This window comes from Pelodiscus sinensis, chromosome 1 (assembly GCF_049634645.1).
Source record: "Pelodiscus sinensis isolate JC-2024 chromosome 1, ASM4963464v1, whole genome shotgun sequence".
NCBI lineage: Eukaryota > Metazoa > Chordata > Testudines > Trionychidae > Pelodiscus > Pelodiscus sinensis.
Window position 1 is genome coordinate 331113164 of NC_134711.1, and position 69759 is coordinate 331182922.

Below are 69759 nucleotides of genomic sequence, written 5' to 3' on the forward strand. Positions count from 1 at the left end.
GGGGGGGGGGTGTTTGCCCCAAAAGTGGTACAAAGGGGGCCATGTGAGGGGTCAAACGAAAGCTACTTTCTTCTGATTCCGTATCTGCTCTTCATAGAGCTGTACAAAGTCTGTGTGTGGAGTTAGGAATCTGTAACCTGTATGGAGGCTGGAAGTCTCCCTGCATGTGGTTGAGCATTGGGCAGGGCCCGGCCTATGGACATGCTAATTAGCGAGGCCCTGTGGGACAATGGCAGTCGATGGGCCAAGGACACACCTAAGAATGAGGGCTGACACCTGAGGGCTGCCAGCAGGGAACACAGGGATAGGCCACTGGCCAGGTGACCTGCTGCAGCCAAGAAGAGGCCAGGAAGGGGGTATAAAGAGGCCATGCGGTCGATGCCATTTTGTTCTCAGCTCAGCACTTCATCCCAGAGGCAGCATTGCAGGGATCAAAGAGCCAGAAGACCTGTGGACCCATCCTGATCCTAGGATGCGCAACAAGAACTTTTACACCAGCAGCTGTAACATCTCTGCTAGAGCCTGCATCGAGAACTGGGAGATTCGATGCATGTAACGTACTGTACTTTAATAACCTTACTCTCATGCTTTTCTTTCTCGTGGTAATAAACCTTTAGATGTTAGATGCTAAAGGATTGGCCCAGCGTGATTTGTGGGTAAGATCCAGAGGGAAATTGACCAGGGATCTGTGGCTGGTTTCTTGGGACTAGACAGAACTTGTTCGGGATAGGTGGGATTGGGTGCTAGGACCCCCCCACCTGTTTGAGGCCCGGGGCCATCTGGTGCACGGATATTGCTGGGGTGTCGGAGGGGTTTTGCTTGGGAGGCTTCAGGGAGGCAGCTGAAGCGCTCTGTGGGACTGGTTTGTGGCCTGTGTGGAGAGGTCACCAGTCTGGGGGCTGTAAGGAGCCCCGGATTTGAGCAATTCGCCCTGAGCGGACGCCCTCAGCTGTGCCCAGACCCAGCCCGGTCCGTCACACCGGCCCACTGCAGGGGGGCCCCAGACTGAATGCCCTCGTCTCAGCCGTGTCGTCCACATGCCCCAGCCCCCCGAGGCCCACGGCAGAGTAGCAAGGGCCACGGTTGGGAGCTGGGGGATGTAGGAGGACCCACTTGGGCTGGAGAATTCAGGCTGCGGCTGGGAAAACTGAGTCACTGGCTCCAAGATGCAGGGTCTGGGACCCACCCTGCAAGCCACCGCGCTGCTCCTCTGTACGGCTGGCAAGCCCCCTTCCCACACCCTGCCGTGGCCGGGCGGATAAGCAGGGACGCGCTTATCTCTGCGGGTCAATTCCCTGGGCTGTTCTTCTTTCTTTCCATCCTGCCCTCCCTCCCTCTGCTGCTTCTCCCTTCACTCGCCCCTCTGCTGGGTGGCAGAGGGCCCTGGGGCCCCTCTAAAACAGCCCCCTAAGTCTGGAATGTGCTGTAGGTGCAAGCCCCTGGGAACAGACCCCCCCAAACGGCCCAGGGTGCATTGCCAGGCTCTCCCTCGCCCTCTCCAGAGCCTGGGGCTCATTGGACCCGTCGGGCCCTGTGAGGAGAGAGGAGCAGAGGGGGATTAAGAGTTTGGGGGGCCCTGGGATGGAGCAAATGGGGGCACCCTATGCCCCTTCCCGCAGCCCCCCGTCTCTGTCCCCAGCGCTCCTGCCAGGGAGTGGGGTGGGGTCCAGGGATTTCCCATGCTCCCCAGCAGGAGCAAGGTCGGGACGCGGGGAGCCCGTGTTTCCAGGGGCCTCCCAAGCAGCTGAGCCCCGTTGGCTGATCTGCCATGGAGAGGAAGGTTGGACTTTGCCCCCTGAGGCGGATTCTTCCCAGGCCTATGCACAGAAGCCAGACCAGGCCGCGGGGCTGGAATCCGGGTCGGCGTCGCAGTGGTGGGAAGCCAGCAGGAGGGGAGCTGCCGTCGGCGCAGCTGAGGGGAGAACCCGGCCCTCGAGCCCTGCAAACGCCCCCGTGCTCCTTGTCCGGGCGGGAGAACTGAAGCCCTCGCAATCCCGGGGCGTGTCCAGCCAGCGCCCCAGAGACGGGATGGCTCCCGCGCCGGACTCCAGTGCACACGGCCAGGCAGAGCGTTGGGGGGCTGGGAGCAATCTGAGACCAGCCCTGCCCACCCCTTGTGCTGTCTGCTGAGGCAAAGCCACCGCGGCCGACAGAGCCAAGAGGCACCCGGCATAAGACCCAACGCCCTGCGAGCGCTGAGCCTGGGGCGGTGTTTATCCCAGTGGCCTCGAGTCCCTGTCCACAGGGACCTGGGCCCTCGCCCGGCTCTTAGCATCACAGAATCCAGGGCTGGAGGAGACCTCAGGAGTCATCGAGTCCACCCCCCTGCCCAAAGCAGGACCAACCCCGACTCCATCATCCCAGGCAGGGCTTGGTCAAGCCGGGACTTCAACACCTCTAGGGATGGAGATTCCACCCCCTCCCTAGGGAACCCAGCCCAGCGCTTCCCCACCTGCCCAGGGAAAGAGCTTTTCCTAATATCCAACTTAGACCTCCCCTGCTGCAACTTGAGCCCATTGCTCCTCGTTCTGCCACCTACCACCACTGAGAACAGCCTCTCTCCAGCCTCTCCGTTGCCCTCCGCTGGACCCTCTCCAATGCGTCTGCATCCTTTCTGGAGTGGGGAGCCCAGAGCTGGACACAATACTCCAGATGTGGCCTCACCAGAGCTGAGTAAAGGGGAATAATCCCTTCTCTGGATCTGCTGGCAACGCTCCTCTTACTGTGCTGCTCACAGGGCCGGCCCGAGCCTTTTTGGTGCCCTAGGCCCAGGCGCGCAGTGCTGCCCAGCCCGGCTCGGCCAGTGCTGCTGGCGTGTGCGCTGGGCTATGCAAGGCCCCGTGGCCGTGGGGAGAAGGGCACTTCTGGCCGATGCCGTGGGGCCAGCTCTGCAGGAGCCAGGCGCACGGTGCCTGATGGCAGCTGTAAGGGACGCCACGCACCCCTTTCAGCTGCCGTCAGGTGCCCCCCATGGGTTGGCACCCTGGGCAGCTGCCCGGCTAACCCATGCCTCCGTCCGGCCCTGGCTGCTCACACACGTGCAGGAGTTTTGTATGTAAAGTTATAACTATGAGCTCTGTGCTTGTATTTTAAATGTTTGTGTCTGGGACACAGCCGCAGACGTCACCCACCGGTTGTGAGGGGTGGTGTCCCCGTGAATCCTGCACGGACAAGGGTAGCCAATTGACACCTGAGCAGCACACAACGGCCCTTTGCCTGAGAAGGACACACCTGGGGACTCCATGGCTCCTGGCCCAAAAAGGACACAGACTGGTTTGGTGGTCATGTGATCAGCCCCATTTTGGGAGGCGTCGTCACTGAAGAGCACGATGGATTTCCCTCTGCACGGGCAAGATTATAAGGGTCCTCGGGGGGCCTCCGTCTTTGTCTCCCCCCCGCCCTCCGCCCCAGAGGTCCCGTTGCTACGGACAGAGACCCAGAAGGATTTGTGGATCTATCCTACCACAGGATGCTCTCCAGAGACTTTTAAGTTGGCAGTTTGTTCCACCTCTGCCAAGAGCCTGCCCCATGGACGTGGTGTTTGGTGTGTGTCGTGTGCTTTCTTTAACAACCCTACCCTCAACCTTTCCTTTCCTTTCCTTTCTTTCTTTCTTTCTTTCTTTCTTTCTTTCTTTCTTTCTTTCTTTCTTTCTTTCTTTCTTTCTTTCTATTAATAAGCCGGTAGATGGTAGGTGCGAAAGGCCTGGCCCAGCGGGCTCTGTGGGGTAAGATCTGAGGTATGAACGGACTCGGGACTGTGGCTGGTCTTTTGGGCCTGGGGAAACGTGTTTGGAGTTGGCGAGCTTGGTTTTCGGGCTCTCAGCTGTGTAAGGAGCAGGGCTGGCTGGGGCACAGGAAACACTGGAGTGTCTGAGGGGACTGGGGTGTGATTTCTTGCTGGCCGGAGAGGCAGCTGACGTGCTTGGTGTGGCTGGTTTGGTGCCTTCTAGAGGAGGACCCCAGTCTGGGGCTGTAAGTAGCCCTGGTTCTGAGCAATTCACTCTGATTTAACCCGCTCGGCCATGCCCCCAGGCCACCTGCGATGACACATTCACAGGAGCAGGCTGTGGGTTGCGGCAGGGATGGGGATACAGGAGGGGGTGAGGGTTCCGGCTGGGGGTGCAGGCTCTGAGGTGAGGCTGGGGATGAGCTGTTGGGGTGCAGGAGGGGGCACCAAGCTTGGGCCAAGGAATTGGAGCGTAGGGCAGGTTCAGAGCAGGAGCTTGGGTGTGGGGGTCTGGGTAGGGTGCAGCAGGGGGCTGAGGGTTGGGCTGTGGAGTCTAGGAGGCAGCTAAGGTGCTGAAGCAGGCTCAGGCCTGGATCTCATGGTTGGGGTGCAGGATCTGGAGGAGGGTTAGGGTGTGGGGGGCTCAGGCTTGCAGTAGGGGTCTGGGAGAGTTAGGGTGCAGGAGGGGGTCAGGGCTAGGGCAGGCATGGGGGGGTGCTTACATAGGGCAGCTGTTCTTTGGGGGGGGGACAGGTGTCTCCGTGTGACACACACTCCCCGCACTCACCTGCAGGTGCCGCCCCCATGTTAGAGCAGCCTCAAGCATCGCTCTGAGCCAGCGAGGGCCCGGGGGGCTCTCTGTGTGGCCCACGAGACACGTTGCTAGGCGTGGGGTTGCCCGGTGCCACTGCTCTCCATCTGCATTGGTTTTTCCTACCTCCATCAGCGACGTGACACACGCACACTAGGGCCGGGCAGTGAGGGGTGTGAGGGACGGGCCCCAGAGACCGTCTCGGTTACGACAATCTCATGCCCTACGGAGGTGAAGGAGGGCCACCCATGCGGCCCCCTCACTAGCCTTGGTTGCCATGGCTAGCCTGGATAGTGAGATACTGGGCGTGGGGTCCGGCTCAAGCCCTTTTCTAGAACGAGTGTGTGTGTGTTTAAACGAGGACTTGTCGTTTGGGACTAAGGGACAGAGCGATTTCTGCTCCTCTGGGCGGCTCCGTCCGTCATATATACAGGTCAAAAGCCCCGTGTCCCAGAGTTCCTTGTGTGCAGGCCGGTGGGCGGGACAGCTGGTGGGAGGGGAACGCAAAGCACTCAGGCTCCTGTTCTGTTAAAGAAAAATAGCAAAGGGGGGGGCACTTTTCAGAAATGGAGAACACGCGTCAGTCATTTCAGAATTAAACCAGCCTCGTTTCCATGGCTCCTGAGCGGGTATGTGTGGGAGGAGAGATTGCGCAAGGTGTGTGGGAGGGGGCCCATGTGACACATTTGTCCTGGGCCCGAAAACATCATGTTCGTGTTCTGGTGATGGTGCATTTCGTTGAATTGTTTCCACGGTTAATTCCGCCCACTGGTCAAAAGGCATCGCTTATTCATTAGAACATAGGAACGGCCAGGCTGGGTCAGACCAAAGGTCCATGCAGCCCAGTGTCCTGTCTGCCCACAGTGCCCAATGCCAGATGCCCCAGAGGGAGTGAACAGAACAGGGAATCCTCACATGATCCCTCTCCTGTCGCCCATTTCTAGCTCCTGACAAACCGAGGCTGGGGACACCATTCCTACCCATCCTGGCTAATAGCTATTGATGGACCTAACCCCCACGAATTTATCTAGTTCTTTTTAAACCCTGTTAAAGTCCTGATCTTCACAACTTCCTCTGGCAAGGAGTTCCACAGGTTGACTGTGCGCTGAGTGAAGAAAAGCTTCCTTTTGTTTGTTTTAAAAATGCTACCTATTCATTTCATTTGGTGACCCCTAGTTCTTATGTTATGGGGATAAGGGTATGTCTACACTACCCCGCTAGTTTGAACTAGCGGGATAATGTAGGCATATCGCACTTGCAAATGAAGCCCGGGATTTGAATTTCCCAGGCTTCATTTGCAAGTGCGGTATGCCTACATTACCCTCCTAGTTCGAACTAGGAGGGTAGTGTAGACATACCCCAAGTAAGTAACTTTTCCTTATGTAACCTACACACCAAGTAGTAGCACTTAGACCACTTACAGACAGAAATAAGAACAAGGGAGCTCTACAGACATCCACCTTTCCCCTCTCCACCCCCCTTCTGTTCTGAAATGTGATTTGTCCTTTTCATATGTGTTCATTGTTTTGATTGTATCCTTTGGTATATATGGTTGTGACTATTTTCTTCTACTATTTGATCTGAGGAAGTGGGTCTGGCCCACGAAAGCTCATCATCTAATAAACCATCTTGTTAGTCTTTAAAGTGCTGCATAGTCCTGGTTTTTGTTTCAACTAGGAGTGAGGTTTTCTAACCCTTTGCTCATTCCCGTGGTTTTGCTCTGACCCCTCTCCAATGTATCAACGTTCTACTCCAGCCGTGGATCCCACACCTGGCATCAGAGTCCAGCTGTGCCAAACTCAGAGGTAAAATAACCTCTCGTCTCCGGCTTGAGATGCCCCTGGCTACAGAACTCGGCATGGCCTGAGCCCTGCTGGCTGCGGCTTCGCACTTTTCGGTTCATTATCTCCCACGTCCCTGAGATCTACCTCAGAGCAGCTGCTTTCCTCTTGAGGCAAGGCCTGCTGGCTTTGTTCCTGCTCTGCATGCAGCTGTAATGAAACACAAACCGTTTGTTTCTGCCCAGCTTACCACGTGAATCCAGATCTCTCTGGTACCAAGGACCTCACCTCTCCCACCTTCCCGATTTTTGTGCCATGGGCTAACTCCGCCAGTGGTGATTTTATCGTTTCTTCCAGGTCATTCATAAAAACGTTAAATAGCATCGCACCAAAAAGCGATTCCCGAGGGACCTCATTAGAAACAGCCCTGTGATATGATGATTCCGTGCTACCAGTCACATTTGGAGAGCTATCCGTCAGCCAGTTTTAATCTATTCAGTGTGGGCCGTGTTGATTTTATATTGCTCTGGTTCTTTAATCAAAATGCAATGAGGAACCAAGTCCAATCCCTTGCAGAAGTCCAAGTTTATTACATAAGAACATAAGAACGGCCGTACAGGGTCAGACCAAAGGTCCATCCAGGCACAGAGGCCAGGGACACCATTTCTGTCCCCTGGCTAGTAGCCTTTTATGGACCTAACCTCCATGAAATTATCTTGCTTCTCTTTAAACTCTGTTATAATATAGCCTTCACAGCCTCCTCTGGCAAGGAGTTCCACAGGTTGACTACGCGCTGTGTGAAGAAGAACTTTCTTTTATTAGTTTTAAACCTGCTCCCTATTAATTTGGTGTCCTCTAGTTCTTCTATTTTGGGAACTAATAAATAACTTTTCTTTATTCACCCTCTCCACACCACTCATGATTTTACAGACCTCTATCATATCCCCGCTTAGTCTCCTCTTTTCTAAACTGAAAAGTCCCAGTCGCTTTAGCCTCCCTTCATTTGGGAACCGTTCAATGCTACACATCCATCACACTTGTAATTACATCAAGAAAAGGATATGCAGTTACTTTGACACCCTCTATTGTCCATAAATCCATGTAGACATGCATTAATTCCACTGGCCTCCTTTAATTCTTCATGAATTGAGTCCCAAATCAGCTGCTACATGATCTTGTCCAGGATCAACGTCCATCTGACAGGCCTGTAATTTTCCGTGTCATCCTGGTGACCCTTTTTAAACTATTGGCGCCAGATGACCTTGTTCGAGTCTTCTAGAACTTCCCCGGAGTTCCAAGGCTTCATGAAACCAACTGTCCGGCGAGATCCTTGGGCAATTCTTTGAAAACTCTTGAATGCACGTTAGCTGGAGCGGCTGGCGTTATTAACTGTTAACTAGTTTTAAGCTGCCTGATGTTGACTCTAACATTAGCAGCTACCGTTGTGGCAAAGGACTTGAATAGAGCAGCCAGTCCCCAGCCTGCAGTTCTGTGTCTGGAGTCAGCTGGAACCAAGGAGAGTAATAGAGAACTTGAAGGCTGTAGGAGGAGCCCCGACTAGAATGGAGCAGCAGGAAGGACTATGGGGAAAAGTCCACGGTCCTCACTCCCATACATCTTCCCTTGCCAGAACAATGGCTCATGCACGGCTTTCGGGGATCCTCTGCTTCTGCAAAAGCAGGCTCAGCACTCGCACTCGGATCTCCTTGATCTTCATGCCATAGACCAGGGGGTTCAGCGTGGGGGGCACCAGGAGATAGACGTTGGCCAGCAGGATGTGAACGTGGCGGGGGACGCTGCTGCCGAAGCGGTGGATGCAGAAGGAGAAGAAGGACAGCGTATAGAAGATGGTGAAGACACAGATGTGGGCACCACAGGTGCTAAAGGCCTTGAGGCGGGCGTCCTTTGAAGAGATTCTGAGCACCGCCCGGAGGATCAGGACATAGGACACCACGATGAAGATGGCATCTAAGCCAGTGGTCAAGGAAGCGCCCACTAAGCCATAGATGTTGTTGATGGTTATGTCAGCACAGGCCAGCTTGGCGACACCCATGTTATCACAGTAGGTGTGGGGGATCACATTGGTCCGGCAGTACGGTAACCTCTTGAGGAGGAGAACCACCGGTGTCACTGCACAAACACTCCGGACAACCAGCACTATGCTAATTTTCCCGATGGCCCAGGTGGTCAAGATGGCCGTGTACCTCAGGGGCTCGCAGATGGCGATGTACCGATCGAAGGCCATGGCCAACAAGATGGCCGACTCTGAGACGAAGAGACCGTGGACGAAGAATACCTGCGTGAGGCAGGCCTCAAAGGCGGTCTCCCCCGCGTCCCACCAGAATATGGCCAACATCTTGGGCATTATGACCAAGCAGAGGATAATGTCATTGAAGGCCAGCATGGCCAGGAAGAGGTACATGGGCTTATGGAGGCTCTCATCTCTCATTACGATCAGGATCAAGATGCTGTTACCCAAGAGAGCCACTAAGAACATGGAGCAGAAGGGGATGGAGAACCAGACGTGCTCAGCTTCCAGACCCGGGATGCCGGTCAGCAGGAAGGCCGAAGGGTTGGAGAGGGTGTGATTGAAAGCTGACATAACCCAGTGCCGACCGCTTGGCTGATGCCACTGAAGACTAAAGAAACATGGACATAAAACACAACAGGGATGTGACTGGGCTTGTAACTAAAAGGTTACGGGAACTTTCCACTTAAAACCATAATGGATTTTTGAGTGGGCCAAAAGAATTCATCCTTCCCACTGCTTTCTCTAGATCAGTGTTTCTTAAACTTTTTAAGACGGAGGAACACCAAACAATATATATATATATTACTGAGGAACACAAGGATTTTTTTGAGAAAAAAAAAAGCTGGGGAAAAATTATTGAGCAAAAAAAGAAAAGAAAAATAGAGTCAAAGGAAAAGTTATTAAGAAAAAAAACGGTCGCCTGCCCCTTTAAATGGTGGCCATTTTGATATTTGTTGTTCTCTGCAGCACACTTCCGACTGCCTCGCGGCACACCGCTGTGCCTCGGAACACAGTTTATGAAACACTGCTCTAGATCAATGGTCTCCCGCCTTCTCATTCCATAGTACACCTCAGCTCAGACTGGTTCCAACAAGAACAAACTCCCCCATCCTCCCAGGCTCCCAGCCCCACCACCGCTTGGGTCTGTGGTTGCCCCAGTCTGTGGCTCATTGGGACAGCCTAGGTAGAGCATTTGTGCTACATGGGCTGGCGAGAAGCACAGCTCTGTGCATGGCAGCTCAGCACCTGCCTGGTCATATCAAAGTAGCGCTCTAAACCACCGGCTGCAAAAGGAATTGGATTGCGGAGCCGGAATGAGATCTACCCCTGAGAATAGCTCCCAAGGACACCCCCTCGACTGGTCCCCTTGGAAATGAGATGGGCAAAGCCAGGGCAACCACTTCTCTGGGGACCAACCTGACCTCAGGAAGGGCTGGAATCTCCATCTCTACAGGTTTTTAAGTCCCGGCTTGACCAAGCCCTGGCTGAGATGATGGAGTTGGGGTTGGTCCTGCCTTGGGCAGGGGGCTGGACTCGGTGAGTCTCTTCCAGCCGTAGGATTCTATGACCTACGATCAGCAAGAGGCACTGATAAGCTACAGGAGAGGCTGGACTGCTCTAGGCCTTCGCCCACAAACTTCTAGGCGTTCGCACAGCCCCCCGCACGGCCCCTTTTTCATTCTGCTATTTCACCTCTGAGAAACCAATCAACCTGCTCCCGCTGCTTCCTCTGCTGGTGCGGCGTGCAAATTCCCCCTTCAGTCAGCCCCCTGCCCCCTGTAGGGCAGAAGGGATGCAGGGCCACCTCTTCCTCTACCCCCCTTCCATGTCCAGCTGCCTGTCTCTGTTTCCCAGGGCGGGTGAGGAAGCGCTGGGCTGGGTTCCCTGGGATGGGGGTGGAATCTCCTTCCTTAGAGTTTAAGTCCAGACTTGACCAAGCCCAGGCTGGGATGATGGAGTCGGGGTTGGTCCTGCTTTGGGCAGGGTTTGGACTCGATGATTCCTGAGGTCTCTGCCCACCCCAGGTGTCTATGACTCTCAGGTTAATCTAGTCTTTCCCAGTGTGCTGCGGAGGGATGGTCATGTGGACACAACAGCTGTCCCTGTCCACAGGGCTTGCTCCTCATCAGAGAAAGCCATCAGCTTGATTGGACACAAGTTCTTATTGAAAAACTCACACAGGGTATGTCTACACTACAAAGTTAGTTCGAACTAACGGACGTTAGTTCGAACTAACTTTAATAGGTGCTTCACTAGCGCTCCGCTAGTTCGAATTTGAATCGAACTAGCGGAGCGCTTAGTTCGAACTAGGTAAACCTCATTTTACGAGGACTAACGCCTAGTTCGAACTAGCTAGTTCGAACTAAGGGCTGTGTAGCCCTTTAGTTCGAACTAGTGGGAGGCTAGCCCTCCCCAGGTTTCCCTGGTGGCCACTCTGGCCAACACCAGGGAAACTCTATGCCCCCCTCCCGGCCCCGGACCCCTTAAAGGGGCACGGGCTGGCTACGGTGCCCGTGCCACGTGCAAGCCTGCCAGCACCCAGCTAGCAGACCCTGCACCTGGCACGGCACAGAGCCAGCCACCCGATGCCCCCCAGCCCACCCCCTCTTGCCAGGACCAGGCTGGCGGCTCCCGGGAGCTTGCCCTGGACCGCAAGAGGCGGGCACCTGCCTGGGCTAGTGCGGACATCGTGGACCTCGTCCACGATCTCCGCACTAGGCACAGGAAAGTGGCCGGCTAGGGCAGGCGAGCTGCCAGCCTGGCCACCCAGGAGCAGGTGGGCTTGAAAATCAAGGGGGTCCACTGAGACCCCCGACACTGAGCCCTGAGCTTACAATGGCCGTCCTGGGTCAGACCAAAGGTCCATCTAGCCCAGTAGCCTGTCTGCCGACAGCGGCCAACCCTAGGGCCCCTGGAGGGGATGGACCGAAGACAGTGACCAAGCCATTTGTCTCGTGCCATCCCTCTCCAGCCTTCCACAAACTTTGGGCAGGGACACCACTCCTACCCCCTGGCTAATACCACTCCATGGACCCAACCTCCATGACTTGATCTCACTTCCCTTTCAACTCTGTTCTAGTTGTAGCCTTCACAGCCTCCTGCAGCAAGGAGTTCCGCAGGTTAACTATTTGCTTTGGGAAGAAGAACAACTTTCTCTTACTAGTTTCAAGCCTGCTACCCATTCCTTTCCTTTGGTGTCCTCTAGTCCTTCTTTATGGGAACTCAGGAAGAACTTTTCTGAATGCACCCTCTCCACCCAACCCCTGCTTTTAGAGACCTCTATCCTGTCCCCCCTCCATCTCCTCTTTTCTAAGCTGAACAGTCCCAGTCTCTGTAGCCTTTCTTCATCTGGGACCTGTTCCCAACCCTTGATCATGTTAGTTGCCCTCCCTCAGCCTTTCTCTTCCCCTCTCCCACCTCCTTTTCCCAGTCTCCCCCAGTTTTTTTCAATAAAGACAGAGTCAATGTTGGAAGAAACGTTATCTTTATTTTGTACATCAATAAGAAGGGGGGCTAGGGAAGGGTAAGTGGAAGGAGGTGAGGGCGGAATGGGGTACGAGCCCCCGATGGGGAGGACTGGGCTGGCTCTGCGGGCTTCTGGGGGTGGAAGCTCTCCTGCAGCCCCCCAATTGCCCCCTCTCCCCAGATGGCAGCCTGCGGCAAGTGCAGCTGGGCTGATGGCCGAGTGGTGTGATGTGCCCAGTGTGGGTACTCCGGGCACTCCAAGCCAGAACTTCTTTGCAAGCGGGGCACCCCTTAGAACTGTGTGTCCGGGGTGGGGGTTGGGTCCCTTTAAGCACAGCCCTCGGCTAGCCTGAGACAGCATCTCCACGCTCTAAGTCCTCCTCTGATGCCCTGCCGGCACTGCTTCCGGCCATCCTTAAGCCCTGTTCAGAGTCCACTCAATGTGGACTTGCTAGTTCGAATTAGCAAAATGCTAATTCGAACTAGTTTTTAGTTCTAGATGCGTTAGTTCGAATTAGCTTAGTTCGAATTAACTAATTCGAACTAAGTTAGTTCGAACTAGCGCTGTAGTGTAGACGTACCCACAGTTGTTTACATCTTATGATCTCCTAGGTGTTTGCTAACTGATGGCTTAATTATTGCTCTAGTATCTGCAGGTACTGATATTAAGCCGGCTGCTCTGTACTTCCCTGGGTTGCTCATACTTCCCCCTTTTTATGGTTGGAAACTCTCTTTGCCCCTTTCCCTCTCTCTGCGCTCGAGTTCTCAGCGTCCGTGCCTAAGGGCTCAGAGGTTGGTTCAGGCAGCTGTTGGAGTATTGCTGGGTGAATTGCCGCAGGTCCTGCTGCCTTGGAGAGATCCGAGTCATTCTCCACTTCTATGGTAGGCACCTGTCAACAATCGAGCCAGGGTGTCTTTTCCGTAAGGAGCAGCAAAGGGACCATGCGCTGCAAACCCTGTGAAATCTCTCCCCTGCCCCCGAGCCGTGAGCCACTCTGAGCAGGGCCCCCGGCCGGCCGCAGACTCACCCACCGCACTGTGCTCTCTGCCCCGGGAGCGTCAGGAGAGGATGCCCTGAACGGGGCTGACCGGGCCTGCGGGCGGGAAGCCCCTTGCACGGTGGGAACCTGCCGGCTCGGACACAGCCTGTGTGACGGGCGCTGCAGGGCAGAGCGGAGAGGGAGCTGAACAGAGAGAGGCAGCCGGGTGCAGGTATATATACGCCGCACAGCATCCCGCCATCCCCCTCCGCATTCCCCGCTGGGACTCCCCAGCCTCGGAGCAGCTGGCAGGGCAGACAGCCTCTGGCAGGCCCCTGGGAGCAAAGGCTTTGTCTGAGCCGGTGTCTCCGAGCTGGGCCTGCCGGCCAGAGGCCTCAGGAGCGCAGCTCTCGGTCTCCGGGCCCAAGTGCCCCGGGCAGCACAGCGAAGGGTAAATCCAAGGGAAGGAGGGTGCCGGGAAGCACTGGGCCTGGCAGCTCAGAGCCCAGCACCTCTGGGCCCGGCAGTTTAGCGCTGGGCTTCCTGAGTGACACAAAGGTCAAACCCTCGTGACGCGGCGCACAGACCCCCAACAGTATCCGCACTGGGGGCCCAGCTGACAGGTCTGCACCAGGAGACGGAGGCAGCCTGGGCCCAGACGCCAGAGGGACGTGGGAAGAGACAGCGCTCGGCCAGGCCATGACCCGCACTAGGAGCCTGCAGCCCGGGCCTTGCAGTGTGGTCCAGCCGGCTAACACCGTCGGGCTGGGAGCTGCAGCTGGACTGGCGGGGGGCCCTGCCGCCGACACATCTGCCCCAGCCTCAGTCCAGGCCACGGAGATGCCTGGCCCGGCGCAGACAGGGAATGTGGGTCCAGAGCAGCGGGGGCCATTGAGAGCACAGGAGGGGAGGGGGCTGCCAGGTGTGGAGGGGGGAGGGACTCACATCTGGCTGCTGCTGCTCTTTGGAAACCGCTGGATCGAATCTTGTCCCGTCCGCTGCTGCCTCCTGCTGGCGGCTGGGGATCAGGGTCTTTCATCCCCTTGTTTTACCAGAGGAAAGGAGAACGGGGAGGCCCAGGCTCGGCTTTGCAAAGGCCGTTGGGCTTTGCGGTGCACAGCGTTGCAGGGCCTAACGGATTTAGGAGCCCAAATCCCAGGGACGGTCGATGGCATTTAGGCCCTTAGTGCCTCAGTCACTGTGGCTCCTAAATCCATCAGGCCTTGCAGTGCTGAGCACAACCGCTCCGAAGCGCCTTTGCCAAAGCGGGGACGTCTCTCCAGCCTCTTTGGAACCCCCCTTCAGGAAGTCGCAGGCTGCTCTCAAATCCCCCCTCGCTCTTCTCTTTTGCAGACTGAATAAACCCAATCCCTCAGCCTCTCCTCAGAATTCATGTGCTCCAGCCCTCTCATCTTTTTTTGTTGCCCTCTGCTGGACTCTTTCCAATGTGGCCACATCCTTTCTGTAACGGGGGGTTGAGAACTGGGCGCAATACGCCAGATGTGGCCTCACCAGTGACGAATAAAAGGGAATAATCACTTCTCTGGATCTGCTGGCAATGCTCCTCCTAATGCACCCCAGTGTGCCATTCGCCTTCTTGGCTACAAGGGCCCCCTGTTGACTCATAGCCAGCTTCTCATCCACTGTAACCCCCAGGTCCTTTTCTGCAGGATCCCACTCTCTTGCCTGGGGTTCTCAGTTTATCTTTCTGGGCCTCTTTCATCCCTCCCATTCCATGAAACAGGAAGGAGAGCGCTTCACTAGACCCGCTTCGCAGATGGGGAGACTGAGGCACAGCAGGAAGTGATGTCATACAGGTCTAGTGGTGCGACCTGGGAGTCCGGAGGCCTGGGTTTGGTGAGGAAGGCTTCCTCTCTTTGTGTTTCCACCTGGGACCTCACTATTTTAACCTTGGCTGGAGCAGTCAGCATCCTACACTGCCAGGACAGTTGCGAGGCCTGGGTGTGTGATAGGCTGGCAAGGTGTCCCCATGCGCACATCCTCAGTGTTTGTTAGAGCTGGTATGGTTATTGGCCAGCCCCACGAGTACTGAAGATGGCTGTGTGACAGGCCTCCGCCACTGCACCCACCGGGTAGCAGTGTGGCCTAGTGGGTAGTGGACCGGCTGACAAGAGCCCATTGGCTTGCTAGCTGCACCCTGGCATGGATTAACAATTCTGCAGGCTCAGGGCTGGTAGATTCTGTGACACCTGCTAGGCTCTGGAGGGGGGAAAAAACGGGGGGATTTCTGTGCAGGAGGGGGCACAGGTTGAGGCAGGGATGGGGATACAGGAGGGGGTGAGGGTTCTAATTGGGGGTGCGGGCTCTGAGGTGAGGCTGGGGATGAGGCGTTGGTGTGCAGGAGGGGGCACCACGCTAGGGCCAAGAAATTGGGGCGTAGGGCGGGTTCAGGGAAGGAGCTTGGGGTCTGGGTAGGGTGCAGCAGGGGGCTGAGAGTTGGGCTGTGGGGTTTAGGAGGTAGCTAAGATGCTGGAGCAGGCTCAGGCCTGGCTCTCATGGTTGGGATCTGGAGGAGGGTTAGGGTGCGGGAGGGGGCACAGGCTTGCAGTGGGGGTCAGGGTGCAGGAGGGGTCAGGGCTAGGGCAGGCGTAGGGTGGGGGTGCTTACATAGGGCAGCTCTTCTTTGGGGGAACAGGTGGCTCTGTGTGACACACGCTCCCCTGCAGGCACCGCCCCCATGTTAGGGCAGCCTCAAGCATCGCTCTGAGCCAGCGATGGGCCCGTGGGGCTCTCTGTGTGGCCCACGAGACACGTTGCTAGGCGTGGGGTTGCCCGGTGCCACTGCTCTCCATCTGCATCCTTTTTCCCTACCGGCGTTACTGAAGGGACCCACTGCCACGGGATGTGGGGGAGTCACCGGGCCCTGCACCTCCACCCCCCCCAGACGTAACTCTGAGTCAGCAAGTGGAAGAGAGTTCCGTTCACTGACAGGGACACCGCCTAGCACAGGATCCTTGTTACAGGAACCAGGGGCATTCAGTACAGTCCATCTCGGGGTAAGGAGGCCTGGAGTCACAGCTGTGGACCCCTGCCCTGGCCTCCCAGGCCAGCTAGGATCTCTTCTCCCCCCGCCAGCCAGCCAAAAAAAAAAAAACCCCTCCCACTGCCAGCATCTCATCAACCAGCCCCACCTCCTGATTTGTTCCCTTTCATAGACTCATAGACTCATAGACTTTAAGGTCAGAAGGGACCATTATGATCATCTAGTCTGACCCCCTGCACAGTGCAGGCCACAGAATCTTGCCCACCCCTCTTAGAATAATCCTCTCACCTATGTCTCAGATATTGAAGCCTTCCAATACTTTGAAGGCCCCAACATGCAGAGAGTCCTTCAGCTGTGATCTATGCCCAATGCTACAGAGGAAGGCGAAAAACCTCCAGGGCCTCTGCCAATCTACCCTGGAGGAAAATTCCTTCCTGACCCCAAATATGGCGATCAGCTAAACCCTGAGCATGTGGGCAAGACTCACCAGCCAGACACCCAGAAAGTTCCCTATAGCAACTCCTATCATCCCTCCATTGACCTATTTCCAACTGGAAATGAATGGTCAATTAGTTACCAAGATCATGTTATTTCATCCAACCATCCCCTTATAGAATCAGAACTGGAAGAGACCTCAGAAGGTCGTCAAGACCAGCCCTCCGCTCTAGGCAGGACCAATCCCATCTAAATCAACCCGGCCAGGGCTTTGTCAAGCCGAGACTTAAACACCTCTAGGGATGGAGACTCCACTACTTCCCTAGGTAACCCATTCCAATGCTTCACTACCCTCCTAGTAAAATAGTTTTTCCTAATATCCAATCTGGACCTCTCCCACCACAACTTGAGACCATTGCTCCTTGTTCTGCCATCTGTCACTACTGAGAACAGCCTCTCTCCATCCTCTTTGGAACCTCCCTTCAGGAAGTTGAAGGCTGCTATCAAGTCCCCCCTCACTTTCCTGGGTCCAAGGTGTTATCTACTGTCCCTTGGCCCACAGGACGTGAGAGGCTGCACATTCTTCCCCAGAGAGTCATAATTAGCTCCCCGCTCCTTGTCCATATAGGGTTAAAGTGTCCAGGGAAACTGAGGCACCCATAGAGTCATGACAGAACAGCACAGAGGGGGAGCTGAGTTAGACGGTGACTGGACAAACTTAAAATACAAGGAATAAAGAATAGGCTAGCATCACCTTAAAGACTAACAAAACATGTAGATGGCGTCATGAGCTTAAGTGGGCACAGCCCACTTCTTCAGATGAATGGAGTATAAAAAGTCCAGTTCCAAAATAAATAGGGAATGGGGCGGGGGGAAGGATGGGAAAAATTAGAGTGCTCACATTACAAGAAGTTGATAGAGAAGGTGCAAATTGTTCTTAAGTGCCCATTGGTTGGTTGGTTAAGTCATTGGAGGTTCGTCTAGACTATATTTACTCAGCATAGTCAATGAAGCCGGGATTTAAATAATCCCTGCTTCATTAAAATAAAAATGGCCACCGTGCTGTGCCGACAATCAGCTGATCCGGCACAGCTTGGCAGTCTAGACACGGCGCGGTTGACAAGGGAAGCCTCTGTTGACCTCTCCGGTATGCCTCGTGAAAGAAGACGCCTCATTCCACGAGGACTTAGTTCAAATTAACATTTCACTGCTGCGTGTAGCCGTGCGGCAGTGAGTTTGGTATAGTGAAATTTCAAAATGGCGACTGGACGGGAACATGCAAATAAAGCCCAGGATATTTAAATCCCGGGCTGCATTTGCAACTCTGGTCGCCTCATTTGCCTACCAAGCTCGAATTAACGAGCTAGTGTAGACATACCCATACAGACAAAGAACCATTGGCACCTTCACTGTTTGGTAGGCTAATAATATCCCAGTCACCAGTATCTTTATTTAAGCCATTAGCATGAGTATCAAACTTGTGAATGAGTTGTAGTTCCAGTCCTTCCCTGTGTATTTGGCTTGTGGAATGAGTCTGTAACAAAACAGTCACTTGAAGATCTGTTAACTAATGCCCAGGCAGATTGAAGTGTTCCCCAACAGGTTTTTGCATGTTCCCTTTAGGGATATCTGATTTGTGCCCATTAATTCTTTCCCGTAAGGACTGTCCAGTTTGTCCACTATGTATCACAGTGGGGCATTGCTGGCATTTGATGGCGTAGATCACATTCCTGGAAGTGCAGGTAAATGAGCCTCTGATTTGGTGGCTGATGTGGCCGGGTCCAGTGATGAATTCATTGGTATAGATATGTGGGCAGGATTGGCACCGCTGCCGATTGCAGGGCTGGGTTCCGGGATGTTTATGATGTGGTTGAGTAGCATGGTTACCGGGGAGAATTTGTTTCAGGTTATCTGTATGCGAGAATAGGCCTTTCCCCCATGGCCTTTGAGAGTGCGGGGTCATTTTCCAAGATAGGTTGTCGATTGTGGATAATGCGTTAGAGAGGTTTGAGTTGTGGACTGTAGGTAATGACAAGTGGAATTCTGTTATTTTCTCCTTTGGGTTTGTCTTGAAATAGTTCATGTCTGGGTACGTTTTTGTCTTTATCAATCTGTTTCTTCACTTCTCCAGGTGGATAGTTCAGTTTTAGGGATGCTCTATATAGATCCTGTAGGTGTTTGTCTCTCTGTGGGATCGGAGCAAATCCGGTTGTATCTTAGGGCTTGGCTGGATACAATAGATTGAGAAATGTGTCTGGGAGGGAAGCTGGAAGCATGAAGCTAAGTGTACCCATGCCTTTGTGATGGGTCCCAAACTTGCAAATGAAGTTAAATCCCAACGCTTCCCTGTGTATTTGGCTTGTAGAATTGGCCTGAAACAATTCAGTGACTTTCTGATCTGTTAATGAGTGCCCGGGCAGGTTAAAATGTTCTCCAACAAGTTTCTGTGTGTTGCATTTTCAGATATCTGATTTGTGACCATTAATTTTTTCCTGCAAAGCCTGTCCAGTTTGGCCAATCTACATGGCAGAGGGGCACTGCTGGCATTTTAGCAGCTGCCTTTTGGGGCAAAAAAGTTGAAAAGAGCAACCAGTCCACAGCCTGCAATTCTGTGTTTGGAGTCAGCTGGACGCAGGGATAAAGGGGGAACCAAGAAGAGTAATAGAGAACTTGAAGGCTCTAGGAGGAGCCCCAACTAGAATGGAGCAGCAGGAAGGACTATGGGGAAAACTCCACGGTCCTCACTCCCATACAGCCACCCCAGCCAGAACACTGGCTCATGCACGGCTTTCGGGGATCCTCTGCTTCTGCAAAAGCAGGCTCAGCACTCGCACCCGGATCTCCTTGATCTTCATGCCATAGACCAGGGGGTTCAGCGTGGGGGGCACCAGGAGATAGACGTTGGCCAGCAGGATGTGAACGTGGCGGGGGACGCTGCTGCCGAAGCGGTGGGTGTAGAAGGAGAAGAAGGACAGCGTATAGAAGATGGTGAAGACACAGATGTGGGCACCACAGGTGCTAAAGGCCTTGAGGCGGGCGTCCTTTGAAGAGATTCTGAGCACCGCCCGGAGGATCAGGACATAGGACACCATGATGAAGATGGCATCTAAGCCAGTGGTCAAGCAAGCACCCACTAAACCGTAGACGCTGTTGATGGTTATGTCAGCACAGGCCAGCTTGGCGACACCCATGTTATCACAGTAGGTGTGGGGGATCACATTGGTCCGGCAGTACGGTAACCTCTTGAGGAGAAAAACCGCCGGTGTCACTACACAAACACTTCGGGCAACCAGCCCCATGCTAATTTTCCCGATGGCCCAGGTGGTCAAGATGGCCGTGTACCTCAGGGGCTCACAGATGGCGATGTACCGATCGAAGGCCATGGCCAACAAGATGGCCGACTCTGAGAGGAAGAGACAGTGAACAAAGAATATCTGTGTGAGGCAGGCCTCAAAGGCGGTCTCCCCCGCGTCCCACCAGAATATGGCCAACATCTTGGGCATTATGACCAAGCAGAGGATAATGTCATTGAAGGCCAGCATGGCCAGGAAGAGGTACATGGGCTTATGGAGGCTCTCATCTCTCATTACGATCAGGATGGCGGTGCCGTTACCCAAGAGAGCCACTAAGAACATGGAGCAGAAGGGGATGGAGAACCAGACGTGCTCAGCTTCCAGACCCGGGATGCCAGTCAGCAGGAAGACCGAGGGGTTGGAGAGGGTGTAGTTGAAAGCTGACATAACCCAGTGCCGACCGCTTGGCTGATGCCACAAAAGACTAGAGGAACATGGAAATAAAAAACAACAGGGATGTGACTGAGCTTGTAGCTAAAAGTTATCTGGAACTTTTCACTTTTAAAAATAATGGCTTTTTGAGTGGGCCAAAGGATTTCATCCTCCTTGCTGGTTTGTCTAGATCAATGGTCTCCCGCCTTCTCATTCCATAGTACACCTTCAGCCTGATCCTGTCATGAAAAAACTCCCCCATCCTCCCATGCCCCGAGCCCCACCACAGCTTGGGTCTGTGGTTGCCCCATTCTGTGGCTCTTTGGGACAGCCTAGGTAGAGCATTTGTGCTACATGGGCTGGTGAGAAGCACAGCTCTGTGCATGGCAGCTCAACGCCTGCCTGGTCATATAAAGGTAGCACTCTAAACCACCGGCAGCCAAAGCAATTGGATTGCAGGGCCGGAATGAGATCTACCCCTGAGAATGGCTCCCAAGGACACCCCCTCGACTGGTTCCCTTGGAAATGAGATGGGCAAAGCCAGGGAAACCACTTCTCTGGGGACCAACCTGACCTCAGGAAGGGCTGGAATCTCCATCCCTAGAGGTTTTTAAGTTCCGGCTTGACCAAGCCCTGGCTGGGATGATGGAGTTGGGGTTGCTCCTGCTTTGGGCAGGGGGCTGGACTGGATGAGTCTCTTCCAGCCGTAGGATTCTATGACCTATGATCAGCAAGAGGCACTGATAAGCTCCAGGAGAGGCTGGACTGCTCTAGGCCTTCGCCCACAAACTTCTAGGTGTTCGCTCGATGCACCTGCGTGTGCCCTCCCCCCGCTCTCCGCACGGCCCCTTTTTCATTCTGCTATTTCACCTCTGAGAAACCAATCAACCTGCTCACGCTGCTTCCTCTGCTGGTGCGGCGTGCCGCGGCCGCGGCCCTTGGTTTGCCTGGTTGAGGTGGACAGAGGGCTGGGTTGGCGGGAAGCAGGAATTCTCCGTCACATGGAACACGAGCGCGGCGCAAGAGCTGCCGGAGCAGGGCATGGGTCAGTGGGACGAGGGCCTCACCTGCTGCTGCTGCTGCTCTGGCGAAGGGCAGAGCCAGGCGGTGACCTGCAAAGGAATTTGTTTTCATCCTGGGTTGGAAAGAAACAGACATTCCCCCCCCCCATTTTAAAGACCTCCCACCCCCAGGGGCTACGTCTACACTGGCCCCTTTTCCGGAAGGGGCATGTTAATTTAATCTATCGTAGTAGGGAAATCCGCGGGGGATTTAAATATCCCCCGCGGCATTTAAATAAAAATGTCCGCCGCTTTTTTCCGGCTTTTAGAAAAGCCGGAAAAGAGCGTCTACACTGGCCCCGATCCTCCGGAAAAAGCGCCCTTTTCCGGAGGCTCTTATTCCTACTTCGAAGTAGGAATAAGAGCCTCCGGAAAAGGGTGCTTTTTCCGGAGGATCGGGGCCAGTGTAGACGCTCTTTTCCGGCTTTTCTAAAAGCCGGAAAAAAGCGGCGGACATTTTTATTTAAATGCCGCGGGGGATATTTAAATCCCCCGCGGATTTCCCTACTACGATAGCTGAAATTAACATGCCCCTTCCGGAAAAGGGGCCAGTGTAGACGTAGCCAGGGAGTTTAAATAGCCAGTAGCCCAGAGGTCTGCTGTGTGGAGGATGCAGAGAAGGGGTCAGACGGAGTGAGCACTAGAGTATCCCACTTCATCCTCAGACATGCCTGAGCTACCGGCTCTCATTCTGCCCCAGGGGAGTGGGTGGAATCCCCATTCCTAGAGGTGTTTAAGTCCCGGCTTGACAAAGCCCTGGCTAGGCTGATAGAGTTGAGCTGGTCCTGCTGTGAGCAGGGGGCTGGACTCAGTGATTCCTGAGGTCTCTTCCCGCCCTGGGATTCTATGTTTCTATGATATTTGTCACCCTTGTCTTTACTTGAGATAAAGTCCTTCAAGTGAGGGCTGAGCTCTTCAGTGGCTGTGGTCTAAGAGCCTCTCCCTCCTCATTAGGATCCTTTGTTTTCAGGTCTCTTCATGTGTATCCTTGTAGGATGGGAAGGCAGTTTTCAAAAGCCAGCTAAAGACAATTCTACTTTGCACCCCCTCCCTTAAATAGAATTTCTTCCAGGTGGAAATCCTTTGTTCCATTCGTCCCCTCCCACTATCAGTTTAGGACTCAATAAGCATTTCAATTGGTTAACCCAACACAAAGGCAATTCCCCCTCTTTGGCTAGTCACATCTCCACACCAAATGGTGTCAATGCTCCACTTCCATCCTATTTTGATTAGCTTCATTATTACAAGCAACTTTTTCCACATATATGCTCCTGCCTCTGTAACATTCATTTTAATTCATCTGATGAAGTGGCTTTTACCCACGAAAGGTGATGCCCTAATCAATCAGTTAGTCTCTAAGGTGCCACAGGACCACCAGTAACTACTCTCTGGGAATGTTTCTCCAGCCAGCTAGATTAACAAAAGGTTGATCTAGACTCTCTGGAAGGGTGTGCTGGAAGAGCAGAAGAAGTGGGGTTGCTCAGGGATCTGTTTTGGGACCAGTTTTATTCAATATCTTCATCAACGAGTTGGATATTGGCATAGAGAGTATGTTTATTAAGCTTGCTAATGATACCAAACTGGGAGGGGTTCCAATTGCTTTGGAGGATAGGGTCATAATTTGAAATAATCTGGACACACTGGAGAAATGGTCTGAGGTCAATAGGATGAAGTTTAATAAGGACAAATGCAAAGTGCTCCCCTTAGGAAGGAAAAATCAGTTTCACACACACAAACTGGATACAATAGTTCCACCAGAATGGGAAGCGACTGTCTAGGAAGGAGTACGGCAGAAAGGGATCTAGGGATCATAGTGGACCATAAGCTAAATAGGAGTCAGCAGTGTGATTCTGTTGGAAAAAAAGCAAACATGATTCTGGGGGAAAAAAAGACAGGACTATGTAGCACTTTAAAGACTAACAAGATGGTTTATTAGGTGATGAGCTTTCGTGGGATCTGAGGAAGTGGGTCTGGCCCACGAAAGCTCGTCACCTAATACCTCACATCTTGTTAGTCTTTAAAGTGCTACATAGTCCTGTATTTTGTTTCAGCAAGACCAGAGTAACACGGCTGCATCTCTATTATGATTCTGGGAGGCATTAACAGGTGTGTTGTGAGCAAGACACGAGAGGCCATTCTTCCGCTCTACTCTGCGCTGGGTTAGGCCTTAGTTGGAGTATTGTGTCCAATTCTGGGTGCCACATTTCGAGAAAGATGTGGAGAAACTGGAGAGGGTCCTGTAGGGGACTACCCTGCCTTAACGATAAATGGTGATGTCAGGAATTGTTTTGAACAACAATGCAAATTAAACCTGGTACGCAAGACCACGTCAAAGACACAGGGCAAGCGGCCTTGTACTGGTACTTCTGTTTCTGATGAGCAAAACTGACAGATGCAGCCATGAAGCTGTCCAGTACACACATAGCAGCAACATCCTGAGCAGCATGTACCCCAAAGAGGGGCAGTGGGCATTTCACGCATCCTTCACAATATGGAATCAATTGGTAAATATTATTAGAGCGACCAAGTCTCATTTTGCTATAAATTGGGCTTAGTAAGAACAATCGATGGGAGAGAATGAGCCGAATTGACCCATAAGTCCTGTTCAATGTAACTAGAAGTATATAGGCCCTTCACACCAGTGACTCAGTGCATGGCGTTGCATTGCGTGGGAAGAAACAGAACCATGACCTCTTGCCTGGAACTGTAGGTAGCATACGGGTGAAGTGTAAGTGAACTAGGCTTTATTATTGTGTTATAGAAAATCTTCTATGCATTGCGTTTGCATTGCTTTGCACTGTATTAATTGCTTTAGAATTTATAGTATTTAAGATTTAATTGTATAGTAATTATTTTAAGGCTTGGAAAACTTAAACAATTGTATTGACAGCTTAAGGTATCTAAAAGGGTGTCATAAGGAGGAGGGAGAAAACTTGTTCATCGTGGCCTCTGGGGATAGAACAAGAAGCAATGGGCTTAAACTGCAGCAAGGGAGGTTTAGGTTGGACATTAGGAAAAAGTTCCTCACTGTCAGGGTGGTCAAACACTGGAATAAATTGCCCAGGGAGGTTGTGGAATCCCCATCTCTGGAGATATTTAAGTGTAGGTTGGATAAATGTCTATCAGGGATGGTCTAGACAGTATTTGGTCCTGCCATGAGGGCGGGGGGCTGGACTCGATGACCTCTCGAGGTCCCTTCCAGTCCTAGTATTCTATGATTCTATGATTCTAAAGCTTGCAATAAATAAGGAAGTGGTTAAGTAGCCTTGGCACATCCTGGTTTCCCTTGGATATAAAATAAATTGAACCACAGAACAGGTCCAGAGAAGAGCAACAAGAATGACGAAAGGTCTAGAGAACGTGAGCTATGAGGCAAGGCTGAAAGCATTGGGCTTGTTTAGTTTGGAAAAGAGAAGACTGAGAGCGGGCATGATAGCAGTTTTCAGGTATCTAAAAAGGTGTCACGGGGAGGAGGGGGGAAATTGTTTTCCTTGGCCTCTGAGGATAGAGCAAGAAGCAATGGGCTTAAACTGTAGCAAGGAAGGTTTAGGTTGGACATTAGGAAAAATGTCCTCACTGTCAGGGTGGTGAAACATTGGAATAAATTGTCTAGGGAGGTTGTGGAATCTCCATCACCGGAGATGTTCAAGAGCCGGTTTGATAGACATCTATCAGGGATGATCTAGATGGTGCTTGGTCATGCCAGAGGACAGGGGACTGGAATCGATGACCTCTCGAGGTCCCTTCCTGGTCGAGAATTCTCTGATTCTCTGATTCTCTTTTCCCAGTTTTTGAGAGGGTCATGTGAGAAACGACAGTCGCCCCTGTGCACAGGGCTTGTTACCGTATCAAAGAAAGCCATCAGCTTGCGTGCTCATGATTTCTCAATGAAAAACTCTCACAGTTGTTTACACCTTATAATGGCCTTTGCAAACTGATGGCTTAATTATTGCTCTAGTATCTGCAGATACTGATATTAAGCTGGCTGTTCTGTAATTCCCTGGGTCGCTCTTATTCCCCCCTTTTTATAATTGGAAACTCTCTTTGCCCCTTTCCCTCTCTCTGCGCTCGAGTTCTCAGCGTCCGTGCCTAAGGGCTCAGAGGTCGCTTCAGGCAGCTGCTGGAGTATTGCTGGGTGAATTGCCGCAGGTCCTGCTGCCTTGGAGAGATCCGAGTCATTCTCCACTTCTATGGTAGGCACCTGTCAACAATGGACCCAGGGTGTCTTTTCCGTAAGGAGCAGCAAAGGGACCATGCGCTGCAAACCCTGTGAAATCTCTCCCCTGCCCCCGAGCCGTGAGCCGCTCTGAGCAGGGTCCCCGGCCGGCCGCAGACTCACCCACCGCACTGTGCTCTCTGCCCTGGGAGCAGATGCCCTGAACGGGGCTGACCGGGCCTGCGGATGAGAATCCCTTTGCACGGTGGGAACTTGCCGGCTCGGACACAGCCTGTGTGACGGGCGCTGCAGGGCAGAGCGGAGAGGGAGCTGAACAGAGAGAGGCAGCCGGGTGCAGGTATATATACGCCGCACCGTGTCCTGCCATCCCCCTCCGCATTCCCCGCTGGGACTCCCCAGCCTCGGAGCAGCTGGCAGGGCAGACAGCCTCTGGCAGGCCCCTGGGAGCAAAGGCTTTGTCTGAGCCGGTGCCTCCGAGCTGGGCCTGCCGGCCAGAGGCCTCAGGAGCGCGGCTCTCGGTCTCCGTGCCCAAGCGCCCCGGGTAAATCCAAGGGAAGGAGGGTGCTGGGAAGCACTGGGCAGCCGTCTGGCAGATCCCAGCAGCCCTGCAGGGCCTGGCCTGTTGGCAGGGATTGGTCCCAGCAGCGCCTGGGGGCAGGGGTCAGCAGGGGAGGATCTGACAGGGTGAGGCCAGATGTTCAGAGCTCTGGACCCTGCTGCGTGCCAGGGGTTCCCTTGCACCTTCCCTGGCCCGTCACACGGCTCCCTGCACCCCCCAAGGATCCACTGGTCTTTTCTGAAAGGGCAGAGGCAGGAGCACTGGGTCCCACCCCACTACTAAGCGGGGCAGTGAGCCTGTCCGTGATGGACCCCCTTTGGCTGCGGCGCCGTGACCTATCATGGGTGCTCAGCTGGGCCCGAGCCAGGTAGCACTGCAAGGATGGAGGGGCGGGGTCCCCAAGGCAAACTCACAGGGGATCCCCATCAGGGGGATCCTCCGTCTCCCTGATAGGGGTTCCCCAAATCACAGATCCAGCCCCCTCCCCACATACACACAGAGGGGCAGGTGCCCACAGTGGCTGGCTGAGAGACTACTACACTGAGCGACATGCACAACCCAGAGCTGCCCGTTCCACCGGCCACAGGCCGAGCTGCAGGCTCACGGCCAGGCCAGCCGGGCCCCAGCATAGATGGACAGGTGGCCCCGGGACCGGGCGGAAGAGAGGCACAGCTGGGCCTGGCTGCCGGGAAGGCAGCGCTGCTGAGCGGGGAACCATCAGAGGAGGGGAACGAAGCAGGATGGGGCCCCAAAGTCAGGCCGGGCTGCCTACGGGGAGAGCGAGGAGATGCAGGACCCAGGCTCAGAGCCAGCCGCGTGCACCTGGGGCAGGGCCCAGCCAATGCAGGGCAGAGGGAGACTCCTCAAGGGTGGCCAGGGGTTTCGTCACGCTTTACCCTGGGCAACGAGCCTGCCGCCCCAGCACGGGGAACCACCTCCATACTGCTGCCTACAGGACAGGGTGTAGCCACCAGGCCTCCACTGCCGGCTCTTACTGCATGAGCGGGTGGCGAACCCTCTCCTGTCCCAGCCCTTGCCGTCCACCCTGCGTCGGCACAGCCAGGCAGCCCTTCCCCTCTTCCTGCAAGGGAAGCAGCGACATTGCGCTTTCCAGAGGGGGAAACTGAGGCACGGGGGCTGAACGCATCCTGCGCAGCGGCCCATGCGCCTCTGGGCCCATTAGTTCAGAGACGGCACCTCTGGGCCCGGCACTGCTGAGTTCATGCCCCAGGCACCTCTGGACGTGCAGCGCCAGGTACCAATGTAAAACGCTGCTTGGACCCCAGCGCCTCGCTCCTTAGCAGTGAAATCCTGACAGCTCCGCTAGTGACTCGCAGCACACATCCCCGGCCTGCGCGCAGGGCGCTCTGCCAGGCTGCCTCCGTATTGGGAGCCCAGCTCACCGGCTCCTCGTCTTCGAATGCCGGGGCTACACGCAGCCTGGGCCCCATGGCCGCCCAACGGGGTGACAAGCAGGGGGCTGCTGAGAGCCAGGGGGGGGGGGCTGGCAGGAGTGGGAGGCGGGGGCTGATCTCTGGCTGCTGCTGCTCTTTGGAAACCGCTGGATCGAATCTTGTCCCGTCCGCTGCTGCCTCCTGCTGGTGGCTGGGGATCAGGGTCTTTCATCCCCTTGTTTTACCAGAGGAAAGGAGAACGGGGAGGCCCAGGCTCGGCTTTGCAAAGGCCGTTGGGCTTTGCCGTGCACAGCGTTGCAGGGCCTAACAGATTTAGGAGCCCAAATCGCAGGGGCAGTCGATGGCTTTTAGGCCCTTAGTGCCTCAGTCACCGTGGCTCCTAACTCCGTCAGGCCTTGCAGTGCTGAGCACAACCGCTCCGAAACGCCTTTGCCAAAGCGGGAACTTGACACGCGGGGGGTGAATCCGGAGCGACTCCCCCGGGCCCATGGGGTCAGAGCCCCTCGGTGCCCAGCTGAGAGCAGGACAGACGCTCGGCGGGAGTCCCAGGCCGGAGCACGACCGTCGGCCCGGCGCCGAGGCCAGCAGAGCTGTGGCCATTCACACCAGCTACGGCCTGGGCCCGGCTGTCGCTATAGGAACGGTTTGGCCCACAGGCTGTCACAGAGGGCTGGTCCTGCCGCACGGGGGGCACTAGGAGTTTTGCCCCCGTTTCCGGGCTCACAGCGAGGGCAGCCGGTCGTAGAATCCTAGAATCCCAGGGCGGGCAGAGACCTCAGGGGTCATCACGTCCAGCCCCTGCCCAAAGCAGGACCAACCCAACCCCATCATGCCAGCCTGGGCTTGGTCAAGCTGGGACTGAAACACCTCTAGGGATGGAGACTCCGCTACTTCCCTAGGGAACCCAGCCCAGCGCTTCCCACCCTCCTAGGGAAATAGTTTTTCCTAGTATCCAACCTGGACCTCTCCCACCATAACTTGAGCCCATTGCTCCTTGTTCTGCATCTGTCACTACTGAGAACAGCCTCTCGCCAGCCTCTTTGGAACCTCCCTTCAGGGAGTTGCAGGCTGCTCTCAAATCCCCCCTCACTCTGCTCTTCTGCAGACTGAACAAACCCAAATCCCTCAGCCTCTCCTCGTAGGCCATGTGCTCCAGCCCCCTCAGCATTTTGGTCGCCCTCCACTGGACCCTCTCCAATGCCTCCACGTCCTTTTTGTAGTGGGGGGCCCAGAACTGGACACAATACTGCAGATGGTGGTGGATGCTCCTGTGCTCCTTATCTTGGGAGGGCAGCCTTTTTGGAGGCGAAGGAGCCGCTGGCTTCTCTCCGTCCAGGCCCTCAGCCACCCTCCCCAGGGCTAATTTCCCCCTGTCCCCCGACTTGTTGAATCCTAGGCTGGCAGAGACCTCAGGAGTCACCGAGTCCAGCCCCTGCCCAAAGCAGGACCAGTCCAACTCAATCAACCCAGCCAGGCAAGCCCCTTTCATGGCCTTTCCCACCGGTGCAGCGAGAGTGCACATGGCCACCGGGCTGACTGGGCAGTGATACCCACTTGGCACAAGGGAAAACGGTCCCCATTGGGCTCGGCAGCGTTGAATGGGACCCACCGGCCTGCCTCTGCCCTGCACTCCCCGGACCCTCCCCGCTATAGCACCAGGGCCCCTCCCCTCATACTCCTCTCCCCCCCTTCTACATGGGCCCTGTGCCACAAGGGAAGTTAAAATGCCTTTACACGAGTACCTGTGTAATTGCTGGAAAAGGTGGCACCAGGAGCGACGTGTAAGTCTTCGGGCAACCGATAGGCTCATGTTTATGGGTTAGCCATGTGAACGGCTCACTCCTACATTCCTATGCTCAACACCGGCCCAGCCTGCCTTGCAAACCCCTCAAGAGCTCATCCCAGGGGAGCTCTCCGGCCAGCGCTTTATCTCCCAGCCGTGAGAGAGAGGAACCGGATAACCCCGGGCCACCGGTATGTGTGTGTATCTGGTTTCCACCACTCTGTGCTTTGGAGTTTGAAGGCGATTCTGGAATTGGGATAGACTGTGTCTCTGTGGACAGCAAATCCCTCTGACCAGCCAAAATACCCACCCTCTGGATCAGGCCCAAACCCTGGCTCTCCACACCAAGGCCTCTGTCCAGAAATAGTGGAACCCATGTATCCACCCTTTGGACCAGCTCCTGACTGAGCATCAAAAAAAGACTCTTGGCTCTCGGTGGTCACTTCTGGGCCTGCGTTTGTGCATCAGACAGCGGCAAATGCACCATTTTCGATGCACTTATGATGTCAGCAGAGCTCTCCCTGACATCTAGCGGTGAGCTGTGGAAGAGATCTTCAGGAGCGTCTCTCGCTTGCACGGGCACGCGCACCCTGCCTAGGGACTCAGCATGATGGGACTGCTTCCCCAGATGATCACTGTTCCTGCAATGAGGTGTAGCTAAGGACTTAGTTCGGATTAACTTCTGACTGCCGCGTGTAGCCGCGAGCCGTCTGTTCGAGCAAAGGGGATTTAAAAATGGCACCCGCCCGGGAACATGCAAATGAATCCCAGGATATTTAAATCCCGGGCTTCATTTGCAAGTTCGAATGCCTACATTAGCCACCCTAGTTTGAACTGGGGGCTAGTGTAGACAGACCCTAGGTGTCTCTGATGCAAGAAGACTGCCTGGTATGGCCCAGTAAGGAGGCTCTTCTGTTAACAGCTGAAATCCCCGGGTGCTGGGGTGAGCCTTGGTGCATGGCCAGCAGAGTGGTTGATGGAGAGGCCCAGCAGGCCGGGTGGCTGGTGAAGAGTCGTGGGCTGGTGGTCTGTAGGGTGGCTGGTGGAGAGAAGCAGCCAACGGGAGGAGAGGGGGCTGGTAGAGAGAGCTACAGCAGAGCCCTGCAGAGAGGGTGGCCAGTGACTGCCCACCCAGCAGGGCATGTAAGGTGCTCCCTTATCTCCCCGCCATCCATGGCGTAGTGCGGGTACCTTGCTGGGCTTGGCTCTGGGTGACCCCCACTGGTTACTGTCTGGACCACGGCCCAGCAGGGTAGCTGATGGGACAGGGAGGTACCTGTCCGACCGGATACCCCCCAGGGAGAGGAACAAAGGAAGGTGAAATGCCGCCCTTGCTGGAGGCAGGACTGGAAGGGACGGGTTTTAGTTGCTGTCTGGGAAGCAGGGGAGAAGGAGCTGGGGGGGAGGCTGGGATTGGAGGGCCCAGCCACCCCCCATCTCAAGGGGGGCTGAGGCCTCCTAGCCCCAGTTCCTGTAACCAGCTGACATCTGTGCTGTGCTGTATCCTGGAGAAGCAATAAACCACCTCTATTCTACTGGCTGGTGGAGTCTGGTCATGCCACTATGGGGGTGCAGGAGGCGGGGAACCCAACGCGCCACCACAAGTGGAGGAGGAGGCTGGGAACCATTGCTAAGAGGCTCCCTGGAGTTGGTGGAAAATGTCTGGAGAAGGTTTCAAAGCACCAGATGTCAATGATGTAAGGGGGGGGGTGTCGTTCCAAACTCCCGTCTGCTCTCCTCTGTGGGAAACTCCGGCCCCAGCCCTCATCCTTACCCCCCATCTCCTGCCCCCAGTCTCATTCCTTCCTCTGCTCACAGCCTCCTGCCCCCAGTGTGCCCCCAGCTCTCATCCTCCTCCATCCCCACCCACCCCTGGTATTCCCTCCCCTCCTAGAGTCACTGCCCATCCGTCCCTGCCTCCCGCCATCCCTGGGCCTCTCCACCTCCTGTTCACCACCACCCAGTGTCCTCCTGCCTCCCTGCCCCACACATCCCCCTCCTCAGCCTCCTCCTGCCTCCCTGCCCCACACATCCCCCTCCTCAGCCTCCTCCTGCCTCCCTGCCCCACACATCCCCCTCCTCAGCCTCCTCCTGCCTCCCTGCCCCACACATCCCCCTCCCCAGCCTCCTCCTGCCTCCCTGCCCCACACATCCCCCTCCTCAGCCTCCTCCTGCCTCCCTGCCCCACACATCCCCCTCCTCAGCCTTCTCCTGCCTCCCTGCCCCACACATCCCCCTCCCCAGCCTCCTCCTGCCTCCCTGCCCCACACATCCCCCTCCTCAGCCTCCTCCTGCCTCCCTGCCCCACACATCCCCCTCCTCAGCCTCCTCCTGCCTCCCTGCCTCACACATCCCCCTCATCAGCCTCCTCCTGCCTCCCTGCCCCACACATCCCCCTCCTCAGCCTCCTCCTGCCTCCCTGCCTCACACGTCCCCCTCCTCAGCCTCTTCCTGCCTCCCTGCCCCACACATCCCCCTCCTCAGCCTCCTCCTGCCTCCCTGCCCCACACATCCCCTTCCTCAGCCTCCTCCTGCCTCCCTGCCCCACACATCCCCCTCCTCAGCCTCCTCCTGCCTCCGTGCCCCACACATCCCCTTCCTCAGCCTCCTCCTGCCTCCCTGCCCCACACATCCCCCTCCTCAGCCTCCTCCTGCCTCCCTGCCTCACACATCCCCCTCCTCAGCCTCTTCCTGCCTCCCTGCCTCACACATCGCCCTCCCCAGCCTCCTCCTGCCTCCCTGCCCCACATATCCCCCTCCCCAGCCTCCTCCTGCTCTCCCATTCCCTAAGCACCACATGCCCCTCCTCAGCCTCCTCCTGCATCCCTGCCCACACATCTGCCTCCCCAGCCTCCTGCTTCCTCTCTGTCCCACACATCCACCTCCTCCTGCCTCCCTGCCTCACACATCCCCCTCCCCAGCCTCCTCCTGCCTCCCTGCCCCACACATCTGCCTCCCCAGTCGCCTCCCCCTCCCACTCCCTATGCACCAATGCCCCTCCTCAGCCTCCTCCTGCCTCCATGACTCACACATGCCCCTCCTCAGCCTCCTGCTTCCTCTCTGTCCCACACATCCACCTCCTTCTGCCTCGTTGCCCCACACATCCCCCTCCTCAGCCTCCTCCTGCCTCCCTGCCCACACATCTGCCTCCTCAGCCTCCTGCTTCCTCTCTGCCCCACACATCCACTGCCTCCTGCCTCCCTGCCCCACACATCCCCCTCCTCAGCCTCCTACTGCCTTCCTGCCCCACACATCCCCCTCCTCAGCCTCCTCCTGCCTCCCTGCCCTGCAGCCTCATTCCAGCCAAAACCCCCGGTGCCCACATCCCCTTGCCCCTCAGCTCCCCACTGGCAGACCCCCCCCAGCCCCTCCTCCTTAGCCCCTCCAGGAATCCCACCGGCCAGGATGGGTGGACAGGGCAGGCACTGAGGCATGCGGGTGTCAGGCCTGGACAGAGTCACACGTCTCCGAGTCTCAAGTCCTGGCTGTCACACGGGTGCCATCGTCCCCCTTCTTGCCAGGCCCAGTCTCATCCCTTTGGGTGGCTCCCGTTGGGAGGGAGACGGTTTCTCCGGAGTGCCGGGCAGGCTGGTTCACTGTCTGCTATTTTGGTCCGAATGGGGGAGCGGACCAAGAGTTTCCTTTGCCCCCAGGGCTCCATGAGGAATGAGACTCGTGGCGCACACCAGTGGTGCGTGGCGGCTGTGGGAAGGAGGGTGCAGCGACCACCCTCACGCACTCAGGGGGCCTCACGTAAAAGACCCTGCTCACCCGCGTGCGGATCTGCTTGGTTCTCATGCCGTACACGATGGGGTTGAGCATGGGCGGCAGGAGCAGGTAGAGGTTGGCCAGCAGGATGTGAACAGCTTGGGGGACGCTCTGGCCGAAGCGGTGAGCCAGGAAAGAGAAGAGCCCGGGGACGTAGAACAGGAGGATGACGCAGACGTGGGAGGTGCAGGTGCTGAGGGCCTTGATCCGGGCCTGGGCTGAGGGGAGGCGGAAAACAGCCCGGAGGATCATGACGTAGGAGAGCACAATGCACACGACATCCAGGCCCCCCACAAGCAAGGCCACCATCAGGCCGTACGCCGCATTGAGCGTGGTGTCTGCACAGGCCAGCTTCAGCACGGCCATGTGCTCGCAGTAGGAGTGGGGGATGAGGCGGGCCTGGCAGAAGGGCAGCCTCCTGAGGAGCAAGGGGAGGGGGGCGATCACAACCAGGCCTCTGACCGAGACCAGCAGCGCCATCTTGGCCACCGTCGTGATTTTCAAGATGGCCGTGTAGCGGAGGGGGTGGCAGATGGCCACGTAGCGGTCCAACGCCATGGCAACCAGGATGTCCGACTCCACCAGCGAGGAGGAATGGATGAAGAACATCTGGGCGAGGCAGGCGTGGAACCCGATCTCCCCGGAGCCCAGCCAGAAGATGCCCAGCATGTTGGGCACGGTGGACGTGCAGAGGACCAGGTCGGTGACGGCCAGCATGGCCAGGAAGAGGTACATGGGCTCATGCAGGCTGGGGTCTGCCCTTATCACAAAGAGGACCACGCAGTTCCCCAGCAGGGCCACGATGTACATGCAGCACAGCGGGATGGCGACCCAGTGCTGCGTGGCCTCCAGGCCCGGGATGCCGACCAGCAGGAACGAGGTGGGCCGCAGGCTGCCGTTGACAGACGCCATGATGAGCTGCGGGACACATCCCACTGGGGCAGAACAGCTCCGGAGGCCTGCGAACGATTAGCAGAGTGTGCGAGGGCTTGTGCATGCAGAGAAGGGCTAACCGTCTGGCTGGGTGTGTGCTAGGCTCGTTGTATGGCTGCTCTCTGTGTCACTAGTTGGTGTATCCCGGAGTGTGGGTCGGCTTTTTCCCCTCACCCCAATTCTAAGAGGAAGCCTGACAAGGCACTGGAGGATGCAATAAGTAAAGCGTTGAAGGATGGTATAATAGATACCAATCCACATGGCTTTATGGGAAATAGGACATAAGAACATGAGACCGGCCATATTGGGTCAGACCAATGGTCCATCCAGCGCAGGATCCTGTCTGTCAACAACTTCCTCTGGCAAGGAGTTCCACAGGTCGACTGTGCGCTGTGTGAAGCAAAACTTCCGTTGGTTTGTTTTAAACCTGCTGCCTATTAATTTCATTTGGTGTCTCCTCGTCCTTATGTACAGGAACAAGTAAATAGCTTTTCCTCATTCACTTCCTTCATATGTGTCGTGATTTTATAGACCTCTATCGTATCCCTTCTTTGTCTCCTCTTTTCTAAGATGAAAATTCCCAGTCTTGTTACTCTCTCTTCATATGGCAGCCATTCCAAACCCCTCATCATTTTCCTTGCCCTTTTCCAATGCCAATATATCTTTATTGAGCTGAAGTGACCACCTCTATTCTCAGTACTCAAGCTGTGAGCGTGCCATGGATTGATATAGAGGCAATAAGATATTCTCTATCTTATTCTCTATCCCTTTTTTAAACCCCATCCATCTGAAGAAGTGGGCTGTGCCCACGAAAGCTCATGACCCCATCCACATGTTTTGTTAGTCTTTAAAGTGCTACCAGAGCATTTGCTGTTTTGATGTTTCTCCTCCCGTTCTGTTCGCTTATTTGACTGCCGCTGCGCCCCGAGTGGATGTGTTCAGAGAACTGTCCACACTGTCTCCAAGATCTCTCTCAAGTGCCAATAACTAAATTTGTTCCTGTCATTGTGTATGTGTCATTGGGATTATTTTGTCCAATGTGCATTGCTTTGCATTTATGAAGATTAATTTTCATTTGTTGCCCAGTCACCCTAGTTTGGTGAGATCCTTTTGAAGCACTTCACAGTCCGCTTTGGACTTATTTATTTTGAGTAATTTAGTGTCATCTGCAAATTTTGCCACCTCCCTGTTGATGCCTTTCTCTAGATCAATACATCTGGGCTGTGTCTAGACTGGCCAGTTTTTCCGGAAAATCAGCCGCTTTTCCGGAAAACCTTGCCAGCTGTCTACACTGGCCGTTTGAAATTCCGCAAAAGCACTGACTCCCTACTGTAAGAAATGAGGCCTTTTTGCGGAAATACTATGTTGCTCCCGTTCGGGCAAAAGTCTTTGCACAAAACTTTTGCACAAAAGGGCCAGTGTAGACAGCTGAGATTTGTTTTCCGCAAAAAAGCCCCGATCGCGAAAATGGCGATCGGGGCTTTTTTGCGGAAAAGCGCGTCTAGATTGGCCACGGACGCTTTTCCGTAAAAAGTGCTTTTGTGGAGAAGCATCTGTGCCAATCTAGACGCACTTTTCCGCAAATGCTTTTAACGGAAAACTTTTCCGTTAAAAGCATTTTCGGAAAATCATGCCAGTCTACACGCAGCCCTGTTGAATAGGATTGGTCCCAGCATGGACCCTTGGGGGACCCCGCTCGTTACCTCTCTCCATTCTGAAAACTGGCCATCCATGAGAGGACCTTCCTTCGTATCCCACGACAACGTACTTTACTTGTCCCCATGGTTGTTGATCATCTCATCACTTCTTCTCTCCAGGTGAAGGAGTCTGGCCTGAGCCAGTCTGGGGACAGCTGCCTGGCCCCACCAGCCTTCGGCCACTTACACACTCTTCTCTAGGACAGTCCGGCCCTGGCTGTGCCCGGCCGAGTAACACAGGCAGCTCCGGCCCTCTGACTCGGTCCCCTGTGGTAGCCAACCCCTGACCCTGGCCCTTCCCAGGCATCCTGGCTCCTCAGCCCGAGCAGGGAAGGGGATCTTGGGGCAGTTCTGGCAGTCTGGGGTTCGTTTTCCCTCTGGTGTCCTGCAGGGCTAAGCGCCCCCCCCCCCCCCCCCGACCAGCTCTGCGGCTGAACGCCGCCCTAAGCCCAGACCTGCCGGCTGACGGGCCCAAGAGCTGGAGAATAGATGGGAACGGGCGAATCCCCCAATTCACAGCCAGTTGTGCCAGAGGAGTCTGGCCTCTCTCTGCCAGCGGGGAGAGGGGAGAGGGCACCGTGTCGTCCTTACAGCCCTGCTGGGCCCCTCCCGAGCTGCGCTCGCCCGGCCTGACAGGTCTGGCCACGCAGGCCCCAGGAATTCGCTCTGCCTGTGCCCTGTCCCGCCCGGCCTTCCCCTGCAGGGCCGCAGGGCTGCCCCCGGCCGGGGAGAGCTGATGGGCTGGTGGGTGGGGGGTGTCTCTGAATCGCGCTGCACCAGCCCCACTCAGGGACAGGCGTGGATCCGGACACATGCCTGAGTCAGGCTCTGTGAGGCAGGAGGGCTGTAGCGTTTGCACTGTTCTTGGGGCACCGCTCCCTCCCGCCCCGGGAATGCTCCCTGCCCTGGGAGGGTGAGCAACGCGGACCTGGCTCCATATTCCCCAGTACACACACACACACACACACACACACACACACACGTGCATACACAATACACACACACTCCTTGAACACAGAGACACATGTGCATGTGCACACACAGTACACAAACACGCGCACACACTGCACATACACAAACACACTAGCGTGCACGCACACGCCACAGACAACAGAGCATGCACTCGCCGGCACACAGTCTGTGCACATTCACACAAGCATGCACAGCAAGCACAATCTGAATGTGTGCACACGCACCCATGCACCTGCACACACACTACAGAGACACACACACAGCATGTTCACACACACACACACACACAAGCACACAGCCCAGGAGGGTGGCAGGTGGCTGGTGGAAGCTGTCAGAGTGTTATCTCACCTGCATGGGCTGGATTTGGAAACAAAGGCTCTTTCTAAACCCTACCGACACTTCCCAGGGCTGTGCAAGACCCGTCTGTGTCCGGGGTCTTGTCTCACCGCTCAGGAAGACGGGTGAGAACACCCCCTACCTGTGGGTGATCCTGCCAAGTCCCCGCTAGCTCCTCAGAGCACCGCTGTGACTCACACGGCTCCGCGCATGGGTCAGGAACAGCCCTGCCTTCTTGGCTTGGTACAGTGGGGCCGGCTATAAATCAACAGCCCCAAATCCCGGCAGAGTCTCCACATGGCTGGCAGGCCCTTGGGACTCCAGTGTTTACTGAAAGCAAAATGCCTCTCTGCAGACTAACGGGCTAAGGAGAAATTAACCCTCTTGTTCTCCTCAGGGGCTGGGAATTCCTCTGCTGGGAGACCTGGTAGCAGGCCCTCCGCTCACCCCGTCCTCTGCAGGATCCCTAAAAGCCCTCTGAGGAAAGGGAACAGTGACTCAGGGAAAGAACAGAACATCTTCAGATCCTGTCAGACCATGTGCCCCCAAGAGTACCACAGGAGTTGGCCAAGACACCCCCTGAGCTATTTTAGACAACTCTTGGGCACTGTGGGACTGGAAAAGAGCCCCGTGCTGTGCCAGTGTTTGAGAGAGGTACACGAGATGCACAGATAACGGTACCACGCACCAGCCGCTGTAGTTTGAGCAGATGACCCAAGCACTGTGGAGAAGCTCATTACAGCTTGAACCTCACTAATCCAGCACTCTCAGGGTATGTCTAGACTGCATCCCTCTGTCGGCAGAGGGATGCAGATTAGGCAGGTTGACATTGCAAATGAGGCAGGGATTTAAATATTCCATGCCTAATTTGCATAAAAATGGCCACCGCGTTTTGCCGACTCAGCACTTTGTCTAGAAAGCGGCCGTCTAGAGGGGGATCTGTGGAGAAAGAAAGCCTTTTCGACAGATCCTGTAAACCTCCTTGCAGGTGGCATAAGGGATCTGTCGAAAAGGCTTTCTTTCTCGACAGATCCCCCTCTAGACGGCCGCTTTTTGCTGACAAAGTGCTGAGTCGGCAAAATGCGGTGGCCATTTTTATGCAAATTAGGCACGGGATATTTAAATCCCTGCCTCATTTGCAATGTCGACCTGCCTAATCTGCATCCCTCTGTCGGCAGAGGGATGCGGTCTGGACATACCCTCTGGGCTGGCAGCATCCACGGTCCAGCATGACTTCAGTGAGCTGGATGTCCACTTGTCGTGTGTGGCCAAGTTTCCCACGGTACCATGAAGTTTTTTCTAACCACCAGTCCTGGCGTTCAATGTTCTGTGCTGTTATTTAGCTCTAATTTACCCCTAAATATATTCTAAGATCCCAGTAAGCAGTGGAAGTACAGAAAGGGGGAGAGGTAGACACGTTGGAGGGCAGGGAGAGGGTCCAGAGTGATCTAGACAAATTGGAGGATTGGGCCAAAAGAAATCTGATGAGGTTCAACAAAGACAAGTGTAGAGTCCTGCACTAGGGACGGAAGAATCCCAAGCATTGTTACAGGCTGGGGACTGACTGGCTAAGAAGTAGTTCTGCAGAAAAGGACCTGGGGATGCCAGTGGATGAGAAGCTGGATATGAGTCAACAGTGTGTCCTTGTAGCCAAGAAGGCTAATGGCATATTGGGGTGTATTAGGAGGAGCATTGCCAGCAGATCCAGAGACGTGATTATTCCCCTTTATTCGGCTCTGGTGAGGCCACATCTGGAGAATTGTATCCAGTTCTGGGCCCCCCATTACAGAAAGGATGTGGACGCATTGGAGATGGTCCAGCAGAGGGTGACCAAAATGATTAGGGGGCTGGAGCATATGACTTATGAGGAGAGGCTGAGGGATTTGGGCTTGTTTGGTCTGCAGAAGAGAAGAGTGAGGGGGGATTTGAGAGCAGCCTACAACATGTTGAAGGGGGGTTCCAAAGAGGCTGGAGAGAGGCTGTTCTCAGTGGTGGCAGGTGGCAGAACAAGGAGCAAGGAACAAGAACAAGGAAAAGTTTTCCGTTAAAAGCATTTTCGGAAAGCGTGTCTAGATTGGCAGGACTCTTTTCCGCAAAAGCACTTTTTGCAGAAAAGCGTCCATGGCCAACCTAGACGCACTTTTCCGCAAGAAAGCCCGAATCGCAATTTTCGCGATCGGGGCTTTTTTGCCGAAAATAAAACTCTGCTGTCTTCACTGGGCCTTTTGCACAAAAGTTTTTCGGAAAAAGACTTTTGCCCGAATGGGAGCTGCATAGTATTTCCGCAAAAGCACTGACAATCTTACATGAAATCGTCAGTGCTTTTGCGGAAATTCAAGCAGCCAGTGTAGACAGCTGGCAAGTTTTTCCGGAAAAGTCTAGACACAGCCAGAATGATTTGAACCCAGACAAGTCTACCATTCCTTCAAGGTATGTGGGGCATGGAAGAGGACTGAACCAAGAGAAGATAAAGAGTAAAGAAAGGGAAAAAGTGAATCTAGTTGTGATCAGGGTAATTTTCTTTATTTTGTGGTGTGGTTTGAATTGCTTCCCTTGCCCATGCACCATCTAAGAATTGTTCCCAGAGATTTTCTTTGTGCTTTAATTTGTTTTCCTTTGTTGCGTTATAACACCTGCCAACCAAGTTTGCTTTCTCGAGTACAGCTTTTGTTAAAGTGACGATTTGATTCCTGTGTCCTAGAAGGTAACAACAGGTCTGTCTGCAGGCCTCAGACTGAAAGGACAGCTACCAAAGACTGCAGCTTGTTTTTCTCTTTTCTTTTTTCAAGCTCTTTTGGATCAAAAGAGCTTGGGTACCCCCTGGGGGAGAATTCAAGTGTCCCCCCCCCAGTTTGATAGTGGCAGCTACCCCCTCACTAAAGTCAGTGAATCTGTGACTCTGGGGAAGTTTGTACGCAGACCCTGAGGAGGCAAAGTATATTTATAGTCTTTGTGGGCCCCCAATTTCTGCACTCGGAGTGCCCGAGTGGGGAACAGCCCTGAAAGCGTCTTAACATCACACCCATTCTTGTGATATTGTCGGGGAAATCTCGCTCCTCTGGGGTACAGAGCCCCCAGAAGGGTCCGAGGCTGGAGGTCAAAGCAATGAGGCAGGAGAGAAATCTAGAAGGAAAACTTTATTATGCATGCATGCAGGCTGACAGCTACCAGAGTGAGAGCAGCAGCAGCCCTGAGAGACAGTTTCAAGGATCTTTTATACAGTATGTTCAGACAGTTTAGTTGTTGATTGTTTTCTTTAACATATCAAAGTCTCAGCAGAAGTACTCTGAGATGTTTCTGTTCACACCAGAAGTGCTAGAAGTCAGTTTTACAGTACAAAGCCACATGAGAACCTGAGTGAGGAGTCTACAAGGCAAACTGTGACAAAGATAAGAGTTTACATGACAATATGGGTATGTCTACACTACAAAGTTAATTTGAACTAACAGTTAGTTAATTCGAACTAACTAACTAATTCGAACAGACGTTAGTTCGAATTAACTTTGATAGGCGCTACACATGCAAACCGCTAGTTCGAACTTAATTCGAACTAGCGGAGCACTTAATTCGAACTAGGTAAACCTCATTCCACGAGGACTAACGCCTAGTTCGAATTAACTAGTTCGAATTAAGTTAGTTCAAATTAGTGCTGTAGTGTAGACATACCCTATGTGACAGACTAGGAGTCTCCATGAAGTTGAGCTAGGAGGCATTGTAAGGGTCTTGATTAGAGTTAATTTGATTTCTCTCTGTTACAGGGAGAGAGGCCTGGAAAACTTTTAACCCTTACAGCAGTTTTCTTTTAGAGAGTTTTGATTTCCTGCACAGTCCCCCCTTAGACACAATTGGAGTTATTTGATTTTTTTCCCACAATATACATTAGAAATAGCCGGCGTCTTATTCCGGTTTCCTGTTGTGACGGCGCGTTGGGGGTCCCCCGTCTCCTGCACCCCGAAATGGCACAAACAGACTCCACCAGCCAGTGGAATTGAGGGTGGTTTATTGCTTCTCCACGATACAGCACAGCACAGATGCAATCTGGTTACAGGAACTGGGGGCTAAGAGGCCTCAGTGTCCCCTTGAGATGGGGGGATCTCAGCCCCCTCCCCAGTTCCTTCTTCCCTGCTTTCCCGACAGGAACTAACTCCCCTCTCCAAGTCCTGCTCCCAGCCAGGGCAGCATTCCACCTCCCTTTGTTTCTCCCCATGGGGGCTTGGCTGGTTCAACCAGTATGGAGTCACCTTTGCATAATGAGATTTTCCCTGCTGGGTCTTGCTCCAGACAGCAGAGGTCACCACAGCCCAGCAAGTACCCCCACTACGTCACACCTGTCAACCTTGCTGTGCGAGGAATAAGGCAGATGCTGCAATGGCTCTCCGTTCTGATATTTGGTGCTGTGTGCACAATGCCAAATTTTGAAATAGGCTACCTCGAAATAAGCTACACAATGTGCATAGATCCAGGTGCATAGCTTCTGTCGAGCTACGGGCGACTGTGCAGACATACCTGGAGAGAGAACATCTCCCAACCAGTGATACCTGTAGACAGATATCATTGTCCTGGCCCTGGAGGTTGGACAGCCTTCTCTCTAGCTGGAGCCTCAGAGCCAGCACATCTATTTGTGGTTTACTGGCTGGAGCACCCTGGGTCTCCTGGAGCACACTGGCTGGAGTCTTCTGGGCTCGCTGCTTCCCTGGTGCTTGGGAGAGTCACTGTGTGGCTTTGCGGCTGAGATCCTAGCTGTAATGGGGGGCAATAGAGTCCCCTCCCCACAGGCTTGCCTTGTCCATTTGGGTGGTGCTTATCGGTGCAAGGACTGTCCCACACCAGGTATTTGTACAGCCCCAAGCACAGTGGTTCTTTGCCTCCTCATTTGGTTAGAACAGGGCCGCGAGCTAACTTTGCCAATCTCCGCAAGGCTCCGCAGAGAGTCCCAGGGCTACCGGACCTTTGTTTTATTGTTCATTGCCATGGTACGAATACAAACAAGACCAAGGTTGCGTGGCAGCTGTCAAAATGAGCGAGCCATGAGCACCTTCTGGAGTTCAGGAAGAGGAGCATCTGGGTGAGGCAGCCACGGGACCTGACCTCACTGGAGCCCAGCCAGAAGATGCTCTGCCTGTTGGGCACGGGGGACGTGAAGAGGACTAGGTCAGAGATGGCCAGGAAAAGGTACATGGGTTCATGCAAGCTGTGGACCACATATAAAAACCTTGGACACCGGAGTGCGGATCTGCTTGGTTCTCATGCCGTACACGATGGGGTTGAGCATGGGCGGCAGGAGCAGGTAGAGGTTGGCCAGCAGGATGTGGACAGCTTGGGGGACGCTCTGGCCGAAGCAGTGCGCCAGGAAAGAGAAGAGCCCAGGGACGTAGAACAGGAGGATGACGCAGACGTGGGAAGTGCAGGTGCTGAGGGCCTTGATCCGGGCCTGGCCTGAGGGGAGGCGGAAAACAGCCCGGAGGATCATGACGTAGGAGAGCGCGATGCACACGACATCCAGGCCCCCCACAAGCAGGGCCACCATCAGGCCGTACGCCGCATTGAGCGTGGTGTCTGCGCAGGCCAGCTTCACCACAGCCATGTGCTCGCAGTAGGAGTGGGGGATGAGGCGGGCCTGGCAGAAGGGAAGCCTCCTGAGGAGCAAGGGGAAGGGGGCTACAAGAATGAGGCTTCTGACCGAGACCAGCAGCACCATCTTGGCCACCGTTGTGATTTTCAAGATGGCCGTGTAGCGGAGGGGGTGGCAGATGGCCACGTAGCGGTCCAACGCCATGGCTGCAAGGGTGCCTGACTCCATCAACAAGAAGCTGTGGAAAAAGAACATCTGGGCGAGGCAGGCGTGGAACCCGATCTCCCCGGAGCCCAGCCAGAAGATGCCCAGCATGTTGGGCACGGTGGACGTGCAGAGGACCAGGTCGGTGACGGCCAGCATGGCCAGGAAGAGGTACATGGGCTCATGCAGGCTGGGGTCTGCCCTTATCACAAAGAGGACCACGCAGTTCCCCAGGAGGGCCACGATGTACATGCAGCACAGCGGGATGGCGACCCAGTGCTGCGTGGCCTCCAGGCCCGGGATGCCGACCAGCAGGAACGAGGCGGGCCGCAGGCTGCCGTTGACGGGTGACATGATGAGCTGTGGGACACATCCAGCTCGGGAAGAACAGCTCCGGAGGCCTGCGAACGATTAGCAGAGTGTGTGAGATCCTTGTACGTGCAGAGAATAGCTAGTGCTCTGGGGGGGGGGGGAGGGGGGTCTGTGGACCAGGGTCACGCTACAGCTCCTGTCTGTGATGGTTCTTGGCAGCGTTCCCTTTCCCCGTGGAATACAGGATGGTGTAAGGATAAATTAAGACCCAGTGGCCTTTTAGGAGACATTCAAATGCTGCCCAGCTGAGTAGCCAATCACCCACTGCGCCGGCCTGTTTCTACTGGTGGTGCACCTCTGCACGTGACTTGGCACACGTGACACATTTTATTCCGCACATGGATGGAAAAAGGTAGAGGGAACATTTACAACAAGCCCAGAAAGCAGTCTGTCAGTGCCAATACTGGGGGTGGGGGGGCACGTTTACACTAGCCACCCTAGTTCGAACGAGGGTGGCTAATGTAGGCATTCGAACTTGCAAATGAAACCTGGAATTTAAGTATCCCAGGCTTTATTTGGATATTCCCGGGCGCTGCCATTTTTAAATGCCCCGTAGTTCGAACTTCTTGCCCGCGGCTACACGCGGCACGGGCTAGGTAGTTCGAATTAAAGCTCCTAATTCGAACTTCCGTTACTCCTCCTGCAAGGAGCATTCAAATTAGGAGCTTTAATTCGAACTACCTAGCCCGTGCCGCGTGTAGCCGCGGGTAGGGAGTTCGAACTACGGGGCATTTAAAAATGGCGGCGCCTGGGAACATGCAAATAAAGCTTGAGATATTTAAATCCCGGGCTTCATTTGCAACTTCAAATGCCTACATTAGCCACCCTAGATCAAACTAGGGAGCTAGTGTAGACATACCCTGACTGCTGAAAAGACACTGCTCCAGAAGGTTGTGACCTGCGAAACGTTATGAGCTGGGCGCAGACCCCTCCCGTGCTGAGCTTTGGGAATGGACGCCCTGCCAGACGTGTGTTCGGAGCAGTGAGTGTGTCAGGGCGGAGAAGTCTCTTTGCCTGGGGACCTCAGCCCCTCGGTCTCACCTCGGTCTCACCAGAGAGAGGGAGCCACTAGATCAGCTGGTTTAATCTGCGTGGCAGGACGGAGAACCCGTCTGGTTCCCCCCAGAAGCTAGAGCAGAGCTTTGTGAAGGATCTGGGCAGAGCGAATCCCTCAATTGTGTCAGTGGCGTGTCTGACCCTCCCTCTCCTGGTGGTGGATGGGCAGCGCCCTGTGGCCGTGCCCGAGTCAGGCTCCGAGGGGCAGGAGGGGCTGTTGGGATTGGGATCGTCCGGGGGCGCCGCTCCCACCCGCCCTGGGAAGGTGAGCAACGCGGCGCGGGCTCCGTGGTGCCCCTGCCGGTGGCCTTGTGGCTCTAGGCCCAAACTGGAAGGGGCCCGTATCTCTCACTTTCCTCCCCTCTCCCAGTGGAGCAGCGGGGATCCAGAGCTGGACCTGGAGCAGGGAGCGGACTACACTTCCCAGCATGCCCTTGGCAGCTAGCAACGGGAATAGGGGGAGAAGAGGGTGTGGCCACGCGACCCATGTTTGCAGCAAATGTGGGAAGGGGGTGGGGCTGTGATTGGGGAGCCACACGTCCCCCCAGGACAGCCTGGTAGCTGGTGGCCTCGGCTGGCTGCCCCAGAGAAGGAATTGGGTGGACTGAGCGGACAGTCTGAAGCTTAGCAGGGGAGATTCATGGACCCGACTCAGAGAGGATGCGTCAGGGAGGGCAGGCCCTGCTACCGGGCCTGGGCAGCTTTAGCTACAACTCCAAGCATGCAGGAAGTTTGACTCCATTTCCACCTCTGAGCCATGGCCGCAGAAACGGGCTTTTCTGCCTTCTGGCTTTGAGCCCCTGCACAATCCAGGGGAGCACAAGGTCAGTTTGGGCTGCCGTTACCTCCTTTCTCCCAATTCAAATCGGTAGCGTCACAAACCCTGTCAGGGTTCGGCTAGACTACAAGCTTTTGCTGGAAAAAGGTACGCAACGTGCGCTCTGCATGTCACGTACCTTTTTCCGATTCTTTTGTCGGAAGAGGCTTTTCCAACATTTGGCCCGTCAAGACAGGGCCAAATGTTGAAAAAAACCTCTTTCAAAAGCCCCCTTCTTCCTCGTTGAACGAGGAATACAGAGGCTTCCAAAAGAGCACATTTGCTCTTCTGCAAAAAAACCAAACAAACCCTGAAGAGCAAACGTATTCCATGGACGCGGCGGAGTTTTTTTGGGATACTCCCGTGATCCTAACCCCGTACCTCCTTCCACAGTCTAGCTGAACCCTCGTTTTCTGTAGAAATAAGTGGGATAAAATTGAGCAGCAAATGCTGGTAACTTCCGAGTGCTAACTAGGCCTGGAGTTGCTTTTTCAATGCCATTAACATTTTTGGTTTGGGGTGGGGTTTTTTAGTTTTCTTCTTTTAAAAAGGCAACAGTTCTATTGGTTTGGTGATTCCCCTGCAGACACAGAGAGTGGAACAATAAAACAGCAAAGGCACCTCAGCTGTTCCTCAGTTTGTGGGGCAGTCCTACAATATGGCTCCAGGTGTCCTCCACATGTACGATTGAAATTCTCAGGGCATGTCTACACTAGGAAATTATTTTAAAACTAGCCAATCAAGGGAGGTGGTGGAATCTCCCTCTCTGGAGATATTTAAGAACAGGTTAGATAGACATCTGTCAGGGATGGTCTAGACAGAGCTTGGTCCTGCCTTGAGGGCGGGGGGCTGGACTCGACCTCTCGAGGTCCCTTCCAGTCCTATGATTCTATGAATTAGCCCATCATAAGACGGGATTTTCAGGTCTCTCCTCCACGTTGGTCTTCTCTCCTGAGCTTCTGGTCTCTCGCTCCGTCTCTCTCTCTCCTTCTCCCTCTGCCTCCCCCCCTCTCTCTCAGCTCTCCTCCGCCTCCGGCCTCTCTCTCTGTCTCTCTCTTTCTCGTTTCCTTCCCCTCCTGTCTTTCCCTCGGGGGACCACGGAGCCCCAACGGCCATTTGGGCTCCGCACTCCCCATGCTGCATGCACTTGCTCCCGAGCAGCAGCCCTGCTGAGCGGTGCAGACGTCAGCTGAGAGCCACGGCGGGAGGCGAAGGGGGGTGGGACAGTAATGTTCACGGCCAGGGGGCGGAGCCTGGAGCCGCTCTCATGACGCACGTCACTGCCCCGCCCCCCTTCGTCTCCCGCTGTGGCACTCAGCTGACTTCTGCGCTGCTCAGCGGGGCCGCCGCGGGGGAGCAAGAGGAGCAAGTGGCTGTTTGGGCTCCTCCATGGCGGCCCGGCTGAGCGGCGCAGAAGTCAGCCGAGCACCATGGTGGGAGGCGAAGGGGGTGGGGTGGTGATGTACATGGCCAGGCCCCGACCCCTGCCCATGTACGTCACCACCCCGCCTCCCTTTCCCTCCTCCGTGGGGCTTGGCTGACTTCTGCGCCTCTCAGCCGGGCTGCTGCAGGGGAGCAAGCAGTGCAAACAGCCGTTTGGGCCCTGCACTCCCCATGCAGCACGGGTCGCCCAGAGGGAACAGCCAGCATTTCAGCAACAGCACCGCCCAGAGGGAACAGCCAGCACTTCAGCAACAGCATCGCCCAGAGGGAACAGCCAGCATTTCAGCAACAGCACTGCCCAGAGGGAACAGCCAGCATTTCAAGAACAGCACCGCCCAGAGGGAACAGCCAGCACTTCAGCAACAGCATCGCCCAGAGGGAACAGCCAGCATTTCAGGCAACAGCATCGCCCAGAGGGAACAGCCAGCATTTCAGGCAACAGCATCGCCCAGAGGGAACAGCCAGCACTTCAGGCAACAGCATCGCCCAGAGGGAACAGCCAGCATTTCAGGCAACAGCATCGCCCAGAGGGAACAGCCAACATTTCAGGCAACAGCGCCGCCCAGAGGGAACAGCCAGCATTTCAGCAACAGCACCGCCCAGAGGGAACAGCCAGCATTTCAGCAACAGCGCCGCCCAGAGGGAACAGCCAGCATTTCAGCAACAGCACCGCCCAGAGGGAACAGCCAGCACTTCAGCAACAGCACCGCCCAGAGGGAACAGCCAGCATTTCAGCAACAGCACCGCCCAGAGGGAACAGCCAGCACTTCAGCAACAGCACCGCCCAGAGGGAACAGCCAGCATTTCAGGCAACAACGCCACCCAGAGGGAACAGCCGGCATTTCAGTGTTACAGACTCTCAGACACTGGGCTACTAGATATATGATAATTTCATTCCAAATAATAATTCCTGAAATAACTATTTTGAAATAAGCTTATTCCCCCAGGGAAGCAGGAGTACAGAGTTCAAAATAACCAGCCCATCACTTTGAAATAGCAGGATTGGTAGTACAGACACTTCACTTTATTATTTCAAAATAACTCCCTAGTGTAGACCAGGGCTCAGAGGGGTCGCTGTGTAAGTCTGTAACTTCACAAACAACAAGTAGTCCTGTGGTACCTTAGGGTACGTCTACACAGCAGGGCTAAAGCCAAAATGAGCTACGCATCTTGAGCGGCTTCAATTGTGTAGCTGAAGTCAAAATAGCTTATTTCAGCTATTGGCACTGTCTACACAGCAGGAAGTCCAAGAAAGAGCACTCTTCCTCCGACTTCCTTTGCTCCTCGTACAATGAGGGTTACAGGAGTTGGAGTAAGCTTGGCATTGTTTTGACATTATGTCGAAATAACTGCTTGTACTGTAGATGAGGACTAAGTTATTTCAGAATAACGTTAGTTATTCTGTCTAACACTGCTGTCTAGATGCACCCTTCCAGACTAACATATATATATATATACAAAAAGGAGAATGTTTTGTAAGTTTGTGTGCTAATAACTTGGACACTATAAGAGCTACCGCAACCAAACTTTGCATGGGAGAGCCTTTCATCCAGGAGAAGGTTTTAAGGTTTTAACCATCAGTTCCATACATTCAAGATGGGAAGCGACTGTCTAGGAAGGAGCATGGCGGAAAGGGATCTAGGGGTCATAGTGGACCACAAGTTGAATATGAGTCAACAGTGTGATGCTGCTGCAAAAAAAGCAAATATGATTCTAGGTTGTATCAACAGGTGTGTTGTAAGCAAAACTCGTGAAGTCATTCTGCCGCTCTACTCTGCACTAGTTAGGCCTCAGCTGGAGTACTGTGTCCAGTTCTGGGCGCCACATTTCAAGAAAGATGTGGAGAAATTGGAAAGGGTACAGAGAAGAGCGACAAGAATGATTAAAGGTCTAGAGAACATGACCTATGAAGCCAGGCTTCATGAACTGGGCTTGTTTAGTTTGGAAAAAAGAAGATTAAGGGGGGACATGATAGCGGTTTTCAAATATCTAAAAGGGTGTCACAAGGAGGAAGGAGAAAATTTGTTCCTCTTGGTTTCTGAGGACAGGACAAGGAGTAATGGGCTTAAAGTGCAGCAGGGGGGTTTAGATTGGACATTAGGAAAAAATTCCTAACTATCAGGATGGTCAAATATTGGAATAAATTGCCAAGGGAGGTGGTGGAATCTCCCTCTCTGGAGATATTTAAGAACAGGTTAGATAGACATCTGTCAGGGATGGTGTAGACGGAGCTTGGTCCTGCCTTGAGGGCGGGGGGCTGGACTCGATGACCTCTTGAGGTCCCTTCCAGTCCTATGATTCTATGATTCTATGATTCTAAGGTACTTTTGGACTCGATCAGACCCGAGCTCAAGCTGTAAAAATAAGAAAGTAACCCTCCACATTGCACTGCAGGGGCTGCCCCGCCCATCCTAGGTCCCGTGCCTCTCGCCTGCAGCCCCCAGCACTGTCCAGGACTCGCCCCCTCCCACCTGCGAGGTTACATAAGTGAACCTCTTCTTCCCCCTGCCCCGCACTGGCACGCAGTGCTCTGACCCCCATGCGCACAATGTCTCAGGCACCTGCCCTACCCCCCGCGGTACCTGCAGCCCTGGGCATGAGTTGGGGCACTTCTCCCGCGTGTAACCTCCCCTTCACCCGAGGTCGCCCCCTGGCCACCGGGGATGACGCAGACCTATATTTTAATCCCTATAGAAATCAGTGCAACTTTTCTACCATTCAAAAAAAGATAATGGATGACTGTTTTTCTACATTTTGTTCCTCTGGTTTCCTGAGCAACAACTCCAGCTAATAGAGATATAAAATCCACTTCCTCAGAGGAGATGATCGTGAGTGGAGAAAAAAAGGGGGGATCACAGAATAAGAAGAGAGAGGGAGAAAAAAATTACCTGTCAAGTGTAGTGCTGGTGCTAATGAGGCTGATTGGGTGGGCTGGAAATGTCCCAGACTTAGCTTTTGATGTCAATGGGGGGGTTGAATGAATGGAAAGCAGATTTTAAGCTGTGTTATCCAGTTCACGCCTCTGTTAGCCCAAGGGAAACTGTCAAATTTGCCAATTCCACACTCGCGCTCTCTCTCGCGCGCGCTCTCGTGCTCTCTCTCTCTTTCTCTCTCTGTAATTGGCTGGTAACATTCCTTAGTAGAAGAATGGCTACTTTGAAATCCCTGACTGAGTGCCCAGGCAGGTTAAAATGTTCCCCTGCAGGTTTCTGTGTGTTCCCATTTCTGATGTCTGACTTGTGTCCATTAGTTGTTTGCCATAGACTGTCTGGTTTGGCCAGTCTCCATGGTAGAGGGGCATTGCTGGCACTTGACGGCATAGATCACATTGGAGAATGTGCAGTTGTAGGAGTCCCTGCTGTGGCGGCTGATATGGTTAGGGCCTGTGATGGTGTCGCTTGCGCAGGGGTGGCCCTAGACGAGCTGCCAGCAATGAGCGCCCTAGGAGAACCATGCAATCGGCGCCCCCACCTCCAAACCCCTCAATTATATTGCGCCACCATTTGGTGCCCCATTTAACTTGGCCCCCTAGGCAATCGCCTAGTTCTCCTCTATGGACAGGCCACCCCTGCGCTTGCGTAGATGTGTGGACAGAGTTGGAACCAGGGGTTGTTACCCAGGAACCTACCCTTGCGAGTGTGTCTCTGGTGTGGTGTGCAGCAGCTGGCATTTGTTTCAGGTTAGGGGGTTGTCTGTAGGAGAGGCCTGGCCTGTCTCCTGAGGCCTGTGAGAGTGAGGGGTCATTTTCCAGGATGGGTTGTAGATTGTAAGGATGCATGGGAGGGGTTTCAGCTGGGGTTGTAGATGATGACCAGTGGCAGGATCCTAGGGCTGTCAGAGACCTCAGGAGGCATCCAGTCCAGCCCTCTGCCCAAAGCAGGACCAGCCCCGACTCCATCATCCCAGCCAGGACTTTGTCAAGCCAGGACTTAAACACCTCTAGGGATGAGATTCCACCCCTCCCTAGGGAACCCATCCCAGCGCTTCCCCAGCCGCCTAGGGAAATCGTTTTTCCTAATATCCAACCTAGACCTGCCCCACTGCAACTTGAGACCATTGCTCCTTGTTCTGCATCTGCCACCCCTGAGAACAGCCTCTCGCCAGCCTCTTTGGACCCCCCCCCCCCCCGTTCAAGCAATTGAAGGCTGCTCTCAATGGCGTTCTGTTATTTCCCTTGTGGGGCCGGTCATGAAGGAGCAGGTCTGTAACCAGGCAGGAACCAGTCCTGTGTCCTGCCTCCTGGGCACAGGCCACATTCCTGCCGAATTCAGAGGTGCCTTCCCTGTGTAACCGCCCGGCCTGACGTGTCCAGCCCTTGCAGGCGAAGCAGGGTTAGTAGTGGGGTGGAAGGCCCCTCAGAAAACATTACTGCTGCACGAGGTGTTGGTTATTCACAAGGTAACGTGAGACCCGCCCCCCCCCCCCCCCCCGCCGGGTTCAATAACAAACTGGAGGAGCCTAGAACGCACTTGGCTCCCAGTGGCTAGAACGGGCCCTTTGCTTCTATCCACAGCCCCATACAGACAGTGACCCGACTCGCGGCAGCGGGCTCGGCACAGCAGGCTGGGGAGGGGTAACCCCACTGCCTTCAGGGGGTCCTGGTCCCGAAGCGAGGGGGCCGGGGTGAGCTTGTTGTGAGCGGATGCTCAGGGATGGGAACCCCTTGGCGCCCCAGCCTCCAAAACCTTCCCAGACACATGTTCTGCCTGACCACACTCGCCGAGGGGGGCCTGGGAACTGGGGGCCTCCTCTCAAGTGAAGGGCAGCTCAGGTTCGCACAGCCAGGGCCAGAAGGAAGCTCTGAGCTCCAGAGTCTGCCGCTGCCTCGGGCTCCCTGGTGCTGCCTTTGCCAGGTTCAGGCAGGCTCAGCTTTGGACATGCCCCCATCCTGTGGCCGGTAGTGACAGCAGGCTAAGCCTGGCCCCTGGCCATTGGCCCCAGGGCTGCAGCCAGGGACACTGCAGGTGACTCTGTGTCAGAGGGGCCATGAAGCGAGGGGCAGACACAGAAACTGGAGTTAACCTCGAGGAACAGAGTCCCTGGTGGGAAAGGAACGTCGTGGGGAGCAGGCAACGGGGAAGCAGGCCTGGCTTGCGGGGGTGGACTGGCCCCAGCAGGCTGGGCAGTATGCCCAATTCAGCACGACTAGCCTGGGGCGGGGCAGCGGTGACCAGGCAGTGGACTGGCCGTCAGAGGGGAGCAGGAGAAAGGCAGGTGACCTCAGAGTCCCGGGGGAAATGGGGTTTGCCAGCAGCTGGCTCTGCTGGTGGGGCGGTGCAGGGTGAGGGGTTGGTCAGAACTGATCCAGCAGCTGCCGGCGGCGGAACATGATTGAGCAGAGACCAGGGCGCAGACAGGGCCCGGGGCAATCGGGTCTCCTGGAGACGGGGCTGTAGAATGGCTGGAGGAGGAAGGAGAGGCATCGGTGGGGAATTTCCCCTCCTCACTATGAAACGTCTGCCCGCTGTGGACACGGGTAGTGCCCCGAGGGTGCACGGCTCAGTGAGAAAGGCGGGGGGCTGAGGAAGCTGTATCTGCCCGTGCAGCCCGCACACCATCGGGCGTGGTGCACTATCCCAGGGAGCGGCATGGAGACCACTTACAGAGAGGATACTGAGCTTGCTCTGCAGCCGTAGCTGAGCGCCAGCTGGCTCTTAGCTCAGTCAATAGGGGCCCATGCACTGAGCTCCACAGGTGCCAGGTTTGGGTCTGCCTGATGGCGCCACAGCACCTTGTGCAATCCTGCCGAGGCATGTGAGCAAGATGAAAAATGTATGAGACTCAGTACCCGGTATGCTCTAGCACGGGGTGCCTGATCCACACTTGCAACAGGCTGCCAATGACTCCACGGGGGCCCACTAATACATTAATCCACCTAGTGTGTGTGACCACTGTGTGGATTTGAACCTGGGACCTCTGGAGCTTCGTGAAGGAGCCTATAAAGCCAGCTGGCTCTGAGCTTAGGCAGTGGAGTTCCCTTGTTCTTAGCTCACGCTGTCAGTGGTCTAAGTGCCTCTCCATGGGACAGTGACCCCCATTGGGTGTGTGGGTTACAGGTGAACGCATCCCTCACAGAACATACACATCCTGCCAGACTCAAATACCTGTTCACAGGCACAGAATAGCAGATGTATGTGCACACACTGAGCACAAAGCACAGCATGTCCACACACACAGGCTGTGTCTACACTGGCACCCTTTTCCGGAAATGCTTAAACCGGAACAGTTTTCCATTATAAGCATTTCTGGAAAAAGCACGTCTACATTGGCAGGATGCTTTTCCGGAAAAGCACTTTTCCGGAAAAGCGTCCATGGCCAATGTAGATGCACTTTTCCGGAAAAAAGCCCTGATCGTCATTTTCGCGATCGGGGCTTTTTTGTGGAAAAGACTAATGTGCTGTCTACACTGGCCCTTTTCCGGAATAGTTTTTCCGGAAAAGGACTTTTGCCCGAACAGGAGCAGCATAGCTTTTCCGGAAAAACACTGACAATTTTACAGTAGATCGTCAGTGCTTTTCTGGAAAAGCAAGTGTCCAGTGTAGACAGCTGGCAAGTTATTCCGGAAAAGCGGTTGCTTTTCCGGAATAAGTGGCCCAGTGTAGACACAGCCACAGTCCAGGAGGGAGGCAGGTGGCGATTTGAACCTCTCCAAACATTCCCTTCCTGATATGGGCTGGAGTTTGAAGACAGGATTTTCCATAACGCTGCTGAGGCTTCCCTGTGTCAGTGGCTTTCAGCCGCCTCCACCCCACAGCTCAGTCAGACGGGGGTGAACAGGGGCACCTACCTGTGTCTGATCCCGCCAAGTCCCCGCTAGCTCCCCAGAGCCGCTCTGTGACTCACACCGCTCTGAACATGGGCCAGGAATGGACCCGTCTGCTTGGCTTGCCACCGCGGGGCTGGCTATAAATCAATGGCCGCAGATCCCAGCAGAGTCTCCACATGGCCGGGCGTCCCCAGGGATCCCAGAGTTTACCGCAAGCAGAGTGGCTCTCTGAAGACTGAAGGGCCAGGGTGAAGTTAACACTCCTGTTCCCCTGAGGGGCATGAAAGGCCTCTGCTTGGACATCTAGGGTGTGTCTAAACTACACCCCGCTGCCGACAGAGGGATGTAGATCAGGCACAGCGCTATTGCAAATGAAGCGGGGATTTAAATATCCACTCAGTTCCACTCAATGTGCAGTCTCAGTCAAAAAAGCCAACAGAATGTTAGGCTAGAGAACAAGGCAGAAATATCTTATTGTCTCTATATAAAACTAGGGTACCCCCCCATCTTGAACACTGCGTACAGATGTAGTCACCTCATCTCAAAAAAGATACATTGTCATTGGAAAATGTTCAGAAAAGGACAACAAAAATGATGAGGGGTTTGGAACGGGTCCCTGTTGTGCGGTTCGATTTATTTTAGATCCAAGGAAAACCAGGAAACTCCAGGGCTACTTAACCACTTTCTTATTCATTGCAAGCTTTACGCAATTAATACAGTTGTTTACGTTTTACAAGCCTTAAAAACAATGACTATACAATTTAAACCTTACATACTATACATTCTAAAGCAATCAATCCAGTGCAACACAATGCAAAAGCAATGAATAGAAGATCTACTATAATACAATAATAAAGCCTAGTTCACTTACACTTCACCCCTATGCTACCTACAGTACCAGGCAGAAGGTTGTGGTTCCTTTTCTTCCCACGCAATGGAACGCCAGGCACTGGGTCGCCGGTGTGAAGGGCCTGTTTACTTCTAGTTATAACGAGCAGGACTTGTAGGTCAATCCTGCTCATTCTCTCCCATCGATTGTTCTTGCTAAGCCCAATTTATAGCAAAGCAAGACTTGGTTGCTCTAATAATATTTTCCAGTTGATTCCGTATTGTGTAGGATACGTAAAATGCCCAATGCCTCTATTTGGGTACAACCTGCTCAGAATATTGCTTAAAACTATAAGGCTACGTCTAGACTGGCCAGATTTTGCGCAAAAGCAATTGCTTTTGCGCAAAATCTTACCAGCTGTCTAAACTGGCCGTAAGTTCTTGCACTAGAACACTGACGATCTCATGTAAGATCATCAGTGTCCTTGCACAAGAACTGTGACGCTCCCGCTCAGGGTTCTTGCGCAAGAGGCCAGTGTAGACAGCTCTTGCATAAGAAAACCCCGATGTGCAAAATGGCGATCGGGGCTTTCTTGCTCAAGAGAGCATCTAGACTGGCATCTATACAAAGGCACCTGCCAGTCTAGAAGCTCTCTTGCGCAAATGCTTTTAATGGAAAAACGTTTCCGTTAAATCATATGCGCAAGGTCGCACCAGTCTAGACGCAGCCTAAGTGTAGTTGACAATTTCATGGCTACATCTGTAATTTTTGCTGATGAGAAACAGAAGTACCAGTACAAGGTTGCTTGTCCTGTGTTGTTGATGTGGCTTTGCGTACCAGGCTTAATCTGCATTCTTATGCAAAACATTCCTTCCTCGTAGCTTCCCTAACCCAAGTCTTGCCTGCATGCTTATGTGCACCAGACTTGAGTCAGGCCTGGGTTTGCTTTTAGGCACTGTGGAAAAGGCAAATATCACCATTTTTCCCCAAGGCAGGACAGTCCAGGGTCCCCAGGATCACATGAAGTTTAACTGTTGTTTTTTTTTTTTTAATGGAGATTGCCTATATCCTAGAACTGGAAGGGACCTTGAAAGGTCATCAAGTCCAGTCCCCTGCCTTCACAGCAGGACCAAATACCATCCCTGACAAATTTTTGCCCTAAATGGCCTCCACAAGGATTGAACTCACAACCCTGGGTTTAGCAGGCCAATGTGTTCCCGCCCTTTGTGGCATCTGGTCTGACCCAGTCTGGCCATTCTTACGTTCTTATGTGCTAACATGGAACGATGGTTACAGAGATGCCAGAAAGAGCGTGCCTGTTATTTCGAAGTATATTTCATGTAAAGAGAAGGAATTGCTATTTTGTGATACTTCTGGTATCCCGAAATAGTCCCGCTATTTCTAGACGTAGCCTTAGAGTCCTTGGGAATAATACTCACTGAAACCATCCACACCATGTGCAGCGGAATGTGTGGGCCCGATATGAAAGGGAGAAAGACTCAGACAGAAAATATCATCTTGCCTCTCTATGAATCCATGGTACACCCACACCGTCAATGCTGTGTAGATGTGGTCGCTCCATCTCAAAAAAAAATATTGGAATTGGAAAAGGTTCAGAAAAGGGCAACAGAAATGATGAGGAGAATGGAATGGCTGCCATATGAGGAGAGATTAATACAGCTGGGACTTTTCAGCTTGGAAAAGAGATGAAGAAGGAGGAATAGGGAAGAGGGTTATAACATTTGCGCCTGGGGTGGAAAAATAAATAATGATATTTAATCCTCAGCATAATGCAAGAACTAGGAGTTACCCAATAAATTATTACGCAGCACATTAAAACATACAAAAGGAAGCATTTTTTTCCCCCAGAACACATAGTCAACCTGTGGAACTCCTTGCCAGAGGATGTTGTGAAGGCCAGGACTATAACAGGGTTTAAAACAGAACTAGATAGATTCATGGAGGTTAGGTCCATCAATGGCTATTAACCAGGATGGTAGGAATGGTGTCTACACTGGCCGCTTGAATTTCCAGAAAAGCTCTGACGATCTAATGTAAAATCATCAGTGCTTTTCCGGAAAAACTATGCTGCTTCCGTTCGGGCAAAAGTCTTTGTCTGGAAAACTGTTCCAGAAAAGGGCCAGTGTAGACAGCACAGTATTGTTTTCTGCAAAAAAGCCCCGATCGCGAAAATGACTGTCGGGGCTTTTTTGCAGAAAAGCGCGTCTAGATTGGCCACGGACGCTTTTCCGGGAAAAGTGCTTTTCCAGAAAAGCGTCCTACCAATCTAGACGCGCTTTTCCGGAAATACTTTTAACGGAAAACCTTTTCCGTTAAAAGCATTTCCGGAAAATCATGCCAGTGTAGACATAGCCGAAGAGTGTTGACCAGCACCTAGTGACTAAGGGGTTAACTCGGGTAGCTAGCAAAGGTGGTAGCCAGGGGGCAGGGAGAAACAACCTAGATAGAGTTTTACAATTTGAATTGGATCTAGGTTCCCTGCCTGCTTTCTTTGGGTGGGAGAGAGAAACCTGGAGTGGAGGAGACACAAAATGATTTCAACCCAGGCAGGACTGCCACGCCTCCGAGGAATCCGGGGCATGGCAGTGGACTGAACAAAAGAAAATTAGGAGGAAAAAGGGGAAAATGAATCCAGTCACCTTCAGAAGAATGTTTCTTTATTTTGTGGTTTGGTTGGGACTGCTCTGTGTGAGTCTATGCCTCCCCTCGCCAATTACCATCTAAGCATCATTCCTAAAGATTTTCTCTGTGTTTTAATTTATTTTCCTTAATTGCTCTGTAACAGCTAGCAACCAAGTCTGCTTCAGCAAGTTTCTCTTTTGTTGTGTAATAAAAATCACTTTTTTTTAAGCTGGTGATTTGATTCTTGTGTCCTGGCAGGTCCGTCTGTGGGTATCTGCAGTTCCGCTGACTGAGGGGTCAGCTACCAGGGTGTGTCTAGACTACAGGGTTTTGTCGACAAAAGTGGACTTTTGTCGACAAAACTAAACCTGCGTCTACACTACCGCTGAGTTCTGTCGACATAACGTCGACAAAACTCAGCAGTTTTGTCGACGCTGGTAAACCTCATTTTATGAGGAATAACGCCTTCTGTCGACAGAGTTCTGTCGACAGAAGGCATTATTGCATCTAAACTGTCCTTTGCATCTACACTGCCATGTCGACAAAGCAGCTTGCTTTGTTGACAGAACTGAATGTGGTCTAGACGCTCTTTGTCAACAGAAGCTTTGTCAACAGTATGGGTGTGTCTAGACTACCTAGTTTTGTCAACAAAAGTGGACTTTTGTCGACAAAACTATACCAGCGTCTACACTACCGCTGAGTTCTGTTGACATAACATCGACAGAACTCAGCAGTTTTGTCGACGCTGGTAAACCTCATTTTATGAGGCATAACACCTTCTGTCGACAGAACTCTGTCGACAGAAGGTGTTATTGCCTGTAACGTTGCATCCAGACTACGGAGTTCTGTCAACAAAGCAGCTTGCTTTGTCGACAGAACTCAATGAGTCTGGACGCTCTTTGTCGACGGAAGTTTTTTCGACAGTATCTGTCGACAAAACTTCTGTCGACAAAAGCCTGTCGTCTAGACGTACCCCCGGAGTCTGCCGCTGGTCTTTCTCTTTTCTTTTTTCAAACTCTTTTGGGGCAAAAGAGCTGGGGGCACCCTTGTGGGTGATTTCAAGTGTTCACCCTTGTTTTTTAGGGATAGAAAAGCACTTGATGGTGGCAGCGATTCCCCAAAATCTGTGTGTTGTGATTCTGGGGGAAGCTTTTGTAACCAGTGCCTGAAGAGGAAGGTTTTGAAGCTTTCTTGCAGGCCCCCATCTTCTGTAATTGGAGGGCCAGAGTGGGGAACAGCCGCGCCATGACTGCTCTTACGTTCTCAGGTTTTTTACAATTGGGTAGTGACCGCTGTGCTGCCTGTGTGTCCTTGAGGCTCTGTGTGGAGTCACGGCGCTATTCGACGATTCTGTTATTGTTGATAGTGGTGGTACATCTAAAACCCACCAGGGCTGTGTGGCAGCTGTATAAATGTACCTGCAGCAACTGCTTTGTGGCGTGAAGGGTGCCTCACATGGAAGACCCTGCTCACCCGCGTGCGTATCTGCTTGGTTTTCACGCTGTACACGATGGGGTTGAGCATGGGCGGCAGGAGCAGGTAGAGGTTGGCCAGCAGGATGTGGACAGCTTGGGGGATGCTCTGGCCGAAGCGGTGAGCCAGGAAAGAGAAGAGCCCGGGGACGTAGAACAGGAGGATGACGCAGACGTGGGAGGTGCAGGTGCTGAGGGCCTTGATCCGGGCCTGGGCTGAGGGGAGGCGGAAAACAGCCCGGAGGATCATGACGTAGGAAAGCGCAATGGACATGCCGTCCATCCCCACCACCAGCATGGTCACGACCACCCCGTACGATGTATTGAGCGTGGTGTCTGCGCAGGCCAGCTTCAGCACGGCCATGTGCTCGCAGTAGGAGTGGGGGATGAGGCGGGCCTGGCAGAAGGGCAGCCTCCTGAGGAGCAAGGGGAAGGGGGCGATCACAACCAGGCCTCTGACCGAGACCAGCAGCGCCATCTTGGCCACCGTCGTGATTTTCAAGATGGCCGTGTAGCGGAGGGGGTGGCAGATGGCCACGTAGCGGTCCAACGCCATGGCAACCAGGATGCCTGTCTCCACCAGCGAGGAGGAATGGATGAAGAACATCTGGGCGAGGCAGGCGTGGAACTCGATCTCCCCGGAGCCCAGCCAGAAGATGCCCAGCATGTTGGGCACGGTGGACGTGCAGAGGACCAGGTCGGTGACGGCCAGCATGGCCAGGAAGAGGTACATGGGCTCATGCAGGCTGGGGTCCGTCCTTATCACAAAGAGGACCACGCAGTTCCCCAGCAGGGCCACGATGTACATGAAGCACAGCGGGATGGCTATCCAGTGCTGTAGGGCCTCCAGGCCCGGGATGCCGACCAGCAGGAATGAGGCGGGCCGCAGGCTGCCGTTGACAGACGCCATGATGAGCTGCGGGACACATCCAGCTCGGGAAGAACAGCTCCGGAGGCCTGCTAGCAATCAATACTGAGAGTGAGGGCTGGTGTGTCCAGAGAAGGGCTCGTTGTCAGGCTAGCTGTGAGCTAGACTCATTCTATGGCTGCTCTCCATGATGGTTCTTGGGGTACTTGTGGGTTATCTCCTCCCCCTGGCTTCTGGGTCACAGAGTCTAGCCTGTGCCTGTCTGGGTCACAGAATCTAGCCACTCCCATGCTGTCCTCTAGGCTCTATCCGAGTCACGCAAGCACCCCTGGCCTTTTGACTCCATCCCCTGTGATATCCAGCCCCGACACTGGCTGCTCACAGGCACCACTCTTTTCAGCCCTGGTTCCCAGGTTTTCCTTGCACTCTCCCTCCTGCCTTACACACGGCCCTTGGGAGCAGTGATAGTAACACAACAGCCAATTCGGTGGTGGGGGAATAAAGGGTTCACTAGAAACACCGGCCTCTTTCCCAGCTAAGGAAGTGGGCTCCCTCCCTGCTCCCCCACAACCAGGACCCAGTTGTTCATGGGAACCTCTCTCTCTGCCAGAAGTCTCCCGAGGGGCAGTGTCCAGTGACGCACGATCTCGGTGTGAGCAGCTCCATCGCCCATCCCCAGGTCCGGAACCAGCCCCGCATGGCAACTCAAACAGCTGCCATGGCAGATGCAGACTGCAAATGCCCAGAGCTGGACTAGCATGAAGTTTTCCCCTGCTGGGGCCTTTCTAGGACCACAACGTGAAATGAGCAGGAGGTGAGGTCCATACGAGCAGGAGCCCCCATTGCAATAGTCCACCTGGCAGTCACTGTGCAGCCCTCGGTGGGCTGCAGACCAGTGCTGGTGGGAAAGGCTCAAGATCCTGAACAGCTTTTGCCGAGACTGATCTTTCCAGCCCCGTATCCCTGGCACAGCCAGTGGCCATGTGCAGGCAGCGACTTACCCGTTCACATTCTCCGCGCGTTTTCTCCCAGGATGGAGCCGGATTTCCCTCTCCAGCCGTGGCGCTTTGCAGATCACACGAGGCGTCAGTGAGGCAGTCAGGCCAGCTGGTGCTGGACACAGGGCAGGAGCTGCCGGAGCTGGATCTGGGACAGGAGGACAACAGGTTATGTTCTCCGTCTTGCCGACCCCAATATCCAGAAATCCAGAGTCATGGGACTGGCTTGAAAACCAGGAGATGAATGGGGGTGTCTTTGGATTTGTCTTCTGCTTTCTGAGCCTTGAGGGTGCACTGGGGTTCCTCTTGGCCACTTTCTCCACAGCCCGCGAGGGACGGAAACTTGCATTGCCTTTCAAGACGCAGGTGGACACCGGCACGTGCCCCCTGCCTCCAGGAGTGGGGGCTTGAAGGAAACAAAATTTCTCATGACACCTATGACCAACTCAGAGGATCCTTATTCCACCTTGAATCCCACCGGGATCAAGGCAGAAACCAACTCCCAGCCCTGGCTGAAGCTTTTACACTGACCTCAGAGGCGTCAGGAGCTGGCCATCAAAGACTCCTTGCAGATTAAGGTAGGAAGAGACCTCAGGAGTCATCGAGTCCAGCCCCCTGACCAAAGCAGGATCAACCCCGACTCCATCATCCCAGCCAGGGCTTGGTCAAGCCGGGACTTAAACACCTCTAGGGATGGAGATTCCAGCCCCTCCTTAAGGAACCCATCCCAGCGCTTCCTACCCTCCTAGGGAAATCCTTTGTCCTAATCTCCAACCTTGACCTCCCCCACTGCAACTTGAGCCCATTGCTCCTTGTTCTGCATCTGCCACCCCTAAGAACAGCCTCTCTCCAGCCTCTTTGGACCCTCCCTTCAGGAAGTCGCAGGCTGCTCTCAAATCCCCCCTCACTCTTCGCTTCCGCAGACTAAAGAAGCCCAAATCCCTCAGCCTCTCCTCGTAGGCCATGTGCTCCAGACCCCTCATCATTTTTCTTGCCCTCCACAGGACTCTCTCCAATGCGTCCACCTCCCCTCTGTAGTGGGGCCCCCAAATTAGACTCAGTACTCCAGACGTGGCCTCACCAAAGCCGAATACAGGGGAATAATCACGTCTCTGGATCTGCTGCCAATGTTCCTCCTAATGCCCCCTAATATGCCTTTTACCTTCTTGGTTACAAGGGCCCCCTGTTGACTCATATCCAGCTTCTCATCCATTGTAACCCCCGGGTCCTTTTCTGCAGAACTGCAGCTTAACCAGTCAGTCCCCAGCCTGTAACAATGCTTGGGATTCTTCTGTCCCAAGTGCAGGACTCTACACCTGTCCTTGTTGAACCTCATCAGATTTCTTTTGGCCCGATCCTCTAATCTGTCTAGGTCGCTCTGGACCCTCTCCCTGCCCTCCAACGTATCGACCTCTCCGCCTGGGTTAGTGTTGTTTTTAAACTTGCTGAGAGTTCAATCCATCAGAGATGGGACACGTTTTTAGGTGGCCCCCAGTGTGTTCCTAGGAAGGAAATTGCTTCCCTTAGGCCCCCATCTTGGCTGCACGTGCCGCCTGGCAGGGGAAAGGCACCCCTGCATGTTACACACGATCCCTACAAACATGCCCTAGGGGTTATGCGACCGATGGGCAGGGAACGCAGCGTGTGACGCTGGTGAACATCACTTGCCTGCATCTTTGTGCTCCAACCTCTGTTGTTTCCACCCTGTTCTCTCACCGTGTGCCACCCGCTCTCGTGCGGCCCAGCCCCGGCCCCTGGCCTGATCCCTGTCTGCGGCCACTAGACCTGTCATGCAGCAGGGAATCCCAGGTTAGCGATCTGCCCTCTCCCCGGCCCGAGGGAAGAACCCGCTGCGAAATAGAGGCCTGGGGGCTGGCGGTTTGACGGAAACATGTCGGGCCCCGAATGCGCAGACAGTTGTGTCAGCGGCGTCTGGCCTCTCGGTCCTGCTGGGGAGAGAGGAGAGGGGAGAGGGCACCACGCCTCCTTACGCCCCCGCCTGGCCCCTCCCGAGCTGCGCACGCCCGGCCCGACAGGCCCGTCCAGCAGGCCCCGCGGGAAATGCGCTGGGTCTGCACCCTGGCCCGCCTGCCCTTCCCCCACAGAGCCACGGGGCCCCCCCAGGCCTGGGTGTCGCTGGGTGTGTGTGTGTGGGGGGGTGAATCACTCAGCACCAGCCACCGCCAGAGGCAGGATGCGCCCTGGGGCCGTGCCGGAGTCAGGCTCCGAGGGGCAGGAGGGGCTGGTGGGATTGGGATCGTCCGGGGGCGCCGCTCCCGCCCGCCCTGGGAATGTGAGCAACACAGAGCTCTGTAGTGCCCGGTACGCACACATACACATAGACACACACAAATACACACTCTCTCTCACACACACACAAACGCACACTCTCTGACACACACACAAACACTCTCTCTCTCACACACACACGCTCAGACTCACACACACACACAGAAAGGGGAATGTTAAACCCTCTCTCTTGCTTTCTCTCTCTCTCTCTCTCTCTCTCTCACACACACACACACATTATCAGACACACACATACATATACACTCACACACACAAACATAATCTCTCTCTCACACACACACAAACACAGACTCTCTCTCTCTCACACACACACACTCAGACTCTCACACACACACACACACAAACACACAAACACTCTTTCTCTCTCACCCACACCCACAACCACAGACACTCTCGCTCACATACAAACTCTCTCAGATTCACATGCAAACATACACAGAAACAAACACTTTCACACACACACACACACACACACACACTCTTTCTCTCACACAAAAAAACAAGCAAACTCTCTCTCACACACACACTCAGACTCACACATATATACATACACACTCCCACATACACACACCGTTTCTTACACACATACACTCTCTTTCGCACACACTCTCACTCACATACATACACACACAAAAACACACACACTCTTTCTCTCACACACAAACACTAACACACTCCTCTCTCTCTCTCTCTCTCTCTCTCTCTCTCTCACACACACACACACACACACACACACACTGGGCATGCACAAAAACCACACACACACTCACCACAGACTCTCACATGTGCAAGGCTCACTCACAGAGTACACACATGCAGAGTGCACGCACAGAGCTCACACACACGCACTGCACAGACATGTCCCACAATACACACATGCAGAGTGCACGCACAGAGCTCACACACACGCACTGCACAGACATGTCCCACAATACACACATGCAGGCTGCACGCACAGAGCTCACACTGCCCAGACTCACACGGGCACACACACATGCCTGTGCACACCAAACACACACACACAGCCCAGGAGGGAGGCTGTGGGAAGAACTTGCCTGCAGGGGCTGGCGTAGGGGAGTTCGCTCTTCCTAGCCCTTTGGTGCTTCCCTGTGCCGAGCAGCCAAACCTGTGTCAGTGGCTCCGGCTCCCCGGGGGCACAGGCCTCTTTCAGCAGCCTCAGTCAGACGGGGTGAACGATGGGACCGACCCGTCTGCCTGGCTTGCCACCGCGGGGCCGGCTATAAATCAATGGCCTCAGATCCCAGCAGAGTCTCCACGTGGCCGGGCGTCCCCAGGGACCCCAGTGTTTACCGAAAGCAAAATGCCTCTTTGGAGACTGAAGTGCTGAGGAGAAATTAACCCTTCATTTGCCCATTATGGTGTGAAATTCTTTGGCTTAGATATCTGGCATTAGGGCCTCTGCTCACCCCGTGCTCTGCAGGGCTCGGGGCTTCCCCTCTGCATGAGGCACTGGCCAGGCTATGAAACTGCACGCAGCGAGCATCTAATATGAGGTTAGAATCCCTCTGCTGGCAGTTCAGTGAAATAAGTGTGGACCAATTCACTTGCTCCCAAGAGTGATAAAGGAGTTGGCCGAGGATTACACTGAGCTTTTCCTGACAAATCTTGGTGCACGGTGGAAGTTTCTTTGTTAAGGTTTTATAAAAAAGATACACAGATACCGGGATGCTGGTTAGCCTCCCCCAGTCCCAAGAAACGCATGAGTCGGATGACAGAGGATGGAATTGGTGATGCTTTGAAGGGTGGGATAACCAGTGCTGGCCAGCTTGGCATCATGGGACCCCAACCCTTGGCCGATAAGAAGAATGTCACTGACCTCACAGATGTCGACTTCTGAGAGGAGCTGGACTTCCTCCAGCACAAATACACCTGCACAAGCATCCCTGGACCAAATCTCTGGAGCCTATTTCCAATGGATTAAAAAAGGATCCTCAACTAGTTGTAATGGGGCGTCAATAGCGTGGGATGGGGGGCATTGCTAGGGGGCTCGCCCAGCCGTCGGTTCTGTGTCTCTGCCTTTCTCCAGGACTGCAAAAAGGAAATATAAATTCACTGCTGAAGAAATAGCAGTGGGAAGAGGGAAGTTGCCAGATAGGCCTGGATCACGGGGTAAGGGGGACTCCCTTCAGCAGAGCCAGGGGCCAGGTCTCCTGTATAGACCCAGGGAGATGGGGGGTGGCGTACTGGAAAGCCGAGACTCTTGGGCCGTGTCCAGACTCAAGGGTTTTTTCCAAAAAAGTCGCCTTTTTTCAAAAAAACTTCACTTGTGTCTAGACTACAGCCGCGTTCTCTCGAAATTAAATCGAAAGAACGTGGCTTTTCTTTCGACGGCGGTAAACCTCATTTCATGAGACTCAGAGCGTAACACATTAGAGATCAGTAACGTGGCCACTTTTTTTGGCCAGAAACTGCAGCCAAACCCCCGACCCTCAGACCCGGCGGGGCTGCTCTGATCCAGGCACGCAGCCAGCAGGCCGGAAGCCGGTACAAGGAGGCGTTACCTTATTCCCGGACCCGGGGACCAGTAACGCCGAGTTTAATACCCCAGCGACTAAATAGCTGTGTCTATGTAACACCTGCCTGGAACTGAACCTGGCACCTCTGGAGCTTGGTGTCTGAGCAGTTACAGCTTGAGCTAAAAGCCAGCAGCTGGCTTTCCTCTATGGTTGTAGAGGAGACTCATTGGTTCTCTCAGTGGGATAGTACACCACACCTAGTAGGCGTGCAGGTTACATATAGGTGTCTGTACCCCTGTGGAAAGGTCTTTCTTCGAGAGCTCCATTTTCTAACCTCGGTTGACCACCAGCCATATTCCCAGAGCTACTTCAGGAGGCAGTAAAGCCTTATCCTCTTCTGTCACCCTGCTAACGGATGAAATATTCATTTACGGTGGCAATTACCCTGTTTAGGAGAGACCTCGACAAGAAAAGCCTTGCAGGAAAATCTCAGTGAAGGCCAACACGAGCCTGTCTGCACTGGGACCAGAGGTGCCCTACCCTGCCTGTGCTCAGGGTTGGTGCTGCTAGAAGGCTGCTAGGGCAACTGTCTTCACTAGATTGACTTGTCTGAGAACCTTCCTTGAAACAGTGTTACACAGTTAAGACACTTAATTATTTTTAGAAGTCTGGGAAAATGCCACTTCTAGACGACACTACAATTCCTACCATGCTACCAACACAGCCACCTGGCAGGTTGGTCTTCCAGAGTACGTGGCTCCGAACTGTTACCTTCATCCTATCACAACTTTGCTGAAGTCCCTTGGGAAATGCCCAGACTGCATTTTGCCAGTATCTCGGAATGTATTAGATACTCCTGGGGTTTTTTTATGCAGGCTCACATAGGGGTATAGTTACACAGCTTTCAAGTCCCTGGGCTTGCATTGAGCTATGCTACTTAAAATGATTTTGTGCAGCTCAAAGTCAAACTGTTGAATTTTGATCCCTTATATTGATGGCTGGCCCACTAGGGAGTGGCTGTGTGTTGAAAGTTGTCTAACCACCACACCCTATCCAAATATACAGTCTCTCACCCCATTCTGAAGTTGTTTTAAAGGCTGGCGGGGGACGCACTGCTGTTGGTAACCCACCATTTTGCAGTGAGGATGCAAGCTAAATCACTTGAATGCTGTTGATGCTCCAGTGCCTTCCACTATCACCGCCCCTGTTGGGCTAAGGGTTGGCTGGGGGTAGGGGGAGGTGGCGCAGCACATTCTGGCCAGTGCTGAGGGCCCCCAGCCCTGCCCCTTCCTCCTGAGGGCCATGGAGCTGGGCCCTCCCCTTGCCCAGAGACCCAGCAACCTGAGCCCACCACACCCACTTCCCCTGAGGCCGGACAGAATCTCTCTCTCTCCAGCGTTAGTACATGAGAACCTACGAACGGTCAGACTGGGTCCATCTAGCCCAGTGTCCTGTCTGCCGACAGTGGCCAATGCCAGGTGCCCCAGAGGGAGGGAGCACAACAGGTAATCCTCACGTGATCCCTCCCCTGTCAGCCATTTCCAGACACACAGAGGCTAGGGACCCCATTCCTACCCATCCTGGCTAATAGCCATTGATGGACCTAACTTTCATGACTCTATCTAGCTCTTTTTTGAACCCTACTAAAGTCCTAGTCTTCACCGCATCCTCTGGCAAGGAGTTCCACAGGTTAACAGTGCACCGAGTGGAGAAAAACTTCCTTTTCTTTGTTTTAAATGTGCTGTCCATTCATTTCATTTAGTGATCCCTTGTTCTTTTATTGTGGGAATAAGTAAATAACATTTCCTTATTCACTTTCTCCACACCAGTCATGATTGTATAGACCTCTATCATACCCCCCCTTTAATCTCCTCTTTTCTAAACTGAAAAATCCAAGTCTCTTTAATCTCTCTTCATATGAGAGCCGTTCCAAACCCCTCGTCATGTGTGTTGCCCTTTTCTGAACCTTTTCCAATGCCAATAGATCTTTTCTGAGAGGAGACGACCACAGTATTCAAGATACGGGCGTCCCATGGGTGTAGAAACAAAGTAAGAAGCCTAACCGGTGTCCCTGAAGTGATGTGCCACCTGATGCCAAGCAGGTTCCTAGCAGAGGGTAGGGGATTTCTGATGATGACTTTATTACTTTTACACAGGAATTAGATCCATTGCTCCTTTCAGCCCGTTGCTAAGTTATCGGCTGACAGATTAGAGCGCTCACAGACCGGAGTCACCCCTTGCACCCTGCTCCAATATCTGAGCTGGCACGCTGGGGAAGAGGTGGGGACGGTCCAGGGAGTGATGGCAGGGAAGCAAGAGCAAGCAACGGGAGTGGGGTTTTGCGGGGCAGGAGACACAGTGGGGCCAGCCCTTGGTGGAAGAGATGGGGCAGTAGGTTGTGCCTCCAGGGTCAACTTACCAGCAACCAGAGATGTCGCAACCCTAGGAGACAATGAATTGTACCCAAGTAGCACCCCCCCCCCCAGTGTGGGTCACTGTCCCATGGAGAGGTACTTAGAACACTTACCAAGAGATAAGAACAAGGGAGCTCTACAGCCCAAGCTGAGAGCAAGCTGGCTTTTAGCTGAAGCTGTAAAAGCTCCCACACTAAGCTCTAGGGGTATGTCTACACTACAAAGTTAATTCGAACGAACGGATGTTCATTCGAATTAACTTTGATAGGCGCTACACTAGCGCCCCGCTAGTCCGAACTTAATTGGAACTAACGGAGCGCTTAGTTCGAACTAGGTAAACCTCATTGCACGAGGACTAACGCCTAGTTCGAACTTACTAGTTCGAATTAAGGGGTGTGTAGCCCCTTAATTCGAACTAGTGGGAGGCTAGCCCTCCCCAGCTTGCCATGGTGGCCACTCTGGCCAAAACCAGGGAAACTCTACTGGCCCCCTCCCGGCCCCAGAGCCCTTAAAGGGGCACGGGCTGGCTACGGTGCCCGTGCCAGGTGCAAGCCTGCCAGAACCCAGCCAGCAGACCCTGCACCTGGCACGACTCGAGCCACCCACCCGATGCCCCCCAGCCCTCCCCCTCTTCCCGGGACCAGGCTGGCGGCTCCCGGGAGCTGGCCCAGGTCCGCAAGAGGTGGGCACCCGCCTGGTCCAGTGCAGACATCGTGGACCTCGTCCATGACCTCTGCACTAGGCACAGGAAAGTGGCTGTCTAGGGCAGGAGAGCTGCCAGCCTGGCCACCCAGGAGCAGGTTTGCATGAAAATCAAGGTGGTCCACTGAGACCCCCGACCCTGAGCCCTGAGCTTTTAGAATGGCCGTCCTGGGTCAGACCAAAGGTCCATCTAGCCCAGTAGCCTGTCTGCCGACAGTGGCCAACCCTACGGACCCCGGAGGGGATGGACCAAAACAATAACCAAGCCATTTGTCTTGTGCCATCCATCTCCAGCCTTCCACAAACAGAGGCCAGGGACACCATTTCTACCCCCTGGCTAATAGCACTCCATGGACCCAGCCTCCATGAATTTATCTCACTTCTCTTTTAACTCTGTTCTAGTTCTAGCCTTCACTGCCTCCTGCTGCAAGGAGTTCCACAGGTTGACTATTTGCTTTGTGAAGAAGAACTTTCTGTTATTAGTTTGAAGCCTGCTACCCATTCCTTTCCTTTGGGGTCCTCTAGTCCTTCTTTATGGGAACTAATGAAGAATTTTTCTGTATGCACCCTCTCCACCCCACTCATGCTTTTAGAGACCTCTATCATATCCCCCCTCCATCTCCTTTTTTCTAAGCTGAAAAGTCCCAGTCTCTTTAGCCTCTCTTCATATGGGACCTGTTCCAAACCCCTCATCATTGTAGTTGCCCTCCCCTCTCCCACCCTCTGTCTTCCCCTCTCCCACCTCCTTTTCCCAGTCTCCCCCAGTTTTGCTCAATAAAGAGAGATTCTATTTTTGAACACAATTGTCCTTTATTTTGTACATCAGGAAGGGGGACTAGGGAAGGGTAAGTGGAAGGAGGTGAGGGAGGAATGGGGTACGAGCCCCCAATGGGGAGGACTGGGCTGGCTCTGCGGACTTCTGGGGGTGGAACCTCTCCTTCAGCCCCCCAATTGCCCCCTCTCCCGAGATGGCAGCCTGCGGCAAGTGCAGCTGGTCTGATGGCCGAGTGCTGTGATGTGCCCAGTGCGGGCACTCAGGGCACTCCAAGCCAGGACTGCTTTGCAAGCGGGGCACCCTGAGAACTGTCTGTCCGGGGTGCGGGTCGGGTCCCTTTAAGCGCAGCCCTCGGCTAGCCTGAGACAGCAGCTCCATGCTCTAAGTCCTCCTCTGATGCCCTGCCGGCACTGCTTCCGGCCATCCTTAACCCCGGTTCAGGGTCCACTCTGTGTGGACATGCTTGTTTGAATGAGCAAAACGCTAATTCGAACTAGTTTTTTAGTCTGGATGCGTTAGTTCGAATTAGCGCTGTAGTGCAGACATACAAATCTACCTGGTGCCAGTTACAAACACACACCAACTCGAGAGTTTGTCGGGCTGGAATAGTCCATTGACTGTCTAGTACCTGATTGAGGGAAGAGAGCACAGCCCATTCTAACCCACCAGAGTTGCATGGGATGTGGTCTGCCAGCTGGAGCCCCAGGCAAAAGCTTTCCGAGTCCATTTACGCGTAAACAGACAGAGCAGCCTGTCCCGGATCTGCTGGGTCTTCACCCCGTAGATGATGGGGTTCAGCATGGGGGGCCCCAGGACGTACATGTTGCCAATGAGAACTTGGAAATATAGGGGCACATTGTGGCCAAAGCGGTGTGTGAGGAAGGAGAAGAGATACGGGATGTAAAAGCCTAAAATGGCAACCAGGTGGGAGCCGCAGGTCCCGAAAGTCTTGAGCCGGGCATCCTTGGTGGGGAGGCTGAAGACGGCCCTGAGGATCTGGGTGTAGGACATGGTGATAAAAATCACATTAGGAGCAGAACCTAATAACAACACAAAGAGTCCGTAGTAGCTATTAATGCGGGTGTCGGCGCAGGCCAGCTTCACCACGGCCATGTGCTCGCAGTGCGTGTGGGATATGATGTTGGTTCGGCAATAAGGCCACCGCCTGGCCAGGAAGGGAGTGGGCAATGCGAGTGTGACCCCACGCAGCACCACGGCCAGGCCGATCTTGGCGACCACCGAGTGTGTGAGGATGGTGGAATGTCTCAGGGGGTGGCAGATGGCCACGTAGCGATCCAACGCCATGGCCACCAAGATCCCAGACTCCACCGCTATGGAGCTGAGCATGAAGAACATCTGGGCGAGGCAGGCGCTGAAATC

At 54.1% G+C, this 69759-nt stretch overlaps 6 protein-coding genes across 6 annotated transcripts in view; all 6 read right to left on the reverse strand.

Moving 5' to 3' along the window:
- Nucleotides 1-7958: 7958 nt before the first annotated feature.
- LOC102455345 (olfactory receptor 52B2-like) lies at nucleotides 7959-8973 on the reverse strand. Its single transcript, XM_006130987.3, has one exon. It carries the CDS (start codon nucleotides 8919-8921, stop codon nucleotides 7959-7961), a length of 963 nt encoding a protein of 320 aa, XP_006131049.3. The 5' UTR covers nucleotides 8922-8973.
- Nucleotides 8974-19012: 10039 nt separating this feature from the next.
- LOC102454828 (olfactory receptor 52B2-like) lies at nucleotides 19013-19975 on the reverse strand. Its single transcript, XM_006130985.3, has one exon. It carries the CDS (start codon nucleotides 19973-19975, stop codon nucleotides 19013-19015), a length of 963 nt encoding a protein of 320 aa, XP_006131047.3.
- A 12583-nt stretch (nucleotides 19976-32558) lies between these two features.
- Nucleotides 32559-33635, reverse strand: LOC102454566 (olfactory receptor 52R1-like). The gene has a single exon (XM_075934737.1). It carries the CDS (start codon nucleotides 33633-33635, stop codon nucleotides 32559-32561), a length of 1077 nt encoding a protein of 358 aa, XP_075790852.1.
- Nucleotides 33636-41813: 8178 nt separating this feature from the next.
- On the reverse strand, nucleotides 41814-42791 carry LOC102454324 (olfactory receptor 52R1-like). The gene is given in 1 exon segment (XM_006130983.3): nucleotides 41814-42791. A coding segment is annotated over 1 exon segment (978 nt).
- A 14949-nt stretch (nucleotides 42792-57740) lies between these two features.
- Nucleotides 57741-58787, reverse strand: LOC102454080 (olfactory receptor 52R1-like). Its single transcript, XM_025188613.2, has one exon. The coding sequence runs from the start codon at nucleotides 58743-58745 to the stop codon at nucleotides 57741-57743; it is 1005 nt and encodes a 334-aa protein (XP_025044398.2). The 5' UTR covers nucleotides 58746-58787.
- Nucleotides 58788-69036: 10249 nt separating this feature from the next.
- LOC142830396 (olfactory receptor 52J3-like) overlaps nucleotides 69037-69759 on the reverse strand; it is a 1008-nt gene continuing 285 nt past the window's right edge. Inside the window, exon 1 of the mRNA XM_075934980.1 lies at nucleotides 69037-69759. This exon is cut by the window's right edge and continues 285 nt beyond it. Coding sequence (XP_075791095.1) covers nucleotides 69037-69759 — 723 coding nt within the window.

Bases quoted from the DNA above. Each gene is read 5' to 3' on its own strand.
- LOC102454566 (XM_075934737.1), bottom strand. From the start codon at position 33,635: ATGGCGTCTGTCAACGGCAGCCTGCGGCCCACCTCGTTCCTGCTGGTC.
- LOC102455345 (XM_006130987.3), bottom strand. From the start codon at position 8,921: ATGTCAGCTTTCAATCACACCCTCTCCAACCCTTCGGCCTTCCTGCTG.
- LOC102454080 (XM_025188613.2), bottom strand. From the start codon at position 58,745: ATGGCGTCTGTCAACGGCAGCCTGCGGCCCGCCTCATTCCTGCTGGTC.
- LOC102454828 (XM_006130985.3), bottom strand. From the start codon at position 19,975: ATGTCAGCTTTCAACTACACCCTCTCCAACCCCTCGGTCTTCCTGCTG.